We start from the raw sequence: 52516 nt of genomic DNA on the forward strand, positions 1-52516 counted from the left end.
CGAACCCAGTCCAATTCAGCCGTTTCCGGGATCCAGCCCACCTCCGCAGCCCCTCGCGAGCTCGTTCATTCGAGGGCGCACCCACACTCCCCAGCACTTTCGGAAGGCGTTTGACACGTATTTAGCGCATCAAGCACGCATCCGATTGAGTTTCTTCCTTTGTTCCGCGCGCGCAACCGTCGCACGAAAGTCGACCCCCCCGTAGTAGTAGTCTCCCCCTCCTTTCGCCACGCACTTGACCCTCCCCCTTCCAACCATTCCCTTCGTCACCCACGGCCGCGGCCTTTCCGCCTAGCGGAAAAAATAAATAAATCGAGCGATCATTAAAAAAAAAGAAAAACTCTTCTCCTTCCCCGCTCCCGGCGGAGGAACTCTCGACGAGCTGCGGAGAAGGAGGCTGGTGGCGATCGGGCCAGTAGTCAGCCAGTCAGTCCTCGGAGTGTGGCGTGTCAGTGTCCGAAGAGCGATTTGAAGAGCGCTGAGTGCTTCCCAGAGCGAGAGAGAATGCTTCCCGGCCGTTTCGCCCGCGCCAACCCGGCGGCAGCAGTCGCTCTGTCCCTGCTGATTCTTCTCGCCTCCTCCGTCTCCTGCGACGATGAAAGTGAGTTCGATAATTATTGTTTTTGCCTGGTTTGACTGCGTTATTTGACTTGCACGAAGGGCGCAAGCACTTAAGATGAATTACGCGATCAGATGCGTTGGATTATCTGATCATATAATTGTTTTCTGCCGCGGACATACGGAATTCTCTCAACCAGGATTTACCTCGCCGCAGCGAAATGAGCAGTTTTTCGTAAATATATGCTCCGATTTCAATGAATGAATAAGTATATAATGAATTAATGGCTCTTGCGGATGGAAGGACTGAAGATCGAAGGATAGAAGGCCGCTTCAAGTATAGTGCTCTACCGCGCTCATAATTTATCGAAGGATTTCGATCAATGAATCTTGTCTCTGCAATCGTATATGTGAGAATAGGTACCTAGGTTTCGGCGGATAGACATGTATTATTTAAAAATATCGTATTTTGAATTAACTAATTATGATGATGCTTTGTGAATAATCAATATAATAGAGTGGAATGTTACAGATTTAAAAAAAAAGAGTATAATGAATGCCTTTGGCCTTTCGTATGGACATAAATTTGACCAAAATGTATCCAATTAATTGCAGCATGAGTTTAGGTGCTTTATGTTGCTGGCCAAGATGCTGACAGCTTCATCAGAAGCTGGAAAGAATGCTATGTACAAGGTGCAATAACCTGCAAACATAATATGAATATATTTGGGTCATTACTCTTGAAAATGACATTAAAATACTGATTATTTGAGAACTACCATAAGAACTGTTCTGTTTCAGAATTAACTGGGGAAAAGATACTGAAAATTGGGATATTTAATACTCCTTATCTTGGCTAGAACAACTTGTCATTAGCTACGCATAATATCATAAGAATTTAATTTCAGATACATATTATTTTAAAAATTTCCCTCTCCTGCATTTATTTGTTTATTACTCAAAGAAAGGTGCATGATTGCTTATTTAGTTTTAGTTCAAATAGAAGTATAGTTCTAATCATAAATTATTATCTAATCGAACAAATTTGTCTAATTTGAACATTTTTTCTAATTAACAGTAGCTTAAAAGAATACGTATAATATTGTAAAAAGTTCTATTGCGGTCTAGCAACGAAAGATATCTTAAATTTTGTCATTTGGTAAGTATTTTATTGAACTCAATAAATAATTAGTTAATTCTGCACACAGCTGTGAATCTTTGCACAAAAATAATTGTAGTTAATCGACTAGAGCAATTAGCTTAGTGGGTTCCTCTCATAAATCTGTATATTTCTAGAAGAAAATAATCCGGATCCAGCGGACGATCTGGCTCCTGGACCAATGGATGACATTGAACTTCACGCATTAATGCCAGAGAATATTGAGGCAGAGGGACGTGAACCAGAGGATGAGGGAAGGTTCATATTTCCCTTGGGAAAAAGGATACAGAAGAGTTTTCAAAATAGACTTCGGAGACTCAGAGGTTAGTGAAATGTGTTCCTGAACATCAGGTGCTGAAAAATCTGTGTACTTTTCAGAGTTATTAGCCCATTTTTAATTTCAGTTAATATTGGTATCTTTAATTGAAATATTAGGTTTTTTATAATCCTATCTCTTAAAATGTTTATTTCATGGTAAAACGTCTCTCACCTGTGCATTAGAATCACGTTTATGAACGTTACTATCGTTGCACCCGGATGTAAAAAGTCCTGATTTATTATTTTATAACAGCATTTTTCATGTGGTATCAAATTTGAAAATGTTACTTTTAGCGATAAGAATGTCCTTTAAAAAGTTCCAATTACCGGAAACATGTTCCATTGCCGGTTCAAATGGATTCCAAAACATACAAGTCTCATTCATCAATGTGGATGCTTTTGGCGTATTTAAGCTTTCGATTACATTCCGATTTGAACTATTTCAGTTTCTTAATTCGTTTAATATTTACTATATTAAAATAAATATTATTTATTATTATCAATATTGATTATTGCACTCCGTTTTATATTGCTTTTGTACGTATGCATCTTTGGGAGTCTTCTTCGAGTGGCCTAAAAAACCCAGACACCCGAATCTAAAAGAGAAAGGAGCGTGATGTTTGAGGAAAGTTGAAAGTGAAAGTCATCGGTGAACCAAACTTCTGTTTGTCCACTTTTTATTGGTGGTTTTCCGTTTTGATGGTAGGGATGAAGTAATCCATTGATCGATATTTGTATCGATGTAGATAATATAAAATTTTTAGGCGTATCACAAAATCGTTTTTTTCGGTGTATGAAACGAATACTAATGTTTAAGGCAAGGAATTTATATACGTATATATTTTAAGGTATCTATTGCATTTCTCTTCATCTATCTTAGAGACATCAACGAAAAATTTGTTTTAGAATACGATTTTCTTCAATTTTATAATTTCAGAAGGTTCGACACAAATATATGAAGTTATCACCACATATGCCGTGTTTTTTATCATCTCCAAAGTACAGTACTATTATTTAGTAGTACTGTATTTATTACGTCTTCTTTCTATATACAAATCTCTTCTTGAAGATATGAATGCCTTCATAAAAATAAAATAAATATTCATTAATATTGTTTTACATGAATTTCAAGTGGTCTTCTAACATTCATATTTGCGTTTTCCAGAACCTATTTGCTAATAAATCATTAAAATGGCAAACATTAAATAGTTACGCTTCAATATCTTCCATAAATAACCAGTTAATACTTTTTAAAGTAATTTTCATTCTTATTATGCGCTTTCAGACTTTTCAAACTGATATTTAGTAAAATAATGCGGGGTAGTGCGATGAATTTATTTTTTCAATAATGGTATGTCGATGTAATTATGAATACAAGGTGTTTCATTTTGATGATGCTATTTTTATAGCGCATCAAGGTTGTTTCATTAGATTAAATTATGGCATTCAGTGATGTAAATTAATAACAAAACAGTCTTAATCATCTTTTAAATGGGACTGGGATTATTAACTAGGAAAATTTCGTACTGATATCACTAATTTTTCCTAAGTTCTCAGATTATAAAGCACCCGTATAAAAATGGGATTATCCCTAGAGTGAAAATATTAACAGATATTAAAATACATACCTTTACAGAAAATATTTGAATATTTTTACTTATTCCAAATCAGGATGATCGCAATCCAAATTTTTACTCATTCCAAAACAGTATGATCGCAAGCATTCATAGTAATCTAGGATCTAAAAAAATAAATAAAAAAACCACCATTTTTTATAATAGGATATTTACTCTGGTTATGTGAACTTCAACCAAAATTCCAGGCAAAAATTCATCAGAGACGTGATTTGGGTAAAGCAGGGAAATCCTCGGTCATTGTCTTTCTCATTTTCGGCAGGTTGTGAAATGAAATCAGTTATCTAATCTCCACATCTGGCAACCCTCTTCCTATTCATTTTCTGGAATGTATTCTCATGCATATCATGTGAAAACCGTTTCCGGTATTTTGATCCTGGTGATTCCAGCGAGTGGTGCCGGTGACTTCAACGCCCGACGGTCAGGAAAAAAGGCTTTTGAACAGCCCGGTTGTTTCTCACGCATTTGTTAAGCATTCGGAAAAGTAAACACAAATAGGCGCTAAAACTAGTTGAAAATTTCTCCGCGGTGACACAAAGGAATTCGGAAGTGAAATCCAACTCCTCTCTCTAACAGTTTTCAAGGTTATGCCTACACGTGCTTCTTCGCTCTCTTGACTGGAGTTTCACTCCAAATACGTAGTAGCTAGGCGCTTCGTAATACGGCTAAAGGGGATAGCGTCCGGTGTGCAGACATAGTTCCTGGCTATATGAGGTCGACTGAAATACTTTAAGGGCCTTTACTATTCTGATCAGGGATGTGAAGTCTTCCTTTTTTAATTATATTACGTTTTTTCTGATATCGGATTTGGTTGCCTTTACTGGTATGATTGTATTCATAGTACTATGAATCACTTCTTCTACAATAAAAAAGTGAAACACTCAAATAACTCTTTCACCATTCACTAGCCTATTATCCATACTTTTTAACCCACCGATGCGTGGGTTATTGACTACTATTTATAGAATTCTTGTAATTTATTTCACACTTGACCCATATCTCAAATACCAACATCTTTGAAAATTTAAAGAAACTGCGGGAGATGCCGCAACATTGACTTTTAACCGAGTTAACTAATAAAACCTAATTTAAATCCACTATAAGATCCAGAGAATTCTTTTATGTTTGATTAACTCTTTTAACTTGGAAATAAGTTTAGCTACAGGAGAAATTAGCCAGGAAAAATATCTCTGCATAGAGGTTTTCCTGTGACACCACATTAAAAGGATTGCAAACGTGTTAAAATTTAAAACAAAACACAAAAGTCATTACGGAGACACGTCTTTCTTATATCCTACGACATGTTAAGCTGAAAGAGAGACGAAATTGACTGTGCAGTGTTTTGGTTATTGACAAGTGATTTACTTTCTCCGAACGATCTTCTTCGACCCCTAAATCAGGAAGACTGGTGAGAGCTGTTCTCAGAATAGGTTCTGGTGCACGTGAAAGTATGCATAGATAATTAGGGTGACTGATCCTAACTTGCTACATTCAATCGTGTCCCGAATCGTCAAGTGTCGCTCAACATTTTCCAAGGTTTACGCTCAGTAAATAACGACATACTGCCTCGCTCGGATCCGTCTCAATAGCTGGCCGGATTCACCAATGTTTCATTGAAACACGGAAAAGTTATAAAATTTCTCTTCATTATAATAATTAAAATTTTGGCATACTTAATGCGGGTCATTATCTCAAAGTGTCTATGGAGTGAGAAAATAAGGGATGAATTTTTTATCCTTTGGGTCAGAATGCACATATTATTTCTTCATTTTAGTTTTTTCAGGATAGAGACAAAAGTAAAATACAGCGTTTATCCAGTTAAAATAAGTTCATTAATATTTTTTTAAAGTATGCCTGGTATGGGTAGCTGAAATCGTTGAATTTTTTTTTCCTTAGTTCTCCGTTCCCTTTAGATAACCTCTTGACAGTCGTAGTGAGCGCGTAAGCATGAAAGTGCTCCGCATACTGTGACTATACCGAACGACTCAGAAAAATCGATTCTTATTCGTAGCAGCACATAAAAACATGCAACAACTATGCCAGTATAGGAATCCTCGGCTCTTGACTTGACCGGTAAAGATATGTCTTGACAGACCACTGTGTTCGGTATGAAACATGCTCTATTTCTGCCATTGTTCATAAATAAATATTTTGTATAAACTGGCAACAGATTTAATTCGATGAAAAATCTGGAGTAGATAAAAAATATTTTGTGAATTGAACTCTGATAAAATAATTACCGAACTCAAAATGATGATGCTCTATTTATTTTCTGTTGTGAATTGGAATATCATGTAGGTAATGGTCATTAATGCTATTTAATTACGTTCAACTTAATGGAACTAATGATATTTTAAAACATACGGCCTAAGTGATGCAATGTTTAATATTGATCTAGGAGAAACATTTACAATTCTCACACAGTTTTATCACTTTGTAAGAATTAATCCACATCTGATTGTCGTTTATGATTTTTATTTTCCATAGACCGTACGCAGAATCTACAAGACATTCTACTCTTGGGGAACACGACGAAGGCAGACCCGAGAAGCTGCATTCGCAGGAAGGCAGACAGCATCTGTCCAGACTCAGATATGCTATTCTACTTCTATCCAAGGTACCGTTTCGTGCAGTACCAGTCCCCGAGCCTCGTGAAACTTATAAAACCCCTCCCGTTACACTCGGCAAACGTCTTTTCCTTTCCGAGGGAGCGGCAAAAGCGATATCGATGCTTTTTAAGGCTCGGCCCATGTCATCAAGGTGGCGGCAGTGAGAGGATCCATAAGGAGGCTATTGCTCTTTCCATGTCGCAGTTAAAGGGTGGTCGGCGTCTCTCCATATGGTGTAGTTCGCCAATAATGTCCAGACTAGCACTTTTTTGCGAGTCCGAGAGTTGTGACTCTTCGAGTTTCAATTTTGTGCGGCTGGCTCCGAAACCGTTTTCATCTCCTAGAAGTGGCGATGCTATAGCTCCTGTTTCCAAGCTATTTGCCTCTTAGCACAGAGGAAAAAATACCTAATTGTTTTCACCAGCGGTAATAATACCATGGGGGGGGGGGGCTCAAAAATAATAATTGCAAAGAGTCGCTATTGTCAGTTGAGAGCCATAATTGGTTATGTTTGAGTGTGTGTGAGAGAGAGAGATGAACCAAATTGGTGACCATACGATATAAGGAAAAACTATCCAGACTTATGTTTATGGTTAACTTAACAGAGTGATGGTTTATGAAGTTTGCGCAGAATTCATATCAGTATGAGAGTTTTTTCTGAGTTTAACTCTCACAACAAGGAATTCAAAATAATTTTAGGATTGTAATGTACCCAAGCGCAAAAATTGATTCTCTTATAGAGCTAGCTGAATTTAATTTATATTTTTGTAATAATACGATATATGATGCTCGTTTTTAAGGATTTTTTCTAATTTATAATGTTGTTATTTCTTGTGTTAAATTTTATTCTTCTACTCTTATCCATTACATCTATTACTATTATAATTTTTGAAAAGGTGTTTTCTCTCTGGGCCACATTTACGTTGCCGTATCTTGCTTCAATGCTCATGAGAGTGAAAGTGGAGCGAGTAAGGCATTCTCAAAGATGTTCACAATATTGTAGCTATCCCGAATAAAAGCACAAACAAGTCGCACGACATAACGTCCAATGAGATTGATGCTTAGTTGGTATCAGATTCTTCATGATTCTTCGACAAATGTAATATTAGTGATAAAATTTTCAGTTATTTCTCTCTTACCAAAACATAATGTATGTCTTCCATGTTAAAAACTTGTGCTCACTTCGGAACTACGGCTTCGACCATTTCTCTTTTTGATGATGATTTTTACAGATCTTTAAAATGGGTTGCACAGAAATATCGAACCGTTAGTTCACTGCCAACCAATTTTGGTAGATGAGGAAGAAACTTCCTTTGGAGGACTGCATTTTCACCGTTGTGTCTAACATCTAACAGCTTTTAATTATTTAACAGTCAAATTTTATAACACTTATCTTACCAGAATCCATTCACGAAGAAAATTTGGTTTTGATAGGAAATGTGCAAGGAAATTTGGAAATAGAAATAATGCATTTAGTGACGTAATATGAGATGTCACTCATGTTGAGTTCCACTCATCAATTCCCTGTAAGCCTCCAAATCATAATTAGCTGAAATAAGTTCCGCCCACTTCATTGGTATCTTGATATTGGTCTAACAGGAATCAAATAAATTTGTGAGCTTACTACCAAAATATAGTTGCCTGATACTTACAAAAATGATTGCCCTTCCAAAAATACTTATAACTTAATAGAACAAAGTTGTGCCTTTGCACTCTGAGAGCTTAGGGCTCAAAACCTGCAAATAAACTGGCGAAACCTCTTGATAGGCTCTTTAACGCCCATAGATTTAAAGAGACAGCATTTCCACTATACTAAAGAAAAATGGAAATATAAACATGCCAAATAACCTTCACTGATTGGAATGCAATATGCATATTTATTCATATTTATACGATCAAGGGAAATGGCTTTTATGAGCATGAAGATAATATATGTATAAGATTGAAAGAATCCGGCCGAGTGGTCACACAAGGGATAAAATTGAAATTGCATCTAAAAGACATTGTATCAGATCAAGCAATAACCCTTTACAGAAAACATTGAGGTATTTTATTTCACAAAACTTTCAAATTTAATAATCTTTTGGTTAAAAAACTTTGTTCTGTATATTTTCATGATATGGAGAAAACATTTTTAGTGCATACCCTTCCTACTGTTCAATGTTTTTCTTATAGTTGGCGGACTATCTTTAAGACGCATCTAGTTAATGCTACATACAATTTGTTGATCCCTCACGAATGCATTTGTCTGCAAACACGAATGCAGTTGTCTTCCTTGCACTGAACTGTCATATCAATCAAACGAAACTGTTCTATGGTTTTTCATTGTAATTTCCATCTGTACTGGCCATTGGTGTCGTCTTATTTTGTTGGTGGCCACAATCCTTGGGATAAATATTCACCTCTTCTTCAGTTCGTTCTTGTTAGAATCATTTTTAATGCCACTTATTGGCCAATCGACATACATTCGACGAAGTCTTTTTAAAGCCTCTGCCTCTCTCTCGGATATTTGGAAGTGCTTCTGTGAAATTGCGTCTTCTCTTTATAATCTTTCTCGTTGTTCATGTTTTCTTTGTTTGTCTTGTTTTAGAATATAATTTTTGGATTTTCTTTAGTATTAAATGCATCTTTCCATTGATTTCAGGTTTGCGTCGAAGGAGTGCGATATATGTGCAGTTGCGTTAAGTCTCTTCACATTTATTTTTTTCATTATTCCTTGTCAGGTTTCAGTGTTTTGACGATTCCGTCTACGTATATTTTTCATTTATAATGTCTTCACTATATTTTTTCATGTTCACAACCTTTTCCCCTCTTAGTGGAAACTACTATCTCTATGGGTAATCTCTCAGTTAAGTTAGGCTTTGGATGGACACAATTACCTAATGATTATCTTGCTTCTCCTAACAAAACACAACCCAACATTCTAGAGCAACCCCATACTCTGCAGTAAGCCCCTCATAATTTTCTTATACTTCATTCCGTCCGATATTCTTATCTAATTCCAGCCCCGTCCTCGTTCGCCTAGCATTCTCCCCTCCATCACAGTCTTCAGCATCCCACAACCATTCAATATGCTTAGCATCCGTATTTTCTGTCTCCTTGTGATTTCTTCCACCTCTTCCCTCTCCTCTCCCGCAATACCTAGACACACACTTTCTCATTTGTTTTTCATTCTGTCGACCTAAACTTGTTCATCTTTCTCCACATCTACATTTCAAAAGCCTCCAATCTACGCCTATCATTCTGCTTGAATAACCATGTTTTTACGTCGTGTCGTACATAACTACGATCTACATCAATGTTTTAACGATATTTTCTTTACATTTTTACTCAACGTCCTTGCCATCAATTCTCTCCTCTTTGTGAGAGCTCCTTTGCCTTGCGCAATTCTTCTCCTTACGCCCCTTCTACTTTGACCATTTTGATCCAAAACCCTCCGAGATGCGTTAACTGGTCCACCTGATCTAGTTTTTACCCACCTATTTTAATATTAATCTTAGCCTTTCTCTTTGCCTGAAAATCGCATAGCCTTTGTTTTATTTACATTTATTATCATCCTATATCTATCGTACTCAATTTCCAGTTCACTCAGCAATTCTTGTAACTCCTTGGCTGACTGACAAACCAAAGCCCATCCAGAATATCCGTCCACAACTCACACAGGGGCAGAAACATGAACAGGTTGCGAACTAGCCGCCGCAACCTGTAAATAGCGATGCGAATAATAAAGGATTAATTTTTGTTCCTTTGTCTAAGCACGCTTTCTGTTCTGCTGTGTCGCTTGAGACGCTTCTCACACCGTGAAAGAGTCTGCCTCATGTTAATTCATTTCGACTTTTATCATCAATCATTTTCCCAGCTCATTCGTTCCCTGTTAAATTCCCTTTTACGTCCCATCCTGCCACTTTGCTTGCTGCCATTGGCCGTATCAGAATTGCAAGGAATTAGCATGCATCAATATTTTGAGGTATGGTGCATTCATTTTGACGGCCAGTCTTCATTATTTACACTGTTTTTCTTCATAGCCCTATTTTATATTTAGTAACAATGAGCGGTGTGATGGGACTCGGAAGCCCACTCTATCGACTTCCATTTTCATGTACATGGGACAGATTTGAAATGTCATTTTTTCCACAAACGATAGGGGATCATAATAACACTATTCGACCGCGGTAGGAACAGTTTCAGGTGAAATTATTCTTGTGTGTATTCACCCCCTGCCACGCACCCTGGCGGTGGCTTTAAGGGTGTATATATATATATATTATATATATATATAATTATATATATATATAGAGAGAGAGAGAGAAAGAGAGAGAATATATATATATATATATATATATATATATATATATATACATAATAAATGTCCTTGGGAGGCTCAAGCAGAAAGCAAGCTCTCAAACGCCTCACCCAGACATGACACACTGAATTCCTATTGAGGAATGGGCTGAATATTTTGGGAATTCCTTGCTCTATCCTTGTGACTTTTAAGGAGAAATGTGCGCTTCGAAGTATTGCATCCATAATACCACAATGTTAGATAATCGCAGTGGATGCAATTAGGCTCAGCAAGGTCCTATTTAAATGGCTGATGGTATTTGGTTTCTCTATTTGGTAATTTCGTACAGAATAATACACGTGTGTAACGCATGTGTTTCCAGCACCTATTTTAAGCAATTGTATCACAGTACATGGTCGTTGTTGTCAAGGCAAAAATCGAAACATAAATACGAGGTTATTTATGAAAATGTTCTAATCGTTTTAATGTTATTTTAAAGTTATTGTTAAATTTTATTCTATATTTCAAAATTCACCTGATATTTTTTTGAAAAGCAATTTATTGGTGACTTATAGTATGTTATTCGATGAAGTCCAGTAGCACAGAGGTAGAGTAGACAAAGATAATGAATATGTTGAGATTATGGGATAAGACTGAAGAGATCATTTATTCGTAACCTACGTAAGTTGGGACAAGTAGTGGTGGTGAATAGATAAAGATGAAAGGCATCGAGATCAGGATATTGAGACATTATTTATTATCAATAATCGATGATTTTAAATGTATATGTAGAGGGTTATAAGATTTGCACGACATGGTTTTGAGGAGGCAACTATAGTAACCAATGAATTAGACATTCGGATTATAAAGTTAATTTGATAATCCTGCTAAAGGACTACAATTCTTGGTGAACTCATTAAAGGATAAATACGGATGATGGGCCGGACGAACATAAATAACATGAAAACAAAAATATTAAAATAATTATGTTGTGTAAAGACCAAATTAAATGAATGAAAAAGCTCCCATGCGGAATTTATAGTGCCCTGGATGATAATGTTCACACCCGTGGAGGTGTTTGGAAAAGGATTGACTAGGACTCATAGTAGGGACATAATAAAAGGGTTAACCAAGATTTTAAAATGAAGACTCATATTGAATGAATCGAAAACTTGAGCACACTGGAAGATGGGTGAGCGGTGACAGTTGGTTTTGTGCTATTCATTCAAAGAACTTCGGATAAAGTGAATTAGTTATAGAGTATCTCAACGAAGAAAGGGTTGTACGGGAGGGAAATTGAAAGTTATCTGCTATTCGAAGAAGTGAGTAAAGTAAATTTTTTGAAATTGCCCAAGGATGTTGAAGAGAGTGGAAATTTTCGTTGTGGGAAGGAAAAAGGAAGATCATTTTAAAAATCATCATATTTTACTGCTAGGAGGAAGGGAAAAATTTGGTGGAACTAAAGTCTATTGCCTGCGGAAACGGTCGGTTTCTTTGCTCTAAAAAGTAGGTTTGAAGTAATGATATACTTCCATTAGTTATACTACACGGTGTATCGCCAGGACTAATTATGCCACTTAATCAAATTATCTTACCAGTTGATATTATATATTTGTTGTTCAATGGTGCACTAACTCTAAATATATATATATATATATATATAACGTATCATCATATGCATGAAATAGGGAGTAAGGATACCGAAAAGCAAAGAAAACTACTTCCTGGGTCGAAAATCTCAAATTAGGTAAGAATTATGAAGAATACGCAACTATTCGTTCCATATTAGCAATCCCTTCCATTGAATTCCTGAAACTTCAAACACATACGCGTGTAATTTCCAATCCTGCAAAGAGAGCCAAACAGTCCCGTTTCTAAGTATTTGACATACTCATTGATATTCAGACTACGGTGTCATGGTCCCACTGGAATACTCAATGAGCCACCACGTAGCGGAATCCTGTTGCACAGATCTCTTATTTTTAAATTGCCAAAGCGTTGAGAACATTTTTTTCTTTTTTTATATACAAACCCATCTCCAATCCGCGAGTCACGCTGTCGAATGCCATGGTATGCCGTGAGTGAAAAAATTCATCGCGGCAGAAGACAATCTTCGTTTTTTTAGGTGTAGTAGACTGCTATTTTGGTTGTCGCCGGAGTAGGAATGGGAAGGGAAATTACATCACGAAATGTGATACGAATATAGCTCGTGAGTCAGTGACGAGAGTCGATGTAAGTAAGAGGAGTAAGAGAGAGGAGTAAGTAATCCAATATCTGCCATTCTCTGTTATCGAAGTCTGCAATCATTAGGGATAGAGCAGTTATGCTTTACATCGAATAGCTCTTCTATAGACCAAAAAATGGTGATTGCATTAATAGGTAACTAATATACGTACATCCCGATTGCCGGGGGTCTAGATTTGCATGTAGGTGGTCACCCAGTGGGTCGATACAAATGTGGATAGCAGAGGGGGCGGGTCTTTAGAAAAGGTGGGAAAAAATGTACGTAAAATTTGAAAAGAAAAGGAAAATGTATGCAAAATTCTTTCCTATTTTTATCTAATGTTGAAAAGAATGTTTTGTTAGAATTTAATTCTCAGCATTATAAGCATATGCTTTTCCGTATTTCAGCTGTTGCAATATGATTAAAAATATATTGAACTGCCCAGCTAAAACGATGCCTTAGCCCACCATTCTCTTTTCCTCCTTATCTAGTGTAAATATTTTATCATTTAAATACATCGAATCAAAAGATAGCCAAAAGAATCAGCAGAAAATATTTAGGTAAACATTTGTATGCTGCTAGAATTTTATTGGCGACACATACATGTATTGGGTACCACACCATACAGTCACACCCCTCTCTCGCAAAATCATTTATCGCCCCTCTCTCTTCGTGAAGATAGTACTTTTCAATGTTAGCTGTAAGATAACGCTTTTATTGCTCTCCTTAAAACACAGCATCATCTCAAATAACTACCAGTTCAACATGGCAAACCAGATATCTGTTGCCTTCTCTATTTCCCCTCTGAATATTAAGAGTGAGAGCAAGTTTGGCGCAATGGTCGAAGTGTATATCAATTTATCTTTTTCAAATCAATATTTTCTTCTCTACCAGTATGTGCATCACGTAAATCGACATCTATGAGATTGATTAAATCGTCTTACCTTTCTGCACTCTTTCAAAATCTTGTAAATTCCAAGGCAAAATATTTTGGCATAATATTCAAAGTTTGGAAACATTTCCGATACTTCCAATTGCCTTATTATGCTAATGAAAAAGGAAGGTTTTAGGTCAATATTTTGGTGTACTCTTTATGAAGAGCATAATTTTCCTTGAACTATTCTTCATTGAAAATTACTTGGATTACGTAAAAAATATTATAATAATGCCTTCCATTAATATAAATGAAAACTTCCATTATATATTTTAAATGAAAACTTATTGTGTGATTGCGCGACTTTCTAAATTTATGCAATACTTTTCAGGCATTCCTTAATACCCATAATAAAAAGGCTTTCTACTTACGAAAGAATTTGAATAGGTGATTATGAATAATGATTAATGACTGCTGAAACGAGTTTTTTCCTACCTAATATCATAAATTTTAATTACACACAATTCTGCTCTCATAAGTGTTAATCCCTGTCAGTCATGAAGAAAAATGAAAGAAAAAACAGGAGACAGCTGATGATATGCTTTTTAATTCTTGAATTAAATTATGAGGTTCTATTAGTTTAATAAATCCTGTCCACCTTTGGTGCGTTTGGGATGGCAATGCACTAATATTAATTCAATGAACTTTCAAATTTCACGAAAAACGTTTTTATTTTACAACCCAGTTCAGTAATTATCCAAAGTTTAATATTCAAGGTATTGTATAAGATCTTTTATTTGCATTGTCTACTTGTAATTACAACGCATGCTTTCGTAAACTTTGAAAACTGGGTCGGAAAATGAAAAAATGAAGGTTTCAATAAGTTTATTCATTATCACAAAGCAACGACCGACAATTGCAAGTTTATCAGGGGTGTACTTTATCTGAAAAGACATCACACAAGTGCTCCGCCATTAAAATCATTTCGAAGAGTTCCGCAGCACATTTTTAGCTATTTTTTCCAAAAAGTATATCTTTTGCAATCGGTTATCAAAGTTGGGGACATTCCCATGAGACCAGATGCCGACATAAGCTGGTAAATAGCTGAATTATCCCGTGATAATAGTTTCTATCGTCGTAATACTAATTTGGGTTCGTATTTATAACTTACACGAATGTAATAAATTATAGGTGCTAACGTAACGTACAGGAATACGTAATTCCCCACTGAATTAGGACTATGCACCGGCTCTTTTTCCGCTTTCGGTCTTTAACTGCCCCCGCGGAAGGAAGCCAGTCCATAAATGAAACACGCCAGAGGATGACCTCGACTTTTAACTTAGGAAGTTCAATTCGGGAGACGCACGCAAAAGTGAATCGCTTATCAAATTTAGGGCCGTATAAATCTAGTCCATTCACACTTCCGGCGTCTTCTTACCCTAATCCCTCCCCTCTAAATCAGTTCAATGGGAATAGACTCCTTTGTTCCCTGCAGGTTAGAGTTCATTATTTCCGAAAAGCTTCCGGGTTAGAATCTCGAATTTGGTAATTAGTGGGTTTAAACCGGAACGGACAAGCTAAGGAGAGAGTGCTTGCGGAAAGTTCGGTTTATTTCCTGTTTTAAAATGAATGGTACTACCGCATGGTTTTCGAACGGAGAAAATATTTTTTCGCGCCTGGAAGGAAAATATTCGTTCCAGGTTAATCGAGACATCTTTGTACTTGAAATTTCACTGACTATAACGGCTAGGTATGAGGAATTTTCGATGGATTCTTAAGAGTATTCAACTTAGAATGAATGATAATGACGAAAAAGGCTTTATTAAATGGTCGTCATCCGCAGCTGAATCGAAGGTTTAGGCACACATTTTCTTAGAATAAGCTGTCTTTGTGAAAGGCATTGTCATCACAGCATTTCCTCCTCCATTTAATGTATTTGTTATCCATTCTTCTCAGCAACGATAGACTACATACATATAAAAATGATAACTTGGAGGGGTTGAAGCGCAAACGGAAAGGTATAGGGAAGTAGAAAAGTGATTAAATCTGCTGCGGTAAATTAATCATTTTTCAAATAGCATATTGTCATCCGTAAGGAAATACACGACATGCATTGATTTCCACGTTTGTCTGTTTTTATAATCGTTGTCAAATCGGTATGTATGCAGATTTTCGGCTACAAATAAAATGACTGAGCATCACGCATGAAATTATCCTATTAAAAGTTTTATTTATTCAAATATGATACTGGATTTTCATTCCCCTGATAATTCCAAAACTAAATAGGCATGCATTTCATTATTGCCTTATTATTTTGTATCTTCACGATTTTACGTCATACGTTTCCTTGACTACATACAATGTCCTAGACGCGTATTGTGACCAAATTTTAACTTAAGTAAGATACATAAATGATCTCTGAAACTTTAACCATTCCTGGCTACAGAATGTTATTTTTTCCCGCTCATTTGAAGTTCGTGGAAACCCAAAGATAAGTTGTTGGTTTAATTTACCTTAAAATACATAACTACAGTAACAGCTTTGAAGTAAAGCTCACTTCAATGTAATACAAGAAAGTCCTTCATGGATTTCTTTTAAAGAATATGGTCGTACTTGTTCCATCGTTACTGATGCATGCAAGATCTCCATATAAAAAAAGGTATGCTGCATTTAAAATGCATTTGGTTTTTGCCATGAAAATTTCCTACTTGGTTTTTTTTAAATAGTAATAATAAAAGTCGACAAATTTAAAATAATACTGAAGTCATAAAACCACATTGGACTTGAAAATGATTTATTACTGCCTGTAATTGTCACAATTAATCCATTATACATGTATGTAATAAGCCATCAAAACAATCATATTCTTACATATCTGCAGACCTACCTTCTTATTGGAATTCATTAAGGCTATTTATCTTGAAAACCGTGGTAATTAACCAATCGACGTGGAAAATAATGTGCATTTGAAAACTGCTAATCAAATTTGTTTGACGATGATTTCTTAATAGATCTTCTCATTTTTTTTTAAATTTTGAACGGAAAATGTGTCCTGCTAAATATTAATTGTTAATTCAGAGATCAAATCTTTCCACTAATAGTATTTTCAGGAGGAAACATATTGCGTCGAAATGTTCTTATTTTAGCCAAATTCTGTTTAATCGTCTAAAATTTGATTTCGTAAATTAATTTTTTAATATGTGTGCAGTTGATATTTCAAAATTTACCTGTAGGTGCGTACTTTATTATTTAATTCCTAGAAATTTTTCGTTTCAGATTGAAAACATCTTTCAATGCCCTTGACGATTTTCTTGAAGCATTTTTTCCCCCTTGCATTAGCATGCAGCTGACCTTGGCTTTATGACCAATGTAATGAATGGCCTTTAAAATACAGTGGATTTCCGCTTCTTCGACCTCGTTTTAACCGACTACTGTTCTATCCAGTATCGGCTTCTTCAGATACGCCATATATTGAGAAACTTGTTTAGTCTAGTGAATTCATGTGTTCCCAAACCGTAGAAAGTTTCCGACGCGCTTCAGACTTAATGATGGCTTCGTTTTTGAAATCATTGCCATGGTGGGATTCCTTTGAACACCCAGCTATCCCTTTAGGAAAACATAAAAATGTAAATACCCCTGAGATCGGATCTGCCTTTAGAATGGTCCTTATAATCTCATTTGTGCTGGTCCATTATAAATCTTTTTTCATATATAAAGCACAATTGGGTTTGATGCCCTTGAAGCTAATGAGAAAACCCCGTCTTGATGTAATGGTTTTGCTAATGTCTCCAGGGAATTTTCCCTCAAAATCCGAGGGAAAAATATCGATGAGGAATTGACAGATTTGCTTCTTGGATTATTTAGGGTAGCTGTCTCAGCCTGTAGTGATCGGTAGAGTTCAACGCCCTACCTCTTTTGATTTTAAGTCATTTAAATAAGGTTAATATGTTTATTTTTAGCGTAGGAGACCAAATGATTCAAACAAGAGGAGGCGTAGCGTTGTCACGTCAGATATGACAGTATTTATGCCTCAGACATATCACTTGTGGAAGGGAGAGTGCGATGGAGATGGATGAGGAGCACAGCTGACTTGTTGGGAAATAGTGTTCATGATAGAGATTATAATTGCCGATTTACCTGTAATGGATTCGTAGAAATAAATCTTCCCTTACTGGTCTCCATCGGCAAGTAAAAGGATTTAACTCAACTGATCTTAGATTTCAGCGAAGCAAAATATTGACAACATATTTTACTTCAAATAAACATTTCATTTCATTGGAATATCTCTGGACCCCTTACTCTCATTTAAAATGTACTGTTTTTTAGTCAATCGATGCTTGTTTGCCGAAATAAGCAGAATTAAGTAGTTCCGAGAAGTTGAATATGCGTAGCATTTAATAATATGATGTATAGTAATTTTACATTAACGAATTACTGCATGTAAATAGTTCGTATTCTATTCTATACCAAAGAATATGAATTCATATTTCGGACGCGTCTTCAGAATAACCGATAATTATTTTATTCTGTTAGGAATCCAGTCCTGCAGTGGACTATGAAAGATGTAGTCTGTTGTGTCCCCAAAAGTAGAGTACAAAAACTCAATCATTGTTTTTAATCGTAGTTATAGTAATCTTTTGTATTTCAATCATAATTTCATTTATGAGGGATGAACCTGCCATTCCTCTATAATGCTAACTCCCTTACTTCTTCATATTTAGAAGATATGTATCTCAGGTTTTTCTCTGATTTTTCAAAGATCCACATCACCAATTTACTTTGAGCCATTCACCTCATGATTCTACCAGTATACTTATCTTTTTTGAGCATAATAGAAGCCACTTCTTGGAAATCACCTTCTTGGCTTGACAAATTCCAGGAAACAGTGGGAGATGCCGTAACAGTGACTTTTAACGGAGTCATCCGCAAAGCGTCGGTTACGGCGCAACAATTTCAGAGTTAAAAAATCATTCACCTCGACAGGCAATGGTTTTTACACTCTGAAATGGTTCTTAGGTTGCTTAAGCTAAGATTTTTTCTTGTATCCTGTCGTGATCTAAGGTACCAACAAGGCCTGTAAAAGATTCCTCTTATTTTTGAATTCTCCTCTCAAAATGCAATATCTGTCTCTATCTTCTCAATTACACGCTCTTAGATGTATTTTCCTGTAGTTACTTCCCTAATGTTCCACTATGTAATAAACGTTTTGGTACAGATGCCGAAATAATCATACTTTCATATTTAAAAAGGTGAGGAGATAAAAGATTTTATTTTGAGCAATTTGAATTGTTTAAATGACTTAGAAAGAATAACGACAAATTTGAAAAAAGTCCGGCAGGCTATTGTTTAAAATTTTCTGTTTATTTGTAATATTTTGTAAAAATGCCGTGGGAAAAATTTTTTCCGACTAGATGTATGTTGATTGTTTGATGACGGTGAATTGTCCGATTCCGAATTTCCCGCTTTGGTGTAATTCATGTTTGATCGTAGTTCTCTCTTTTCCCGTCAGTGATATGAAGGCGTCTCGCGTCAAGATGTTCGAACCACCGAGTGATTTCAACGCTAACACGCTCAAGAACTACGGCTGGGATCCAGTGTTGTCCGACGTCGTGCTGGTCCACGGCTACATGGGTGGCGATGGGAAAGTACCCATGTCTGTCTTAAGGGATGGTGAGTGGTTCATAATGATGGCACATACCTTAGTAACGACATAGAGTAATCATGTCGCTATTCGATTCAACTCATCAACGCAATTTGACGGTAAGTATTATTATTAAAGGTGGTCTACCGGTTAACGTATATTTTGAGGGCCACAAGGTGCCAAACGGTACAGCGATAATTCCCTTATCTCTCTTAGCAAAACAAGCCCTTGTATCCAACATTCATTTGGTAATATTTTCCTAAACAATATACGAGATTTTAAAATCCATCTTCAGATTTTTGGGTACAAGGAAAACACCCGAAAGGAATTCTGCTTATACAAAGATGAACTTTACGTTTCTTGGAGTGAATTTTGTGATCGTTTCGTGGATGGTTATATTAAAATTATATTAAAAAATTATATCATGATGAAATTATCATGTGGATAACTTCTAATAATTGACCCCAACTACTTCCCAAGTTTACCAATACTTTTTCCTCTCTAGTCTATCATCTTTCCTCTGTGATTTTTCTTTAAATAAGGGGTGTATAAAAAATATTTCGTGGTTATTTGCGCATTTAATTCATCAAAAACCTCTGATTATCGCCCAGCTATCGGAATTATGAATCATATAGTACTCGTATGTACCTACATGCATAAAGTTGTGCATTTTAATGTGAGAAAATTCAGTCCATGAATTAATTGCTAACAGTATTCATTGATGGTTGCTTGATCCAGCTCTAGACTAATTTTTTTTCTACTTTCAGGCTTCCGGCTTAAATAATATAGACCATAGTTATAATATATCATCATTCTGATCCATTTTTGGGAAAGATTATCTAAAAATGTATAACTTTATTCAAAGTTGCTCTATAAGGGTTGCTAGAAAAAAATTCTTTTCAGTCATTGGACTAGTAATATACCTGTATTGCGAAACTTTCCAAGGATTGCTATTAAGTGAAAGGGCCTCAATTATCGTCACTTTTCTCATTGAACATAGCGATTTTTCTCCGGTCTCAGGTCATTGGATGAGTTTTGACTTGAGTCGACGCCTTTTGACTTGCTTCCCAATAGATCGAATATTTTCGTTATAGTTGCTCTGATTGTGTGTCCGTGGCATTTTCATATGCTATTGAGTAAGCAAAGAAACGTATAATGATGTCACGACTTCTTCTGCATGAATAGAATCTCGATTATGCGCATGCTTTACGGATGTGGATGATCATTGTTTGTCGTTTTGTGTGTCTCAAAGATCCTTGAATCCGTTTCCCGTTAGCCTACCGTGACAACGGCAACTACAACGTGTTCGTGCTGGACTGGGGTGCACTGGCAAAGGCGCCCTGCTACACGGCCGCCGTCAACAACCTGAGGCCGGTGGCTCGGTGCTTAGCTCACCTGTTCGGCTCTCTGGTGCACTTGAGGGGGCGTAGTGACCAGAGCATGTGCGTCGGACACAGCCTAGGCGCACATGTGTGCGGATTGACCTCCAATTTCCTCGGCTACCCTCTTTACAGGATAATCGGTGAGTGGGAGCCCCGAACATATGCCCCATCAATCACGTATGTGTCAATTATTTTCATCTTTTTGAGCAGAAAATTCCAAAACATTTTCCATTGGATTTGTGTCGCTCTAAGACATGTGTCGCAGAAGAAAATGATGATACTTCTTTGGGAAAACTGGCAAAAAATTTTCAATAGGGGTGATTGAACACAAGGTACTCACTGGCCAATACTTAATAAATACTGTTAATCCGATTTCATTCAGCACCTTCAACCTTACAGATATTGGTCACCGAGGAAATTTCTCCAACAATATTTTATATGCCATTGATAAAAAATTTAAACTACATTTTTTCATAGCATAAAAATTATACGCAATTCAAACTTACCAAATTTATTGATTTTAAATGAGCGATGGGATTTAAATATTTATCATTTTTTTATTGAATTGGTTCATTCCATGCCACGCCAGATAACACATATTTTCAAACTTTGACCTTCGATTACTCTAGTAAAAATTATCCTTCTACGTCTTTAATTACTCTCCTACTGTTATCCCTAATTGATTGAAATCATAGGTACTTATTCCACTCTCCCAACCACCTCCCCCTTGGCCCACCACCATCCTTTCCACTTTCATCCCCTCTTACTCCGCTTGCGAGCTAATTTAAAACTCTTTTTAAATCTCCATGTTTAGAGGCGTGTTTTTACGTTTGATAATGACCCTTACTCAGACGAAACCTCGTTCGGAATCATTGGTGTGGAATATTACGAAGTACATTTCATAATTATATTAATTTTCCTGAGACCCTGATTTAAATTTCTTTTACAAGGGGAGAGGACAATAAATCCAACTTTACATTTGTCTATTTGAATACGAACAATCAACTCTTTGTTTAATGAAAATTATCCTTCTGATTGTAATGGAGTTTAGCGCGAAGGTCGCGCTTCTGAAAATGAAATCACTACCATAAATGCTTGGTTTCGTGGTCACGAGGAGGTTTTATTGTGCGCATCCATGGCGAGTAACTAAGTGTGCCGCATAAGTCGTCAATCTGCTATGGGATGACCTGTTTGTATTCGTTTCAGCTCTGGACCCTGCCCGGCCCCTCGTCCACAGCCTTCCCGGAGTCGGAAAGTTGGACGCCCGGGATGCTCACTCAGTCGTCGTGCTGCATACTAACGCCGGCTTCTACGGCGAGTCCGGGCGCATCGGGGACGTCGACTTTTGCATCAACGGGGGACGATCGCAGCCATTTTGCGCAAACTCCTCCAGTAAGAATATTGCGTGACACTACTACTTTATAATTCCAAAAAATAAGACTAACATTTATTATTAATCGCGTCGCCTACTGACATACAGTCAGTAGCAGTTTAACAGCTGAGCTGATTATTATTTTTTGCCTTTCTTTTATTTATTTATAAAATGAATAATACAAAGTTCGCAAAAGTTCAACGGAAAACAGTTCAAAAAATACATCTTTATAAATTTTTTATATTGAATTGAATTTGATTGAATTAATAACGTATTTAACTATACATAACATTAAAAAATCTACCTTCCTTCTATTAAGGCTTCCTAAAGACATCAGTGGTAACGTAGATATAGTTCAAATGCATCATTTGAACGAACGAACTTGAATGATGAATTATTGCTGGATCCGATCCGATATATGGATCCGATCATTTCTATGTTAAATTCACTAATTGATTTAATAGTGATCTAAGGGTTGAATATCAATTCGGGAATGAATATAATTTGAAGAAATTGTATTCTTCGATTTGCGTTAACATTTCTAATATGCCTCAACATGGTGCTCTAGTATTTCAATTAGTTATCAACCATTATGTTATGACTGCGGAGAAGAAAATACTTGTCTTTATACAGGGATAAATATATAATTTTATTTAAATAAAGTTGCCTGCAGAGATCTTAGCTTTGTGAAATTTCATCTTTATTAGACATTATTTTACAAGGTTCTTTCATTATTTGATTTTTCTTTCTACCAAAGTATTAGCTGAAAAGATGTTGAAGAACGTCTGATAACTATCAATGACAATACTTATCACAGCAGTAAATTAAGTTTTAATATAAAAAAATAATATTTTCACTAAAAGTACACTAGGAGTAGAAACACCGTTAAAATTATAAAAAAAACAATTCAGACGGGGATAGAATACCTTTTAAAAAATCACAGAGGAATTCATTTTGTTGAATTATTTTCAGTTCGTTCTCAAAATTATTAACATAATATTTTTAATATCAAAATAGCATTTTTATGGCACCTTAAAATTTAATATACAGTTGAGGGTGAAGAAAAAAATTTGCTATTCCATATTTCTAATGTGAAATAGCAAAGATTTTTCCTCTACCCTCATTGGTGAGGAATTTCACCGAGTTAAGCCAGAAACTGTTAAGTTAAATACACAGTCTTAAATTCGAGTCACTTGGTTCTTATTCAGGAGTCATTTTTACAGTTTTCCTCGTCAATATTCTCTGTTTGATTTGATCGGGTGATGTGATAATTCAATCGAAGTGATGAATTGGCGTGAGTTTGCGTTTGATGTCGATGTTTCACTATCTGTATAAGCATGGACCCTCAGACCTTGCAAAAGGAAAAATTGTTGAAGAAAAAACGCTTAGGTCCCAAGCGTTCTAATTCTTAGCTTAAATTTTACTCAGAGTAAAATGAGAATTTATTACTTGCCTAAAGAAGGCTAGTTAAGGTGAGGGAGATCTTAATTTATTTTTACATTGATTATTTGGATGCAATTACAAATGGCGATTGGTTTACTATTTGGAGAATAAAATTGGAACTTGCCAGGCGTAAGATCTTTCTTAATTACACTTTTGTTACAGACGGAAAAATTTGTATACAAGGTGAAAAACTACAAAATTAAGTAAGTGGATCTAGGAAATGTACCTAGGGTTAAATTGAACGAAATATTTAACTGTTTTTTTCAAAACTCATTTTGAAGCAATTGTGTTGTGAAAAAAAAGGTTATGAATGAGGATATAGGTTAAAATTACAAATTCTCATGTGGGGATATCTCAAAAGAAGCGGTGGGTGGAAACAAAAGACTTGCGACATGGAGGTTAGCGGGAGATTTGAAGTGCCGCAGAACATACAAAAGTGAAAACAAATGACTAGCGAAAGGAAATGCACATGTGCAAGGGAAAAGCCAAAATGCAGATTGGAGGGAGATTTGAAAAGTGGGACGATACATACAAATACTATCTACTGGTCTTTGATAGAATCATAAACCTACTAGAAAATACGGGAAACTGCATGTCATCGAAATCAGAATAGGTCCAATCCGCCTATTCTCATTAAAGATGCAACATAGGCTCCACCATTCACCTTGGTTGGTTACCAATGCCCTGGTTATTTCAATAGCGTTTTATTTGTTGCTCTAAGCGTGCCTGTTTGTCTTTCGTACTGAAAAAATTATGATGATAAAACTTCTGAAACACAAAAAGAAGAAATACGAGTAGTATGAGGTATATTGGGTTGAACATGAGGAATTATGGTCAAAAATAATATACAACTACGAAACCATAGAAAAAGAATCCGCCAAGCTGTGCGCATCTTACCAAAAAAAGTGCAATTATTTTTCAAAATAGAGTAAATTAAAAACCAAGGTCAGTACCTGATCGGGCTTGATGGATAGGATTTGTTGTGAATTACATCACAATTTATTCGCACAAGATGATGATTTTCAAGTGATTATGGCTGAAGAATAATGGGACTTGGAACATTTTGGAATAACGCACAGAATGCGTATTAGAGGAAGAGGATGAAGATAAAATAGTTAATTTTGGCGAGGTAAATGAGAGAATTGGAATATTTTGCATATTTTGATAGTATTTTGAGAAGATATGCATTGCCAAGAACAACTAAATTGGGAGAAGAAAAGCATCAGTAAAGAGGAAGTCATTAATGAAAATAGCGCCCAAAAATGACTTTAGTATTCGTTAAAACTTAGATATAAAACTTAGCATGATCTGCTTTCGAAAGCTAGCTACGAGGGAAAATGATATGCGCAAATTGTCGTCTTTTGAAACATGGATTTAGAGCAGCATACTAGTATAGTAGTAGTAGTAATAGTATATAAACGAGTGTTGCGTTATGGTAGATCATACATTCAATTAATTTTAGCGAAATGGTTTGATTTCCATACTTTTATGGAGATACTAATGAGTTCAAGCATCCCCCCTAGTTATAAAAACATGTGTTATTATAAACCTAAGCAAATGTGATGTTAATGCTAGAGTTTTAGCTGATTATGTTGGCTTGAAAAAGGAGGTGAATTTTCCAAGTGTGGTTCAAGGCTAATGAGACAAATGGTACCACTCTGAGCGAAGGATGGAGAAAATTAGTTACGCCTTCCTCAATGAATAATTCCTACTAAAGTATTATTTGTCTGATTGTAACATAGAATTGTATCGATTTTCGTAGCGAATCCAAAAGTTGTGAATTTGCTGTGGAATACGGAGTGCTTAAGGCTTGAGGAGCAATGAAAATGTGAAATTGGGTTCTTTGGAGCAGATTTAGTTATAAGAAAATGAAGGAGAGAACCCTCCAAACAATTGTAGAGAATATACTGATTTATGTGGCAGAGAGCTGGACTGGAAGTAGAAAAAAATTAAGAGATCTTAGAACATTACCTCATCTCATATTTCTTTTGGGAGACATCTAGATACATTCTAGAATATGGTTCACACTAGACCGGGCAATATAAACTCTCTGAAAAATATCGTTATAAAATAGAATTTGAAAAGATGATTCCATTATTTCTTTTTTGAAAATATCTTTGTGCATAGTTGATCCTCCATATTCCAATACAATGGGGATATTGTGAATAATAATTATCGACAGCACCGAGTAATGAATCAGCCTAAAATGATCAAAAACAGGTGCGGAAAGTGTTGGCAGTCGGGATAAAGAATATTTTGTATTTAAATATCGTGCTTCCACTACCTAATCCATAGACCAGTATTATGTGACAGAGCTCTGATTTTGAAAGACATGAACTACTGCCTTTAAATAAGAACATTATGCTCTCAAATAACGCAAACTTCAGCCATTGTATTTAGTAAAGGCCGTGTCGCAAGATCAGGTCAATTTGGAGACTTTCTGTAAAAGAAATTATCATAACCAACTCGCAAGGAACTTAGTGTCACAAAAATTGTGTTGTCAATTGTTTGTTTACATTTTTGGAGTTATTTCTACAAATTAATTCCAAGTATAATTTAAATTACTTTGAGTAATTTTGAATTTAGTGAGCTTTTTTTATAATTTGCGCTCTCTCCGTCAATCAATCAGTCCTACTTCCTTCTGATATCTCATAATGTTTAATATATTCACGTCTCTAGCCGGCGCGCTACCGCACACATTTTGCCCTGCTCGAGGCACACCTCGAAGGTATAAGTACCTTCAACTTTATAACGTTTGGCTCCTAAATTCTTATTTCTACTCTTATTGTTATCTTATTTTACTGAATAAGTGGTTAATAACACTTGAGCGCCTCATTTAATGTTACTTCAGTTTCTGATATAGCTCCAGGTAATTTTGTTCACTAAAGCAAGGCCAAGCTCATCTATTTCTCTTTCTCTCAATATATATCTCTCGCATACTTTCCTCTGATTGGTAGTTGTCTCAAAACTATCAAACTTCAGTTTCTGAAATAGCTCCAGGTGTTTCTGTTCAATGCAGCAAAGTCATCCTCATCTGTTTCTCTTTCTCTCTCTATATATATATCGCATACTTTCCTCTGATTGGTAGTTGCTTCAAAACTATCAAACAATAATGGGTTGCCTTCTAATCTCGACTTGAATGCAATGTTGTAAATAAACCATCAAACTTGCACGCAACCACGTCAGATTTCTGGAACAATACGACCTTTCCCACAAATTGTGACATTAACTTTGTCCGTGTGACACGACTATAAGAAATCTCCTGTTTCCCAGTAGTCACGAGTCACGTAGGTATTTTTTCAATTTAAAATCGGCGTTCCACGTCCGAATAATAAGCCACTTTCATTCTCGCGCCACTTAGTTTTTCTTCCTAAAAGCTGGAAAAGCATGTGACCTAGAAAGGAAAGTGAAAGCTGGTCGACTGTACGAACGAAACTATATTAATTAAAAGTCCTGCGTCCAAAAACGTTTTTAGAAGTCAAAATATAATAAAATGGGGTAAAAATTAGAAAAATTTTACTGCAGGGCAGTGTAAAAATTAGCCACGCAGATTTTATCATGATCAGGAACAATATTTTGCCTTTTTAATTAATTAGTTAAAAATTTGGGTGAAATAATTTTTCTCTGTGTCTCTTAATCTTTGGCGCCAGGCCATTTGGGATATTTGAAGGCAAAATATTCTTCTACTTAGATTAATGCTAAACCGCGATAGCTATGCTCTGTACAAAGCATCCGGAATAAAACGGGAAGAAATGGTACTCTAATGGACGATGAAAAAAAGAAATGTCTCATCAATAATTCTTTGATTGAACACAGTAGGTACTAAATTTAAAAATTCTATATTGGTTTATATGCTTAAAGCTGAAATCACGCTTCAAGCATAAATTTTTTCCCTTTGGCAAAAATTGATCGTTGTTTCACGAGTATAATAAAAGAATTAATGAAAGACTGAAATAAATCGGCTCTTGATAATAATTGAAAAATCAGATACAAGACCTGATCATTTGCTTCCCTGAAATGACTGATCATTCTGTCATCAATTGGTTGCGCAGTCCATTAAATAAGTATTTAAGTGTTTCTCTTCCATTGTTCCATACGATTTTTTAAATTATTTACTAACTTTCCCATTTAAAAGTCTCTAACCTAATATATGTTATTTTGATATAATGGTAGTATCTTCTTCCGTAATAAGTATTTATCAATGCATGACCTCGTAATTTATCATATTTGACAATGCTTAAGAATTTTTTGTGCATCAAAATATTTTATAGTTGGAGAAATACCATAGGAAGTTTGAAAATGAGACGAAATAATAATAGTATTTATTTCATGGTACATTTAATTCTAAGCTGTTTAAAACAACTTTTGTTATTGCATTGCTATCTCTTAACTATTCAATTTTAGCGTTGAATTCCTGTTCAACTATAATATCTGATGGTGGTATTTTAACGATGCAACCTAATAGCGTTATTCATTACCATATATATGTATTCATTAAGACTCCGTTTGGGACTTTATTGGAATGTCAAAAATGGTGTGGCGTCTGGTAGAATATGTCTTGGCTCCATTTCAATGGCTCTGATGTTTATTTCTCCCCCCGCTAACTATCGCAGACGAAGCCCTGTGCAGCCACCTCCGCAGCGTGTGCTACCTCGCCGAGAGCCTTAATGCAGACAACGCGCGACACGCCGTTCCGTGCGCCCGCCGGTGCCCTACGGGGGCGCGGCCTGGGAAGAGGCCCGGTGAGCCGCTGGCCATGGGAATGCACACGCCCATGGGGTGAGTAGAACAGAGACTAGCCACCTCCATAATCTGTGCTTGAGTTAACTACTGTAGATAGGGGAGAGAAATTGAATGGGAGAAATGTGTGATGGGGTTCGAATATTTTAGTTTCGGATCCTGATAACAAGGAAGGACAAATGTAAAAAGCCCGTCAAATGGTGATTTCTACGCCATACCTTACAAGCCACACGGGAGTTGTGTGGCAGGGTGTGTATTGTCACCAGCTTTCAGTAGCTTAATGGATGTGGTCGAAGTTCATAGCTAGGCTCATCGGCTGTAGTATCTTCATTGCATGGAATTTTTTTAATGTCCCTGAATCTATAAGTACTGCACTCCATCTTCCTTACCATATCCGGATAGACCAAACGGCCTCTATAATGAGGGGAAATGAATTTTTCGGCGTCATAAGTTAAATGAGTGCCCTGTAATTTTCTTTGAGCCTTAATCTCGCATTCTTCCTTCGCACCAAGAGTGACTTTTAACCTATGCAGTTCTTGTGAAACTCATGATACACTCGGTTGTGGATCGTAACATTTCTTCGCGAATCTAGAGGCACTTTATAGCACCTTATCTAGCACCAAAATTATTTCTTACTCCAAATGATTCAAACAGATAAACCATAACTCCTAATTTTCGCTGCCTTGTCTAATGTCGATCCAAGGATTAGGTAGCTTGTAATGGAGTTGTAAATGTAATCTGACCAGACCAGACCAGATCCCCTAATGACTGGGCATTTTGCCCTCATTTTATGCGCTGCTTCGGTGTGACAACGTCCACCCCTTCAGCGTTATTGTATGTGCAGTTTGCACAGGGAAATAAATGGCGATCGAATGTGTAAATGACGAACGTGTACCTTTCCAGTGTTAGTGAAGGAGAAATTGAAAGAAAGACCTCTAGTGGGTTGGCAATTGGCCTTATCTTAAAGGAAGGACTAAAATTAGCTTAATTCTAAGGGCCGAGACATTTTGCCCAAAAACACGTCAACAGGACGGAAAAACATTTATCAATCTAAAAACTAAAATTAATATTAGATTCTGGTCTGATTAAATTCTATATAAGATATTTATTTTATTTTTTTTTTCTCTTTTGTTGTTTTTTTTTTTTAAATATATATATATATTTTTTTTTCTTTGGATATATATATATAATTTTCTTTTTGTCCTTTTTTTTTTTTAAATTTTTTATAAATTTCTTAACTTTTCTTTTCAAAGTCCTTTTTTTTTACATACAATTAAAGCAAATTGGCAGTTACACAATGCCTTAAGCATAAAACCTTAACTCTAGCTGAAATACATTTATAATTTTTGACACATCTATAGAAAAAGAAAGTCATAGAAAAGAATTCGGTAATGTTACCGAAATAGAATTTCTTTTGGCAGTCTGTAGCTCGGATGGCGTTTTCTATGAAGGGAGTAATCCCATATGTTCTTTGTAAGCGTGTTTTGTGGAAGGGACCTCTCGAGTCGTTCAGCTTGCGCTCGAATGAAGTCGTGTATTTTAGGTATTTTGTGTGCGTTTCTGATCTCATGTATTGGGACGAGTTTACTCTGGTTTGTGAGGTAGCGAAGTATTCTATTTTGGAATGTTTCTAAGCGTATTCTGTCTGTTTTTGTCGCGTTCCCGAAAATTTCGCAGCCGTACAGCATCCTGGGACGGATATACGAAAGGTACAGTCTAATCTTGGTTCGGTGCGTGAGGCGCGATTTGGAGCACAAGAGTGGAGACAGAAGTGCTCTTGTGCCCTGAGCGATGTGTAAGGCATGCTGCACGTGCGTGGCCCATGTCAGTCTGTAGTCGAAGTGTATCCCTAAGAATTTGTGTGACAATTTCGTCGGAATACGCACGGCTTGAAAGGTTAGAGGTTTTTTTGGGAAATAGCTTCGTCTCCTCCGAAAGTCGACAACAACACTTTTCTCAGCGTTAATTGTTACTTTCGAGTCGACGGTCCACTTTTCAAGTAAAGAGAGGTGGTTTTGTATCTTTCGGAAGGCACATGTGCCGCTCCAAGATCTTGCCGCGATAGCAGTATCGTCGGCGAACATGAAAGTTTGAGTTTGTGGAGAAGAAGGAAGATCGTTGACATAGCAGTTGAAGAGAGTAGGAGATAATATGGCGCCCTGCGGGACGCCACAATTTATCTGTTTCCCGGTTGATAGAGCTCCGTTTTCGGCGACATGTATAGCTCGTGAAGCGAGAAAACTATGGAACATCTTGATGAGATGTAATGGAACCCCGATTTTAAATAATTTAAGTATCAATCCATCATGCCAGACTTGGTCGAATGCCTTGGCCACATCCAAGAACAACACTGCAGTGTGTTGGTTGTTCTGCATACCGTGGCTGATATACTCTGCTAGTCTGAGTATCTGCAGGGAGGTGGAATGTCCTTCCCGGAATCCCATTTGTTCCGGTCGTATTACGTCATTGGTCCGTAGGAAGAGGTCTAGACGGGCTTTTAAAATTGATTCAAACAGCTTAGAGATAGATGAAAGTAAGGAAATAGGTCTACGGTTTAAAGGAATTGTCGGGTCTTTGCCTGGCTTGGGAAGCAGGCACACTTTTGCTATTTTCCAGGAATCTGGAAAGTAGCAAGAGGAAAGACAGTTATTAAATAAGCCCAGTAGGTGACGAACGGCCGGCAGTGGCGCGTTCTTCAAATGCCTGTTTGAGATGTCATCAATACCCGGGGCTTTTTTCGGGTTTAAGTACTTTATTGTCATTCTAAGCTCCGTCTCAGTGACCGGCTGGAATGGAGGAGTCGGAAGGAGACCTAAGCTACTTACAGCAGCCTCGGCTTCTTCGTCCTCCCGCGTCCTTGGCCAGTCGGTTTTAAGAGTCATGGTTTCCTGGAACGCGTTGGCTAGGATTTCTGCCTTGTCATTGGCGTCGAAGTACAGGTTGTCGTTATGCCTGATGGGCTGGTCTGGACGGCCTTTTTTGGTCAGTTGCTTAGCAACCTTCCAAAGGGATCCGTCGTCGAAGGAAAGGTTGTCGAGTTTGTCTCTCCAATGGTCATTAAACCGATTTCTGATCTCGCGTTTGACGCAGGACGCGAAAAAGTTATAACGCCGTTTATAGGCGCCATCCCTGGTTCGCGCCCATTGTCTGCGGGCCTTGTTGCGCTGTTTTATGAGTAGCAGGATGTCGTCGGGTAGGGCGTTTGAAGGAGGAGGGGGATGAGGGTACGGGAGCGATGCCAGTGCATGCGCGTCACGCATTGCCTCGGTTATGGCCAAGACATGAGCGTCAATGTCCTGCCGGGCTGAGGAGTGTGGGATTGTGATTGAGGAAAAGGCGTCTTCTGCTATGGAGGCGAACTGTTTCCAGTTCGTCTTTGAAGGAAGGGAAGGAGGCTGCTCATAAGGGACAGTCGCAATGTCGGTTTTAATCGGGTAATGATCACTGGAGAGATCGGAAAGTACAGTTGGAGTCGTTATGTAAGGCAGATTTTTCGTTAGGCAGAAATCCAGGATGTCTTCACCACCACGGCTGTCAATGTGCGTTGCCGCTAGTGGCACTTCGACGTCTACCATGATGTAATTAACAATGTTATGCAAACGCCGGCCATTAGTATTCGCGGACCGGCACCCCCATTCCGTATGTTTTGAATTCCAATCGCCGATGGCTACGACGCGACTGTCAGTCGGGAATAAGGGACGAATTTCGTCAGGAAGAATAGTTTTACCACTAGGTTGGTAAGCTGAATAGATGTCAAGGTCACCTATGGGAGTTGGGAGTCGTATTCCGACGCATTCTAATGTACTAAGGGCGTATCCTTTCAGTGCTTTGTGTTTAATAGAGGATTTTACTGCGATGAGCACGCCACCACCGCGAGCGGTGGGACGGTCTCGCCGATATGTGGTATAGTTGGGCAAGTGGAATCTGTGACTGGGTGTCAGATGCGTCTCCTGAAGGGCGACTACATCGAAATTGCCAGAGCTTATAAAATTTTTGAGTTCCCGTTGGCGGCCGAGTATGCCGTTGCAATTCCAACTGAGAAGGCAAATGTTACGGAGCTTACTAGTCATTAAGCTCGTGCAACTCGCATAATTGTTGGAGCATAAAGATTTTCTTCTCCGTTTTTGTCTTTAAGAGACTTAACTGGTGATGCATGGACATAAAGTATCCAAACAGTGACTGTTCATTGTGTGCGGAATTTGAAGCCGGAAGGTTTGGTAGGTGATTTAAAGAGGAAGAAGAGGAAAGTGAAATAGCGCCGCCGGGCAGAAGTGGGTTGATAACATGGGGAGGAGGGATCCTAGGAGGGGGGAGAGAGGGAAATGGGTTGGTGGCGGTAAAAGATGATTGGTCCTGCAAAGGACCTTGAGCTCTAGGAGCCCAAGCATTCTTGTCAGGAGCCGGGGCAGGTATATATGTTTTCCCTTGGGCTGGTCCTCGGGAAATTGTGTCGCGCTTTTCTCTCGCCAATTTTCGTTGATTTTCCCATTTAAAAACGGGACATCCGCGATAATTGGCGGGGTGCTCCATTGTGCAGTTTACGCATCGCGCGGGCGTACTGCGATCTTTCTTTTCACATTCGGATGTTAAGTGTGGACCGGCACACTTAACGCAACGGGGCCGAATGTTACAATAATTTTTTGTATGTCCGAAGCCCTGGCATTTGTGGCACTGTACAACGCCCTTAGGTTTGGTGAATTTAGATATATTCACCCGCATGGTCAACAAGTATTCAATTTTGAGAAGGTCCCCTGGTTGGGGGTCATTTGTTAAGATGACGTGATAAACTGGCACCAATCGCTTGATGCCAGTTGTTTTCCCTTTCATCCTGTCCTCGTAGGTAGGTTTAGTGGTGGTCAGTTGTACTACGCTTTTTACTTTATACCCCATTCGGTGTAATTCTAGCTCTAATTCCTTTGCATTTACGTCGCCTACCAGGTTTTTTACACAATATTCTTTCAGCCTATCGGCTGGAAGCTGGTAAGACGTATACTCTAGGTCCCTAGTTTTAAGAATGTGTTTAGTTTTAACATAATCCTCAGTGTTGGCACAAGTTATTGCCACGGTGTTTGGTCCCTTGAGGATACATTTGGGCGGCGAGAGAAGATTCGCCGTCAACTCCTTAGCCAATTCAACCCACCCTTTCACATTATGGACGGTTATGGCCGGGATTTTGGGTGATTTCTGTACGGATGGCTGAGTCTCCATCACCTCAGCCGATGACTCAATGGGTGAAAACCTATTTGGATGAGCGATATCTGGGGAGTCTAAAATTCTTCGCCTCTTAAGCGGGGTACCTTTTTTCCTGGAGACGACAGTGAAGCCGTCGTCTCTTTGACCATGCGGTGTTTGTGCTTGAGGGCCTGTGTTAAGCGGTTCGGCGAGAGGGAGGGCAACAGTGGTCGTTGCTGAAGAGGTGGACGTTGTCAAATGGTTGTTGCTATTGTTATTGGCCGTGTTCCTCGCTTCCATGGCTGTTTCAGAGGTACCTACTAAATTGACCTTTTCTTGTTGTTTATTGACCTTTTGCTGCTTTTGAAGGGCGGCAATGGCTGCGGCTGTCGCCGGGGATGGCGAAGCTATGTCGCTATTGTGTTTGCGAGAGAATTTAGTGATGTCAAGAGCTTCTATCTGTGCAATTGCTTGCCTCTGGGCCTGACCGGCCGGGCCAGGTTTACCATTTTCGTGATTTTTCTCCTTTCGCGGGTCCTCTTTCGCCCGTGCACTAAATGTGTATACTTGTTTAAACATTCCTTGCAACGGCAATTCTGTGCGCCGATATTTAAGTGTTGCTGGATGAGACCCCACAATAGGGAACACCTATGCCTATACCTAAATCAGTGAAGTGTGAGAGAAAATTTGATCGAGGGTAAATGTGTCCAAACCAAAAGTAGGTGAGTTTAATAAAGGGCAATGGAGTATTGATTGTATAGTGAGTATAAAAGCCAAACATTAGAACCAGTGAAAGAGTTTCTTGAATATCATCAGAATGTTGGCGAAAGCTGTTGAGATTGTCTAAGAGATCTAAAGGCAGGAGAACGCCAGTTGTTGGTATAATATGGAGTGAGTAATGAACAGAATGTGCATTCCAAGTCTGCAAACCTGATGGCATACAAAAGAGTGTGCTTCTCTCCACATACAAAAGTGGTATTTAAATGCGAGGAAATTTTAATACTCGTAATATGGCATGATAAGAATGAATGCTGACCATACGCGGTGGGTAAGGTACAGAAGAGGTGTACTATTGGTAAAGAAATAGGATTACGTATATATATATATATATACATACACACACACATATATATATATACTAGTATACACACACACACACATATATATATATATATATATATATATATATATATATGTGTGTGTGTGTGTGTGTGTGTGTATATATATATATATATATATATATATATATATATATATATATATATATATACTATAGGAAAGGAAGAGGTTGTACTAGTAGATATACACATAAAATGCAATAGATGAATTTGGTAAAGACAATAAAAGCAAACAATAATTGATAAGCTTGTATGTTGTATAGCCTGCTTAGTATCCGTAGTAGTATTTAATGGAGGCGACCGACTGCTGAGGTCATTTGCGCCATAGGGGATGGACAGGAAAGGATGAAGGGTGGAGAGAAACTCGGCGTCGGCATTAGCCTACTCTTTACGAAAGGCGCCAAGGGGTCCGCAGCTTAACGTCCCATCCGACGGACGGCGCACTCACTCGAAGTGCCCTCCACAAAGCACCTAAAGTATGGATCGAGATACCACTGAAAAATATTCAACACCACCGGGATTTGAACCCGGGCCGGGCCGGGGGTGGGAAGCCAGTACGATAGCCACCGCACCAATCCCGATCCCCGCCTACTTAGAATCCTTACACCAAATTCACACATGCTTATTCTATGCATATCATAAATACTATGTCAACTTAGTTTTATGGTCCAAATTATTAAGATCCTTAGTATGTATTTGCTCCTTATCGTCTGAATTCCTTATAGTCGTAATTTGTTTCTTTGTAGGTAGACACATGTGGAAAATTCGTCATGCATGTTATCCTTGTCATACTCAGAGCTATTATTGCTTTAGCAGTGGGAATTATTTACCATCCTGTTGAAACCAATAGGCTTCTATGTCATATTCCTCACCATACTTTTCCATTTTGGGGAGTAAAACGTTCTCCAGCATCTCACAGTAACAGTTGAACCTCGAGATACAAAAAAGTCCCAATAATGCCTGTGGAGGACACAGCGCACCAAACTATCACTTTGGGGCTATGAAGAGGTCTTGGTGAAGTTGTCGAGGGTTGTCAGTCGCCCAGCAACGAAACTTTTACTAATTTACTGGGCCAGAGAGGTGAAAATGCGCTATACTACAGAATAGTGTCGGGTTGTATAGAGGTTAAGATTGCCTTGCAAGCATCTGTACACTTGACCCAATCTTTTGAACTCAATTCTCCAACAACCATAATCTTGTAGGTGTGTCAGTGAAGGCCAGAGTGTAAAATTCGCCTTAACATTCTGTGCGATATTCCAAGAGTAATAGCATGTATCCGCGTAGAGCGCAATGGAGATTGTTCAATTGACTGCCACGGTGTTTTCAGGTGTCCGCACACTTTAAGGTCACCCAGCTGGTTTTCTAGGAATTGTAGATCCTATCACCCGTTAATAGTAATCCATTTCCTTATGGTTTCAGTATCAGGAGCCCTGTCATGACAAATCAAACCAAACCACCAACGAAAAGCCCGGTGGTGACCTAACACCCCAAGCAAGCCGCCGCAGCGGGGGGTGTTAGGTCACCACCCGTAAAAAGTAACAAAACCACATGCAAGATCAACATATTTAATCAAACCTACATCTATAGTGGCGTATACATTCATGCATATAAATACCTGTCCAACTTACGCGAATGCAAATACATACTATCAACTAACAAACGATTGCCCCTTACAGTATAATAAAAATTAATCCAATAACGCTTAAGCTAGAATTTGAAAAGTAAGAAGGCGAAATTCCACTATCAAATGGATATTCAACAACATACAATGGTCTCCGCCCCCAAGGTCACAGGTAGGGAATGTGACATAACGCTGCAGGTAGCGGCGGGGGGGGTTCCCCCCACAGGGAGAGGTGAAGAATGGAAGGGTTAACTTAAAAACAAACAAATCAGAGTAAACAATACTTTAACTGACACTATATTTTTAATGGCATCCCCATATGGTCAGGCGGGTTTTGATAACAAAACACACAAGGTTAGTGAAAGTGAAAAGGTTATTTAAGTGGAAACTTTCAACTTTATCAGCCCCATTTCATATTTTGGAAAATTTGACCATTCGTCCCACAAGCGAAAGATAGTTTCTTAATAATCAAGGATAAAAACGTGATGCTGTAACAGTTCAAACTTAAGAATGCCATTTACGAAAACTCCATTAATTTTCAAATTCTAAAACTAAACACCGCAAGTTCTTTATTTTGAGAAACGAGTAGAGTATGTAGTTTCACAAAAAGTGATATTAGACAGATGCTAAAATTGAAAAAAAATACCCAGGAAACGTATGAAAAACTCTTTTGGTGAGATATTTTTTTTAAAATGATATATATCGTGAATTCTTGATTTTTTACACTAGTATTTTTAAAGGTATTCTAATTACTCTGTTTACTACAAAAAATTTGGCAAATTAAGGTAGTTCGCACATTATTTCTTCGGTAGATACATGTCGGGGGAAGACTCGTAAAATTAAAATTCTATCCTCGCATAAAATGTAAATTGTGGTTAAAACTTTGAGGTTAGATCACAAAATACTATGATTTCCAAATTCCATGTGTGTTGTAACAATGGCGTAAAACAATATCTTCCAGATTTTGTGGTGGGATTTTTCGGTTTCGCAATCTTTCTTTGGAATGGAGATGTTAATGCATGACTGTTTCCCTCCACAGCGTGTCCGGATCCTTCTGCCTCTCCAACTCAGATCCCCCCTACTGCCCATCCACGGCGAGATCCAACGGAAAAGGAGACAAGAGGTGCTGCATCCTCAAATGATCAACTACGGCGATAATCCTTACGGTAGCGCACCACTCCGTCCGTCATCACCAACTGCAAAACCTATCGTCCCGCCAAAGCATCACCAATCCAAGGAAAAACGTTTCCACCTAGAATTACAAAAGCGATCTCAAACGTTTTGACCCAAGTGTGTTGGAGAGAACTCGCACTTCCCCTGCTTACAATTTTATTTGAAAAGCCAGCCTATTCAAATTGCACCAGTTGCTCGACTACGGTTCCCCGTACACCAAGGCTAGGTTTTTAACATTTCGTATTAACTCGTCGAAAAATGGAATTCAAGACTCCCTTTCATGTAATCAATCTTTAATTTTTTTTAATTGTGCTCTCAACGCTGTGATGGTGTAATTAAAGCAATATCTGTTTATGATTAGAGAGTGTTATTTTATGTGATACGGAACATTTAAAAATGTACTTTTGTTTTAAAAAAAAAATATATATATATATTGTTTTTGAATGGTGTATACTCATTTCTCGGAAATTATTTTCGCCCAACCTTTAATCTAGACTATTTGTATTCGGATAAATTGCAGAAATTTACGATCAGCCAGTCAGTCAGTCAGCCGGCATGTGGTTTCGTGACATGTTGCTCAGAGCTTCACATCTATTCTCATTTCATGTTCATCGTATGGTACGTGTAAGGGTGATGCATTTAAAAGAAATAAACAGTCACTCACCACATTTGAACCGTAACCTTGTCAAGCCCATTATTTACAAACAAAATAATTACACTGAGGACATTAACTGACGATTCCACCAGACGAAATGATGATTTGAATGGAAAATTTCATTTTGCTCTTAATCATTGCCTTGTTCAGCAACTTACGAGGGTGGTCCCAGAAGTGCTCGGCCTAACCTAGAGATGATGGTAGTTGTTTGAAAACTATCACTGTATTAGAAAGTATACAAATCTACAAAGCATATGTTTCAAGTTTGAAGACGCCATGTATATTAGGATTTCTTTGACAGCCATCAAGAGTAAAAGTTTGCAGTGAATTTTTGAGAATGGAGAAAATTGGTCATCCCTATGTAGTGCAATACTTTTCTTTAAAAGACCTCACCCCAACCACTATAAAAGCTTAACTGGATTCTACTCTGAGTGAGTCTGCTCCTTCGTTTACAACAGTAAAATATTGGGTAGCAGAGTTTAAGCGAGGCCGTACGAGCTGTCAAGACGAACATCGCATTGGTCGGACAAATTAGGCGACGACTCCAGAAACGGTGAAGATAATCCACAAAATGATCCTGGATGATCGTCGACTGAAAGTGCGAGAGCTAGCAAACATGGTAGGCATTTCAAAAAGTGTGGCTAATTGCATAATAACTGAAAATTTGGACATGAGAAAGCTGTGTGCAAGATGGGTACCGCGTTTGCCCACACTCGAGCAAAACCAGTGTCGTGAAGATGTTTCGATTGAGTGTTTTGCAAAGTTTCACAGCAACAAAGCAGAATTCCTGCGCCCTTTAATAACCATGGATGAAACATTGGTCCATTACTTCACACCCGAGACAAAAGAACAATCAAAACAATGGATTCAAAAGGGGGAACCGCCTCCAAAGAAGGCGAAGACCGTTTCATCTGCAGGCAAGGTCACGGCGTCGGTTTTTTGGGATGTGCGTGGGATAATTTTCATTAACTATCTTGAAAAAGGAAAAACTATCAACGGCGAGTATTATGCGAACTTATTGCAACGTTTGAGCGACGAATTCAAGCAAAAGTGGCCATTTGGCTAAGAAGAAAGTGTTGGTTCATCAGGACAATGTACCTCACAAAACCGTTATTGCAATGGCCAAAATTCATGAATGAAAGTTTGAATTGCTACCTCATGCACCCCTATATTTTTGGTGCCCCGTTAAATTTATAATTGGCTATGAGTGTATGTTAAAGCAGATTTTGTAACTTACCATGGAAGAGTCCTAGAAGAAATTTTCATCATTTTAAAGAAATAGTGAGAAAAAAGTAGTGATATGAGAAAGCGTTGTTTGCCTTTTACTTCTTGACTGCAAACATTCATATGTGTTTAATTTTACGTATTTCCTCACACCTTCTCAACTTTTCCTTTCAATTTTCCACGCATATAAAAATATGGACAGTAGTGAACTCCTATGTGTTATTCCTCAGCACAACAGGACCAATCCAGATTGTGTGTCTGCTAACTTTAGTTTTTCAGCATGATAGTTAGTGGTTAGCATGATGAGTGGTTTCATTTTTAGTACCTTCCTCTCTCCATTTTACTTGTATATTCGGCATATATTTATTGATTTTGTCTTTTAATTAATTTTTAAAATTTAAATCATGGAAAGCAACAGCTTGCTTATATCATTTCTTCCTTTTTATTGGCGGTTTCAAAATTCAAATGAAGGAATGCATTATTTACCAACGCACAATGCAAGGAAACATATTATCAAGAAAAATTATTTTATTGTCTTTTGATCCTTTCATAGATAATCAGGAAATTAAAATGTAGGATAGTATTATTTTGAAACCGAAAGGACCGAAGATATAGGTTTTATGGCTCCCACGCCACATTCTGCCTGAAAAGGCGGATGTGAGTCGATCTGGGTCCCTCTCAATAAAGTGAAATGGAATTACCGCGTAATGAAACAGCGGCTTCTTTAAGTGAGCATTTAAGTGTTGTAAAACGAGCCCTCTGATCGTACTCCACCACACGTTGTAATTACTTAAATAAAATCAAAAACTTTTTCCTCAATTTTTTGCAATACTTATGATTACTTTTCCTAAGATATTATCCGTTTCAACAGCCTTGTTGGCCTTCATTTCCTGCAGTGCCTTTTCTATTTCACAGGGTAGTGTTTTTGGATCCAACCTTCCATCTTTAGCCACCATCCATGATTTAGGTCACAAACCCTGTCTTTACGTGCCCTTCCAATATTAACTTTGCCATAATATTTTCTTCACGTTTACTCCATATTTTTCTTATTTATTTTGGCACCGTCATGCATTGGTTTCTTTTTAAAAATATTTTTCTCTTTAGCAATCAAAACTAACCTCCATTCTGATTGTTTTGGCTTGCGTGAGTGTTAATCCGGTGTTTTTGAAACGAAACCATCTTTTATTTCCCTCCTTGAGCCGAGAAATTCAACATGTAAATGTGACCAAGATGACAGACCTAATAGCGGAAATAGTGGGGTGATTTGGAATCATGTGAAATGGAGGTGCTATTTTAGATTCCAAATTGCGATGCTAAACTTACGCTCGAAGGGGTACACTTTAGAGATCACAGTGGTGCAACGCCACTCTGAAATTACAATTTTGCTCTTCATGACGGATGTGTAAGATGTTGCAAAATCGCTATACTCTACGAAAACATCGCAAAGTCTCTCGGATGTTCACCTTGAATTACGAAAAGCTTGTTGGCGTGAATAGTCAACACACCCTACCAGCGATAGGCACTCCAGTCATTTGCATCCCGCTCCAGACAATGATTCATTTTTATAACATTGACTTGTCTTTTACTGCTAATGGCTGGAACAGAAAATTAAGTTTAAAAAATTTTGAACATCAATGTAATTTCAAGAGAAATGACAAAAAAATTAATGAAATATCAATTTCTCTCAGACTAATTTTGAGTTAAATTTATTTCATAAATGGTCGACGCCAGTGCAAAAAAGGCGGAGACTATTGATTACGTTGTTGAATTGAAAAGAAAAAGAAAATATTTTTTCAGTGGATACGTGGAGTGCACAGAGAACTTTTCTTGTTTTGAAAGGTGAATAGGAGTGGAAGAGATATTTTGCAATGAATACGGGAGTGGCATCATCATATTTCTCTTTGGTCAATAAATGGACAAGGGAGGCGGACGCCCTATATTTCAAAGGATTTCGGTCGACCTTAAAACGTGAGGTGGGTAATACCTAAGTGGGTGCGACTCGCAATTTGTATACACGCACAGAATTTCCCCAAAAACAGTGGTTTTGCCAAGATAAAATTCGGCCAATATACTGTATTATAGAATTTGCTTGGCTATAGTTTTGAATTTTTTTTACTTTCGGTTTCTAATGTCCGAATCCCTCTTGTAATGCAACTACTCCGATTCACACAGAACCCGCAGTTTTCTAGCTATGCATAAATGGAAGGGCAGAGAAGGATGTATAAAAATGTATTTTTTTGAATGATGAGCCCAATAATATATATATTTCATTTATAATTTAATTATTAATATTAATATTTATTTCTATTGTTCAAAACTGCCAAACTTGTTATATAGACACAACATTGACGTTTTCGCATAATCATTTTTTGACATTACAGTTTTTGGATTAATAAACGAAATTATTTGTGCTATCTCTATTTTAAATAAGGAAAATGAATCTTAGCTTCCATTTTTATCTAAATTGATCGAGTCCCCAGCGCTATTACGAAGGTCCAGAACTTGCTTAGAACACCCCTTAGAACGCATCTCAAAAATCAAATTGCAAAAATAATATTCAATCATCCACGTGGACCATGTATGTAACATTTATCTCTGCAGGGAATTCCGGTCAATAGAAAAGTGGGTTATTTATCCATTTTCAGTCTCAATCTACAGAAAAATTGGTATTGTGAAATATGTGTGTAAGTGGGTATACCAGAACACGCGCACGTGTATATACATATACATATGTATATATAAATAAATAAATAAATATATATATATATATACAGGTACATATATATATATACAGGTATATATATATATATATATATATATATATATATATATGTATATATATGTATATATATATATATATATATATATATATATATATATATATATATATATATACCCACCACACACGCATACATAAATATATGTAAACTTTCACACAGGTGAGTGTACCCATACATAAATACATAAACACGCATAGAGACTTACGTCTATAAAGACTTCCATGTACATCTGAGATGAATGAGGGCTTGAAAGATATTCTGTAGTCACGTATAACATGCTTTGAATCCCGTTTCAACTTTAATGACTGGAAGTAATCTGAGCTAGTGCTATGCTGAACCTTGACTCAGCAGGCTGTGGCACGTATTAATGTTCACGGTAATTACATCTCCCTTGCGCGATAAGATGAAAGTACTGAATTCATATTCATTGAAAAAACAATCGGGTCTCAACGACGTTCATGCCATTTCCTCCACCGATGTGCATTGTCATCCTCGGACAATGTGACTGATGTCACGTTTTTATTTCAAGTTTTATTTTAAAAAATGTATAAGTGAATCTTATGCATGGCTACAATTTATATATCTGTAGTTAATTTAGAAGCAGCTTCAAGGTAACATTCTTAAAAAAGAGATTTATTTTAATTGAAAACCGTACCCAAGAGGGAAGGAGTACAGCATGACCCGCTTTACATGGGCAAATCGGCACACACCCATTCCATTGCAGACAATGGCCAAAATGTAGGATAAGGGGGAAACACATTAAAGATTGACCTGGCTTTCGTACTTTCATTATTTTTCGATTACCTCTTGTATGCATATGTATTCGAACTTTATCTACCTATAGATTTTACTATAAAGAGCATATTTTTATATGCTTGTATTCCCATTCATCCTTTGGGCTGGTTGTTTTACACTCATCGAAAATTCAAAAAAAGGGGAAATAATCTGTTAGTGCAACTTTTATTTTTGTTTCTTTGTTTGAAATATCTATTGATTAGTTCATATTAATATGTGTGTATTATATATATATATATATATATATATATATATATATATATATATATATATATATATATATATATATATATATATATAATATGTATATCTTCGAAATTGAACGCTCTTCGGCGACGCACAAGTCGAAACGTCTAAACGTCTATCTAGGAAACAAGTCGAAACGTCAAATAACAAATTGTGAGTGTCCTTTCTTTGTGTCTCTATATTCTAAAAATCTACATCTGTGTTTATATATATATATATATATATATATACATAGACATGATATAAAAATATGTGGGTCGTAGTAATCCAGGGGGTAGGCTGTTGACCAGAGGGCCCGGGTTCGATTCTCGGGCAAGCCTCTCTGGGTATCTGCAGCTCCATCGAAGCTATGTGATTTTTCTGTTACCAGATTTCCTTGGAAGCCATAACCGGCAGAGAGAAAGTAACTGTCCCCCCTTCCCTGATGTGTGAATTTCACGCGCCGCCAGGCTACTGGGTGACTGAACCATCACCTACCAAACCGACCTTCGAGTTGATTACTGTGTTTATGTATATACGAGTGTGTTTGTATATATATATATATGTATATATATATATATATGTATATATATATATATATGTATATATATATGTATATATATATATCTTATATGCTCTTTTGTCTTTAACAAATGCATGTATTGCATTATATGCGTAGGCACGATCTCTTCCTTTCCTATAGTACGAGTACATATATATATATATATATATATATATATATATATATATATATATATATATATATATATATATAAAAGAAGGTATATATAGAGAAACTCTATGGTTAAGGCCTGTAAAACTCTATTGGCTAGCAAGCTCTGAAATAGAAAGATAACACGATGTAGATAATGCCTCGTGGTGTGTATGGTGACCCTTGTGGTGAGCCTAAGCGTTCGTAGTAGCTCCTTTCGATGCTCCTGACTGTATTACTTGGCATTTACAATCCCAATTTGCCCATTACATCGCAGAGGATCAATGAATGATCAAAATACAGCTAGAAACGGATCAAATAAAATTTAAAAATGTATCATAGCTGCAAATTATGAACATCCTGATTTATTGCAAAAGGAATACTCAATTTGTAATTGTCCTCACTAGATTCCACTAAGATCAGCAGCTTTTTGAAAATTACCTTTTCGTTTGAAGACGAGAATTTTTAGAAGCTGTTAAATGTTGTTAACACGCGGTAAGTTTTAAATTTACCAGACAGCAGGGGAGGGGAATCAAATTTATTGTAGAGTATAACCAAACATATTTTTGCCATACAGGGCGTGCGAAACAGTTTGTCAATCAAATGCAAGTGATCATATCCGCCAATTTCACAACTGCAGTAAAGAGACTATGTAAAAAGATATGCTTAATTCTAATATAAAGTTTGAACAAAATATATTTTTAATGAATAAATAAACTCACTCTTAATTTATAGATAGTGTTTTCCAAGAAGCTCATCCGCTTTATAATTTCTAATATCCTTGTTCTTAACATCGTCCTAACATTCCTAGTTCCTTTTTTAACTGGTTTGGTCCTCTTCCGCCTCTTCTTGTCTGCTGCTGTTAGTTCTGCTTTGCAAGGGAGACGCGTGATTACGACCGTGCAAGATTACTCACCAAAATTTGTTAAAAAATAAAGGTAATTGTAAAAATTATATCGAATATTGTTTAGAATTTAGTTCACTCTCTCTACCAAAAATCTATCAAGGTCAACATGCGATTACTAGAGAAATTTCGATGCCTAGAAATCATTTCTAAGCTTGAGCCAATCATTATTTCATGGGAGAAATAATTGATATGGTTTCTAGTTACCTCTCCCAAAAGTATTTTAAATGTGACACCATCACCCAATGGCCGCCACACTGGGGTCAATCGCCCTTAAAGCCTCTTGGTTGTTTGGTTAGGCACAAATAGCCTCCACGCCGTAACAAGCCATGTAAAATCACACATTTCGGCAGAGACAAGAGGTTTTTTCCTTTTATCGCAAGTTGTTTTCTACGTATTACGTCTGGGTCACAGGAAACCATCACTCAGCTCAGGTTGGGTGTGACCGAATCATTTGCATCACCCATTAACCGTCGTACAAATAGCCAGTACTCAATTGCACTTGTCCAAAAGGATACCACGTGGCTAAGGCTTGGCTATTTAATGACTAAAAAACTTTATAATGGCGTAAATAAGCCGCCAAACTGTATTTACACTGTAAAGATTATCCGTTAATTTAATTCAGTAAAATCTCAAATAACCGAAACACCATATCGAATTAGGAAATAAAATAGTGTGTGAAAAGAGAGATCAGGAATATGGAAGTCTGCAAAAGTGGCATAATTGATTCATTTGTATGCATTTATCTTTTCACAAATTCAGTGAGGCCGTGCCACTCGTTTCAAATCAAAATTCCACTTTTCTTAAATAATCCGGACGAAAAAATTGGGAAATAATGGAAATAACTTCTTTCAAAAGGTGCCTATATAAATACAGTGATTAGGGATTTTACTAAATTTCGGGAATTGGTGTGGCACTTACCGTGTGTGCGATTTGTGTGTGGATCCAGTCGAAATTGATTCGTGAGTGGCGGTTTCCCTGAAATCATACAATTACCGCGGAGTAAAAAAATAGAATCCATTGTTCCTGGTGGCCAGGAGGCATAAAGTATTTGGCGAAAATTGGAAGCGTAGACCACAATTGCCTGTAATTGACTACAATTCCCATAATCCCGGGTTTCTTCAAAACAGCTTTCGATTATTTCCATGGTACACACCATTTATGAACGGGGGAGGAGGAGCAGAGTCGTTACGAAGGAAATTACTTCGTTTCTATTAGTTTTCCTTGGTTTCCTCTGGGCGTTGGCGGCCTCGTTGGGGGAGCACCGACCAAGGCAACTGAGTATGCGCAGTCCGGTCACCAAAACTGTTAGAAGATGTTTAGGCAACTTTTGTGAATTTTAATGGGAAAAGTAAATTTTTGAAATAGATGTTTTGGTTAAATTAATATTAAATATTTATGTGACGTAACTTATATATTATATTGCATTATTATTTTGTATTATACATTAATCATGTTCATACAAAGTATTTTTGTACTAAATTTTATGTAAACATTAAAAGTGAAATAAACAAGATAATATTTCGGTTAGAGATATTTATAATAAGATTTAATTGTGAGTAACAATGAACGTTAAAAGATAATTCACTCATATTTCTTTATGATTTTGAAGCATTAGTAATGCAGTGCAGTGAGCAGTTTTGGCACAGAGAATATTTAAACAACATGAATTCGTTTAGAGTTAGTTATTAACATGTAATCGGGATATGTTGTTAGAGTAAATGTTACCCAAAACTATGCATGTTTAATTACTCTTTTATTTTAACTTCAAGAGTACGCTAAAATCTTTCAAGAGGTTCGAGATAAAGGTATGTAATTAAGACGGTATTAAGTTTTCAAGATAAGGAGATTTAAATTTGGCCAATGCTTATTCATTATTATAAGTCATGGCTTAGGACATTGACTAATTGCACTCTACTGCTATATAAATATATATAACAAATAAGGGGAAAACAATCTACTGAATAATTTATGGAAGGACAGCTACGTGTATTTTCTGAGGTTCTAAACGCAAACACTATTGGAATGAATATTGAATGCAGCGTATTCATCTTGAATTGACGTCGAAATATATTCAATCATCTGAGAACACAGTGGGATATCCGGGGATTATTAGTTTTTTTAAATGAGAAGCGTATGAAATGGACTACTGAAGATAAACTCCTAATTTATTCGAAGACATTAAAAATTCTCTTTGCTGTCTCAAGATGCCATTGGTGTAGCCAGGGCTGAGAATTTTATTTTTCACTTTTCAAACAGTTATGATCATTTGACCCAGATCTGTAAACCTCATACCTACATTTGAAGACCCTTAAGAGTAAATAGGCATATAAAAATGGAATCGCTGAATAAAAACAGAGAAAAATCACCAAAGGAAACGAGAAGAAAAAACTGTGTCAGAGGAAAAAGACAAGATATATAGAATAATTTTTTCGCTCTGCAGACGTCTCTAGTGGTTCGTGTACCTCTGAGATGCCAATGAATTTCTCCGGCAGGTCATCAAGTTTCCCAGGGCTCGAGCAACCTGATATGATACAACATCTCTGCCCGAGGCTGGACTCAAGCGTGTTGCCCATGCAGCAAACTCGGCCAACCTTAAATGCTGGGCAATGCTTTTGTAGACTTCGCCTTTTCTCGAGTCCATTTAAAAACCCATATTATTTGACGAGTATATATCCTAAAAACCCTTAAAATCGGTATTTTTCTCTTAGTTTCCTCCGAAAAGGAACAGCATAAACGATATCCTCATGTCAGTGATTGTATGAATGGCATCCATGTTCGTATGCGCTTATACAATGGCCAAATGGCCATTGATCCTGGCACTGCTCATCCTAACTGGTGAATGTCTGTGAAGATGATTTTACAGTTTACTCACAGAACATTTACTTGGTAAATTTCCTATGCTTTATTTATTTCCCTACCTAGATATTTTCCCTCCCAACCCTCTCGATTTTGTGTTCGATTTCTATTCAAAACTGTTTATGCAATTATGTATCTGTCAAGTACAGAGTCCCCCATCTTCGGGACTCGCCCACTGAATCACTTCTTTCCTCGCTCTCGATTTGTAATCTCTCCACTCTACGTCTAAAATCCGATTTAAAACTCATGCATAACACCCTTAACTACATTAACGACTGTTCTGAACTAATTTCCCTCATCAATTTCAGAGTTCCCCCCCGAGTTGCCCGCGATCACTCTTTATTCCACCAACCCGTTCCCAGATTTTCCCTCACCAAACGTTCCCTTTTCTTCCGTCTCCCCGCTTTACTGAATTCCCTTCCCGAAAGCATTGACCCCCTCTCACTCCCAGCCAACACATTTATAAACCTTTCTCTGACACATCTCTCTCGAAGGAACTAGCCCAATCTCTCCTTTTACTCCCACATCCCGGTTTTGTTCCTTTCTTTCACTGCTTTTTGTTATTTCTATGAAAATTTATTTCTAATAACTGCTAATTATAGTCTTGTTGATGTTTGTATATTTGTGTTCTTACATGTTTCTGTTGTACGTGTCACTATAAATTGGCAATCCTGCTGTATGTGCACAATTTTTACTAAATAAATAATTCAAATATCCTGAAAGTATGAATTCAATTACTCACGTTCATTTGAAAGCCATGCCAAATGAAGGATTGTTCGCCGTCTAACGAGGAGTCGACTCTCCGGAAGAGCGTTAACGCGTTCAACCCATTCGGAATTTTCGACTCGGGCAAAATCTCTAAGATATCATCACACTAACATCGATATTTCCTAATTTATGCCTTAGCGGCATCTTTTCGGATGCATTCCATTGGATTCTATTCTCCTATCTCTTGGTCCCATTTCAAATCACTACCCTCTTCCGACGCCCACTTATCTATCTTAGCAATCTATTTGTATGCTTGAAAGTGTGCCGGGCTCAATTAGTATAAGCAGCTCAGGCGAAGGGCGGGGTGTGGAAGAGAGGGGATAAAGGGTTTTGGTGACCTCGAAGATGTTGGTCGGCCCGCCTCTTTCCCTTCCTCTTCGTCGCGGGGAAAGAGACACCTTTCCGCAGAAAGAGTCGGTGTATCGTGCCGAGCGGACGATTCCTGTCTCTTCTTTCGAATACGGCGCTCAAGGGATCAGGCCGGAACACGGTGTCGGAATTACTGACGAAGAACTGCAGTTCGTCGTGAAACGTTTGATTATTTTGCAAGAAGGTAAGCACGAAAGCTTGTGAGGTATTACCTGTCAGTGATCTGCAGCATAAGATTCATCCCTTTAGAAACTCTTAAACCTCCAGAAACCCATGAATACTACCTTGATCAAAAAGTTCCCGGAATAACCACCGTGTGGCGCTCCCATCGTTCCGATTTGAGTTCTGTTTTTTTTGTTAAATTGGTACATCTGTTGTTGATTTCCCTTTAAATCTTAGTGTCATAACTTGACATTTGCAAAAGTTACGTAGCCAAGAGTACATCTATCTCTGTGTGTGTTGGCGATTTTTTACAATTGCAGAAATGGATTTAAATTTGCAACAACGAACTTGTATTAAATTTTGCGTAAAAAACGGATTTAGTGGCGCACGGACGTTGGAAATGTTGGAAAAGTGTTTCGGCAACGATTCTCTAAAAAAAAACGGTCGTTTACCAGTGGCACGAGCGGTTCAGAAGTGGTCGTGAGTCAATCGAAGATGATGAACGCAGTGGCAGACCATCGACATCGAAAGTCGGTGAAAAAATTGATAAAGTAAAAGAAATGTTGGTCAATAACCGCAAATTAACCATCAGAGAAATAGCGGAGGACTTGAACATTGCCTATGGATCCGCCCAAGACATTGTGGTTAATGATTTGGGTTTCCGTCGTGTAGCATGCCGAAAGACCTCAATTTCATGCAAAAAAGAGACCGTGTTGACGTCGCAAAAGACATGATTTGCGAGGCTGAATCCGATCCCACATTCATCAAAAGGATCATTACTGGAGACGAGACGTGGGTTTATGAGTACGACACGCAATCCAGACATCAGGCAGGTGAATGGCGTTCACCAAATGAGCCGAGACCAAAAAAACCACGTCGTTTTCAGTCAAAAAAGAAGGCAATGCTGACGGTTTTCATGGATTACAACGGTGTAGTGCATCATGAATTTTTGCCAGAAGGCCAGACAGTAAACAAAGAGTATTATTTGGGCGTTATGAGACGTTTGCGTGAAGCAATTCGCCGAAAGAGACCAGAAATGTGGGCAGAAAACTCGTGGATTTTGCACCATGATAACGCACCGTCGCACAGTGCTATCATTATTCGTAATTTTTTGACGAAAAATGCAACAAATACCATCCAACAGCCACCGAATTCACCTGATTTGGCTCCCTGTGACTTCTTTCTGTTCAATCGAGTTAAAAAACCATTACGGGGAACGCGTTTTAGCAGCCGAGAGGAAGTAATGGAAAAATCGCAGGAAGCACTGATGGACATACCGAAAACCGAATATAAAAAATGTTTCGAGGATTGGATCAAGCGCTGGCATAAGTGTGTTGCAGTCGATGGGGATTTCTTTGAAGGGGACAATATAGATTTAGATGAATAAACTTGTATTTTTAATTTTCTGAATAAATTCCGGGAAATTTTTGATCAAGGTAGTATATAGCCCTCAGGCCATTCCCTTTCTGAGTGGGAAAATCAGAAGTAATCCGGATTTTAAAATATTTTAGTAAACTGATAAAATTCAGTTTGCTCTAATTAAAATACCTTTCAATGATACCCTTCATTGATTGACATATCCTTAGATTCCTCATTCGGCTCTGTCACGGTGATACATTATTTCATTGTATGTTCTTCTGCTAATGGGTATATATATATATATATATATACCCATTAGCAGAAGAATGAATGGGTATATATATATATATATATATATATATATATATATATATATATATATATATACTATATATATGCATATTAAATGTCACAAATCCTGATTGGGTTGAACGAAGTAATATTCTCCCGGAGAATCGACTCTTCGTTTGACGGGGAATGATCCATCATTTGAAAGGGCTTTCAATGAAACGCGAGTAATTTTATTGTGATATTTTAACTATTCTCTGTATCAATTCCGATTTCCGAACGATAAAAAAAGAGAACTGATTTAACAAACTTCATTTTTCATTTTTGCGAGCAATTTTGAGTTTTTTAGCACAACTCGAGCAGAGCGAATTTTGGTTTGGCCGAAATATCCCCGGATACGTTCAGAGAAGCAGCCGAGAGAGTCTCAAATGTCACATTACACGGATCTCGATTTGACACGCTGGTGTAATATGAAGCATTACGAATGGGGAAAAATGTTCACATCGAAGAACATAGAGGCTTCCAAGGCGCGATCCAATGCTTTATTACTTCAACGATTATTTTACAAATTATTGAATGCATAGATTGTGGTATGTTTTGCATGAATGCATCCATTCATCGACGTTATTCATAGATTATCAAAAAAACCCCGAATTGATACTCGCAAAATTTTCTGCATTGAAGTTCTATTGCTAATAGATGGTAGATGTCAATCCTTAAAGTCACGAATCTGATTTGAAAGAGCTAGAATTGTACATTCTCACGTAATTCGTATTTAAATATTGCTTATGGCTCTATCTAAAACGATTGGAGTACATGTATTGATTTACCAGTCTGAAGAAAACCTGGAATTTTGGAATGTTTCTTCTATTAGAAAAATTATATCTACAGCCTAAGGTTCGAAGCCCTATTTTAATGAATTTTAATTTAAAGAAGCTACGAGAGATGTCGCGATAGTAGCTGTTAACGGAGTTATCCGCAATATGCGCATTATAATGCAACAGTTTCAGAGTGTAAAAATCATTCGCATTGACCGGGGTTCAAACCCGGATCCCTCAATAACTAGGCCTGACATCAAGGGATCTGGGTTCGAATCCCAGTCGAATCCCAATTTGTATCCTATGATATCTTTGAATTTTAATTTCCATTATAATATTGCATTTTTCCGAGTTAACCATTGAAGAACTATTCACCATGACTTTTGGTGGCATTTTTTGTTGGTGCATATCTTTTTGGCTAATCTTATTTCATGCTGATTATCTTGGAGTATACATCTAATTGTGTAACATTAGCATTTGGTGGCCTAGTTGGCTATTTTGGGGATGGCCCGATAGCCAGAGCCAAGGTCATCAGTGTTAAACCCGCCTGGAGTAGGAATGTTGTCTTTTTGCATATTAAATTTTTCTATTTTACTTGCGACATTTTATCAGCCGGGATCCATAGGATATGGTGCTAGTAGGCTGCTGGTGGCGAAAGAGATGCTTAAAAGGCATGAACTACAAAATTGAAGATTTTTCACCGAACGCGTTATGAGAGGGTATAATTTCATTTTTGATTAAAACCTAAACATTGAACTCCATTTATGATTTTAGATTTTTCGCAATTTAGATAAATATAATGCAAAATAACTGTTAAATGACTAATTACAGTAGAAATAAGAGTAAAGAAATTATTAGATGGAGAGTTAGTTATATTAGAACATTAAAGACTTCGTTTTAATGACATAAGATATTAGAATTATTGCGTAGAATTTGCTGACCGATTAGTTTTAAATGAAAACGAAGTGTCTTTTTGTGAATATTCATTAAGTATTATTCTGGTTATAGTATTGAATATAAAAAAATCATAAACACAGTAATCAATCTGACGGTCTTTTTGGTGGGTGATGGTAGAGGTCACCCGGTACCAAGCCCGAAGGTTTGTGAAATTCACACATCAGGGTAGGGGGACCAGTTCCTTTCCCTGAGCCGATTATGGTTTCCCAAGAACACCTGGAACCCGAAAAATCACACAGCTTGGGTGAAGCTGAGGGTGCCCAGATAGGTGTGCCTGGGAATCGATTCAGGGCACTCTAATCAGTATTCAAACGCTCTACC

The 52516-nt window shown here is 37.3% G+C and overlaps 1 protein-coding gene across 1 annotated transcript; it reads left to right on the top strand.

The window, feature by feature from the left end:
• Positions 1-423: 423 nt before the first annotated feature.
• Positions 424-37735, top strand: LOC139700159 (phospholipase A1-like). Its single transcript, XM_071598727.1, has 8 exons — positions 424-601; positions 1855-2040; positions 6157-6286; positions 19168-19328; positions 20576-20821; positions 21888-22073; positions 28110-28275; positions 37187-37735. The coding sequence occupies exons 1-8, from the start codon at positions 505-507 to the stop codon at positions 37287-37289; spliced, it is 1275 nt and encodes a 424-aa protein (XP_071454828.1). The 5' UTR covers positions 424-504; the 3' UTR covers positions 37290-37735.
• Positions 37736-52516: the final 14781 nt, after the last annotated feature.

Source organism: Hetaerina americana, unplaced genomic scaffold (genome assembly GCF_022747635.1).
Source record: "Hetaerina americana unplaced genomic scaffold, ioHetAmer1.1.p SCAF_10, whole genome shotgun sequence".
In the NCBI taxonomy this organism is placed as follows: Eukaryota; Metazoa; Arthropoda; class Insecta; order Odonata; family Calopterygidae; genus Hetaerina; species Hetaerina americana.

Bases quoted from the DNA above. Each gene is read 5' to 3' on its own strand.
- LOC139700159 (XM_071598727.1), top strand. From the start codon at position 505: ATGCTTCCCGGCCGTTTCGCCCGCGCCAACCCGGCGGCAGCAGTCGCT. The intron at 20,822-21,887 runs GTGAGTGGGAGC...TATTCGTTTCAG, and splicing joins CCCTCTTTACAGGATAATCG to CTCTGGACCCTGCCCGGCCC. The intron at 28,276-37,186 runs GTGAGTAGAACA...TTCCCTCCACAG, and splicing joins GGAATGCACACGCCCATGGG to CGTGTCCGGATCCTTCTGCC.